Source organism: Hordeum vulgare, chromosome 3H, assembly GCF_904849725.1.
Source record: "Hordeum vulgare subsp. vulgare chromosome 3H, MorexV3_pseudomolecules_assembly, whole genome shotgun sequence".
Lineage (NCBI taxonomy): Eukaryota > Viridiplantae > Streptophyta > Magnoliopsida > Poales > Poaceae > Hordeum > Hordeum vulgare.
Window position 1 is genome coordinate 193,333,335 of NC_058520.1, and position 72,089 is coordinate 193,405,423.

Here is a 72,089-nt window from a genome sequence, read left to right on the forward strand (position 1 = left end):
TCTTTCCAATTGTATTATAAGCAAAGATATAACATCCCCATAAATTTTAATTGAAACAGTAGAACCTCCTGTCAATGGTAATGATCCCACACAAGTGAAAAAAATAATCTTAAATCACACTCTTTCCAATAATATTACCACTACCTATGCGGAGTTTCTTAGTTTGCAGAATAGGTTCTACCTTAGGAGGATCATCATCCGCAATATTATCAAGTTTATCATTAGCATCTTCATCAAAAATTCTTTTAGCATTCTCATCACAAGGTGAAGTTGGAAAATCAAGGGCTACCGCACTAGAGGCGGAGGCATCAGTAATTCCAAACTAACACATGATAGCAACTTTCAAGCAAACTAGAGAGCAAAGATGCAATCTAGTGACAAGCTAAACAAGCAAAGATAAATATTTTTGTATTTTTATTTTTTATGGGACAAACTAAATATACCAGAAAATAAAATGGAGAACAAGTGAATGAAAATTTGTGTAGAGTTACTTGGTAGTTGGTGATGATATTCCTGGGCAACGGCGCCAGAAACCCTTCCTCATACTTGTGATATGCGTTGGGTTTTCTGTGAAGAGGAACGGGTTATCGCAGCACAATGCGGGTAAGTATTTCCCTCAGTTATGAAATCAAGGTTTATCAAACCAATAGGAATATCAACCACAAACGTCTTCATTGGCTGCACACAAAAGAACAAACAACTTGCACACAACGCGGGCAAGAGCGTTGTCAATCCTCTTGTTCTTGTTATTTGCAAGCGAGTGAGGTGTGTAGATAATTGTAGATAGCAAGATAAAATAAAAACAAGTAAATGAAAACAAGGTATTGAAGGTTTTTTAATATATGTTGTGAATAGACCTCGGGGCCATAGTTTTCCCTAATGGCATCTCTCATGAAAAATAGCATACGGTGGGTAAACGAATTATTATTGGGCAATTCACAGAAAAGCGGATAGTTATCCGATATTCACAGAAATGATCATGTGTATATATGCATAACGTCCATAAACAAACAGGTCGACTCATGCCTGCACCTATTACAATTAATCCACTCATCAATGCTATCCAGCATGCATCTAGAGTATTAAGTAAAATAGAGTAATGCATGGAGAACAATGACGTGATGTAGACAAAGTAAACTCAAGCAATATGAATAAATCCCATTGTTTTATCCTTAGTAGTAGCAACACAAAGGTGCATCTTATCCCCTTCTGTCACTGGGATATATAAATTCGCCAGTTTGAACCTACTATAATGCACCTCTCTCACCGAACAAATATCAATCTAGTTGGCCAAACTATTTCAATAGATCAGAGAGAATTACAAAGCTATCATAATCATGCACATAAAAATCATATATGTATTCAGAAGAGACTCAAATATTTATCATGAATAATTTGAACATAAACTCACAATTCATCGGATCTCGACAAACGCACCTCACAAAAGGAATTAGATCATGTGGATCAAAGCAAAGATGCGATGATCATTCTATTGAAGATCAAGAGAGAGATTGCCATATAGGTACTGGCCATGGACCCATAGGTCTATGGTGAAATACTCATACATCATTGTGAGGGCAACAAGGTTTATGAAGAGGCCCTCTGTGATCGACCCCCCTCCGACAGGGTGTCGTAACGGAGCTCCAGATGGTCTCCCATCGGAACAAAGACTTGCAGCGACGTAAAAAGTATTTTGGGACTCCTTCTAATGTTTTAGGGTATAAGAGAACTTATAAGCCAGAGAACGGAGTCGGGGGGGGGGGGGGCTCGAGGGGCCCACAAGCCATCAGGGCGCTCCCCCAGGCCATGCCATGTTGGCCTGTGGGGCCTTCATGTGGCCTCCAGTCTTCTTTGGGCCCAGAAAAATCACCAAGAAGTTTCATGGCAATTGGACTTCGTTTGGCATGGAAAACCTTAAAAGTGAAAACATGCAAAAACAGAAACTCACACCTGCACTGGGTCAATAGTTTAGTGCTGAAAAAATAAAAAAATTGGTAAATAAATACCCCAAAAATATTCTAGAATGATAATATATCAGCATGTAACAAAACAAATTATAGATACGATGGAGACGTATCAAGTGGGAACAACACAAAGAAGCACATTGTCCCCTTCTATCACTTGGATATAGAAACTCGTCAGGTTGAACCCAGTACAACACACCCCTCTCACTCAAGAAATACCAAACTACTTGGCCAAAGCAATTCAATAGATCGGAGATAATTACGAAACTATGATGATAATGCAAATAAGTATCATAATAATTTCAGAGAAGACTCAAATACTTTTCATGAATAATCTAAACATAAACCCACAATTCAATGGATCCCAACAAACACACCATATAAAATAGTTACATTGGATAGAACAAATCAAAGATGCGATGACCATTGTACTGAAGATTAAGAGAGAGAGATATCCATCTAGGTACCATCTACGGACCCATAGGTTTGTGGTGAACTCCTCACACATCATCACGAGGGCAACAAGGTTAAGGAAGGGACCTTCCATGATCGACCCCCCTCTGGCAGGGTGACAGAACGAGCTGCAGATGGGATCACCATGGAACAGAGACTTGTAGCGACGGAAAAAGTGTTTTGTGATTGTCCTTAGGATTTTTGGTATATATGTGAATTTATAGGCGAGATAATGGAGGTAGAGGGACCACCAGGGAGGGACAAGACATCAGGACATGCCGCCCCCTGGTTGCACCCTGTTGGCTTGTGCCTCCCTTGTGTGGCCTCTGGTCTTCTCCCTAGGCCTCCAGGTCTTGTTCTGGTCCGGAAAAATCATAAAGAAGTTTTGGGGCAATTGGATTTCATTTGGTACATTAAACTTGAAAAGTAAAAAAACATGCAGAAAACAACAAGAGGCATTGGGCACTATGTCAGTAGGTTAGTGCTCAAAAATAATATAAATTGGTAAATTATTGCCCAAAAAGTATCCTAGAATGATAACAAAACAACATGGAACAATAAAAAAATATAGATACATAGGAGATGTATCAATCATCCCCAAGCTTAATTCGTGCTTGTGGTGAAGTAGGTAAATGATAAAAACAGAATTTTTGATGTGACTTGCTACCCAATATGTAATCTTTTTCATGTATATTCAATCATAAATGATGAATTAACGAACATCAACATAGTAATATTTATAATCTGAAGCAACAAAATCATCAATCTTTCAAAGTATATGATCCTACAAGAATATGTACCCTCATTCAGCTTATCATATTAGCAAGGCATGGCTCCGTCTTCACCACATTAATAGTAATTTCAAGCACCACGGTGTCCAAGTGAGGCAATTGGGTCGTGCTTTTTAAACGTGAATCAACTTTTTATTCTTCACGCAATTCATGAGTGTGAACCATGGACATAGCGTACAGGTGGAATATAATATGGTGGTAGGTATCAAAGGGGTAAAAAGTTGAGAAGATAGTCTCATATCTACTAGGCATACCAATGGGCTATGGAGATGTCCATCGGTATATGTCAATGCAAGGAGTAGGGATTTGTTGGAAATATGCCCTAGAGGCAATAATAAATTAGTTATTATTATATTTCTTTGTTCATGATAATCGTTTATTATCCATGCTATAATTGTATTGATTGGAAACACAATACTTGTGTGGATACATAGACAAAACACTGTCCCTAGTAAGCCTCTAGTTGACTGGCTCGTTGATCAAAGATGGTCAAGGTTTCCTGGCTATAGGCAAGTGTTGTCACTTGATAACGGGATCACATCATTAGGAGAATCATGTGATGGACTAGACCCAAACTAATAGACGTAGCATGTTGATCGTGTCATTTTGTTGCTACTGTTTTCTGCGTGTCAAGTATTTATTCCTATGACCATGAGATCATATAACTCACTGACACCGGAGGAATGCTTTGTGTGTATCAAACGTCGCAACGTAACTGGGTGACTATAAAGATGCTCTACAGGTATCTCCGAAGGTGTTAGTTGAGTTAGTATGGATCAAGACTGGGATTTGTCACTCCGTGTGAACGGAGAGGTATCTCGGGGCCCACTCGGTAATACAACATCACACACAAGCCTTGCAAGCAATGTAACTTAGTGTAAGTTGTGGAATCTTGTATTACGGAACGAGTAAAGAGACTTGCCAATAAACGAGATTGAAATAGGTATACGGATACTGACGATCGAATCTCGGGCAAGTAACATACCGAAGGACAAAGGGAATGACATACGGGATTATATGAATCCTTGGCACTGAGGTTCAAACGATAAGATCTTCGTAGAATATGTAGGACCCAATATGGGCATCCAGGTCCCGCTATTGGATATTGACCGAGGAGTCTCTCGGGTCATGTCTACATAGTTCTCGAACCCGCAGGGTCTGCACACTTAAGGTTTGACGTTGTTTTATGCGTATTAGAGTTATATGGTTGGTTACCGAATGTTGTTCGGAGTCCCGAATGAGATCACGGACATCACGAGGGTTTCTGGAATGGTCCGAAAACGAATATTGATATATAGGATGACCTCATTTGATTACCGGAAGGTTTTCGGAGTTACCCGGAATGTACCGGGAATGACGAATGGGTTCCGGGAGTTCACCGGGGGGGGGGGGGGCAACCCACCCCGGGGAAGCCCATAGGCCTTGAGGGTGGCACACCAGCCCTTAGTGGGCTGGTGGGACAGCCCAAAAGGCTCTATGCGCCAAGGAGAAGAAAATCAAGAGAGAAAGGAAAAAAAGGGAGGAGGTGGGAAGGAAGGGGGACTCCCTCCCACCAAACCTAGTCCAACTCGGTTTGGGGGGGGGAGAGTCCTCCCTCTTGGACTCGGCCGACCCCCTTGGGGCTCCTTGAGCCCCAAGGCAAGGTCCCCTCCCTCCCACCTATATATACGGAGGTTTTAGGGCTGATTTGAGACGATTTTTCCACGGCGGCCCGACCACATACCTCCACGGTTTTTCCTGTAGATCGCGTTTCTGCGGAGCTCGGGCGGAGCCCTGCTGAGACAAGGTCATAACCAACCTCCGGAGCGCCGTCACGCTGCCGGAGAACTCTTCTACCTCTCCGTCTCTCTTGCTGGATCAAGAAGGCCGAGATCATCGTCGAGCTGTACGTGTGCTGAACGCGGAGGTGCCGTCCGTTCGGTACTAGATCGTGGGACTGATCGCGAGATTGTTCGCGGGGCGGATCGAGGGACGTGAGGACGTTCCACTACATCAACCGCGTTCTCTAACGCTTCTGCTGTACGGTCTACGAGGGTACGTAGATCACTCATCCCCTCTCGTAGATGGACATCACCATGATAGGTCTTCGTGCGCGTAGGAAAATTTTTGTTTCCCATGCGACGTTCCCCAACAGTGGCATCATGAGCTAGGTTCATGCGTAGATGTCTTCTCGAGTAGAACACAAAAGTTTTTGTGGGCGGTGATGTGCGTTTTGCTGCCCTCCTTAGTCTTTTCTTGATTCCGCGGTATTGTTGGATCGAAGCAGCTCGGACCGAGATTACTCATACGCTTACGAGAGACTGGTTTCATCGCTACGAGTAACTCCGTTGCTCAAAGATGACTGGCGGGTGTCAGTTTCTCCAACTTTAGTTGAATCGGAATTGACCGAGGAGGTCCTTGGATGAGGTTAAATAGCAATTCATATATCTCCGTTGTGGTGTTTGCGTAAGTAAGATGCGATCCTACTAGATACCCTTGGTCACCACGTAAAACATGCAACAACAAAATTAGAGGACGTCTAACTTGTTTTTGCAGGGTATGCTTGTGATGTGATATGGCCAACGATGTGATGTGATATATTGGATGTATGAGACGATCATGTTGTAATAGAAATATCGACTTGCACGTCGATGGTACGGCAACCGGCAGGAGCCATAGGGTTGTCTTTATACTAACATTTGTGCTTGCAGATGCGTTTACTATTTTGCTAGGATGTAGCTTTAGTAGTAATAGCATGAGTAGCACGACAACCCCGATGGCAACACGTTGATGGATGATCATGGTGTGGCGCCGGTGAAAAGAAGATCGTGCCAGGTGCTTTGGTGATGGAGATCAAGAAGCACGTGATGATGGCCATATCATGTCACTTATGAATTGCATGTGATGTTAATCCTTTTATGCACCTTATTTTGTTTAGAACAACGGTAGCATTATGAGGTGATCTCTCACTGAAATTTCAAGGCGAAATTGTGTTCTCCCCGACTGTGCACCGTTGCGACAGTTCGTCGTTTCGAGACACCACGTGATGATCGGGTGTGATAGACTCAACGTTCACATACAACGGGTGCAAAACAGTTGCACACGCAGAACACTCGGTGTAAGCTTGACGAGCCTAGCATGTGCAGACATGGCCTCGGAACACATGAGACCGAAAGGTCGAGCATGAATCGTATAGTTGATATGATTAGCATAGAGATGCTTACCACTGAAACTATTCTCGACTCACGTGATGATCGGACTTGAGATAGTAGATTTGGATCATGTACCACTCAAATAACTAGAGAGATGTACTTTTTGAGTGGGAGTTCTTAAGTAATGTGATTAATTGAACTAATTATCATGAACATAGTCTAATGGTCTTTGCGAATTACGATGTAGCTTGCGCTATAGCTCTACTGTTTTTATATGTTCCTAGAGAAAATTTAGTTGAAAATTGATAATAGCAAACTTTGCAGACTAAGTCTGTAAAACCGAGGATTGTCCTCGTTGCTGCGCAGAAGGCTTATGTCCTTAATGCACCACTCGGTGTGCTGCACCTCGAGCGTCATCTGTGGATGCTGTGAACATCCGACATATACGTTTCTGATGACTACACGATAGTTCAGTGCAAAATACTTAATGGCTTAGAAGCAAGGCACCGAAAACGTTTTGAAACGTCGCAGAACATAAGTGATGTTCTAAAGAGATGAAATTGTGATTTCATGCTTGTGCCCTTGTTAAGAGGTACGAGACCTCCAACAAGATTCTTTGTCCACAAAGTAAAGGAGAAAAGCTCAATCGTTGAGCATGTGCTCAGATTGTCTGAGTACGACAATCACTTGAATCAAGTGGGAGTTAATCTTCCAGATGAGATAGTGATGGTTCTCCAAAGTCACTGCCACCAAGCTGTGAGAGCTTAGTGATGAACTATAACATATCAAGGATAGATACAATGATCCTTGAGCGATTCGCGATGTTTGACACTGCGAAAGTAGAAATCAAGAAGGAGCGTCAATAGTTGATGGTTTGTAAAACCACTAAGTCTCAAGAAAGGCAAGGGCTAGAAGGGATACTTCGTGAAACGGCAAAACAGTTGCTGCACTAATGAAGAGACTCAGGATTAAACCCAAACCCGAGACTAAGTGCTTCTATAATGAGGGGAACAGTCACTGAGGCGGAGCAACTCTAGATACTTGGTAGATAAGAAGGCTGGCAAAAGTCGAAAGAAGTGTATTTGATATACATGATGTTGATGTGTACTTTACTAGTACTCCTAGTAGCATGAGGGTATTGGATACCGGTTCGGTTGCTAAATGATTAGTAACACGAAATGAAAGCTACGACATAAATGGAGACTAGCTAAAGGCGAGGTGACGATACGTGTTGGAAGTGTTTCCAAGGTTGATATGATCAAACGTCGCACGCTCCCTCTACCATCGGGATTGGTATTAAACCTAAATAATTGTTATTTGGTGCTTGCGTTAAGCATGAACATGATTGGATCGTGTTTATTGCAATACGATTATTCATTTAAAGAGAATAATGGTTACTCAGTTTTCTTGAATAATCACCTTCAATGGTTTATTGAATCTCGATCGTAGTGTTACACATGTTCATGATATTGGTGCCAAAAGATACGAGTTGATGATGATAGTACCACTTACTTATGGCATTGCCGCTTGAGTCATGTTAGTATAAATTGCATGAAGAGGCTCCATGCTGATGGATCTTTGTACTCACCTGATTTCGAATCACTAGTGACATGCAAATCATACCACATGAGCAAGGCCTTGTTTTCATTGAGATGAAATAAGATAGTAACTTGTTGGAAGTGATACATTTTGATGTATGCAGTCCAATGGGTGCTGAGGCATGCAGTGGATATCATTATGTTCTTACTTCACTGACGATTTGAGTAGATACTAGAGTATTTACTTAATGAATCACAAGTCTGAAATATTGAAAAGTTCAATTCTGTTTCGGAGTGAAGTTCGTCGTAACAAGAGGATAAACTGTCTACGATATGATCATATAAATGAATATCTGAGTTACGAGTTTTGGTACGCAGTTAAGACAATGTGGAAATTGTTTCGCAGTTCATGCCACCTGGAACATCATAGTGTGATGATGTGTCTGAACGTCATAGCCACGCACTATTTGGTATGGTGCATACTATGATGTCTCTTATCGAATTACCACTATCGTTTATGGGTTATGCATTAGAGACAACCGCACTCACTTTAAATAGGGCACCGCGTATTTCCGTTGAGATGACACAGTATAGACTGAGGTTTAGAGAAATCTAAACTGTCGTTTCTTGAAAGTTTGGGGCTTCGACACTTATGTGAAAAAGTTTCAGTCTGATAATCTCAAACCCAAAGCGGATAAATGCATCTTCATAGGATATCCAAAACAGTTGGGTACATCTCCTATCTCAGATCCGAAAGCAAAGTGTTTGTTTCTAGAAACGGATCCTTTCTCGAGGAAAGGTTTCTCTTGAAAGAATTGAGTGGGAGAGTGGTAGAACTTGATGAGGTTATTGAACCATCACTTCAACCAGTGTGTAGCAGGGCGCAGGAAGTTGTTCCTGTGGCACCTACACCAATTGAAGTGGAAGCTGATGATGGTGATCATCAAGCATCGGATCAAGTTACTACAAGCCTCGTAGGTTGACAAGGTCGCGTACTACTACAGAGTGGTACGGTAACCATGTCTTGGAGGTCATGTTGTTGAGCAACAGTGAACCTACGAGTTATGGAGAAGGCGATGGTGGGCCCAGATTCCGACAAATGGCTGGAAGCCATGAAATCCGAGAGAGGATCCATGTATGAAAACAAAGTGTAGACTTTGGAAGAACTACTTGATGGTCAGAGGACTATTGAGTAAAGATGGGTCTTTAAAAGAAAGACAGACGATGATGGTGATAAATCACTATTAAGAAAAGCTCGACTTGTCGCAAAGATGTTTCCGACAAGATCAAACTGTTGACTATGATGAGTCTTTCTCACTCGTAGCGATGCTAAAGGTCTGTTAGAATTATGTTAGTTGTTGATGCATTATTTATGAAATATTGCACATAGGATGTCAAAACATAGTTTTCTCAACGGTTTCTTTGAGCAAACATTGTATGTGATACAACCAGAAGGTTTTGTCGATCCTAAAGATACTAGCAAGTATGCAAGCTCCAGTGATCCTTCAATGGACTGGTGCAAGCATCTCGGAGTTGGAATATACACTTTGATGAGATGATCAAAGATTTTGGGTTTGTACAAGGTTTGTGAGAAACTTGTATTTCCAAAGAAGTGAGTGGGAGCACTATAGAATTTCTGATAAGTATATGTGGTTGACATATTGTGGATCAGAAGTAATGTAGAATTTCTGTGAAGCATACAAGGTTGTTTGAAAGGAGTTTTCAAAGGAATACCTGGATTGAGCTACTTGAACGTTGAGCATCAAAGATATATGGAGATAGATCAAAAGCGCTTAATAGAAGTTTCAACAAGATGCATACCTTGACAAGTTTTTGAAAGAGTTCAAAAATAGATCAGCAAAGAAGGAGTTCTTGGTTGCGTTGTGAGGTGTGAATTTGAGTAAGACTCAAAACCCGACCACGGCAGAATAAAGAGAATAGACGAAGGTCGTCTTCTATGCCTTAGCGGTAGAATCTAAAGTATGCCATGCTGTGTACTGCACCTGATGTGTGCCTTGACTCAAAATCTGTTGAGAGGTACAGAGAGTGATCCATGATTGAATCACTAGCAGTGGTCAAAATTTATCCTTAGTAACTAATGGACTAAGGAATTTTTCTCGATTATGGAGGTGCTTAAAGAGTTCGTCATAAAGGGTTACGTCGATGCAAGCTTTGACACTAATTCGAATAACTATGAGTAGTGAAACGGATTCGTATAGTAGAGTAGATATTTGGAGTATTTCCGAATAGCACATAGTAGCAGCATCTATAAGATGACATAAAGATTTGTAAAGAACACACGAATCTGAAAGTTTCAGAACCGTTGACTAAAACCTCTCTCAAGAGCAAGATGTGATCAGACCCCATAACAATATGGGTGTTGGATTCGTTGGAATCACATGGTGATGTGAACTAGATTATTGACTCTAGTGCAAGTGGGAGACTGTTGGAAATATGCCCTAGAGGCAATAATAAATTAGTTATTATTATATTTCTTTGTTCATGATAATCGTTTATTATCCATGCTATAATTGTATTGATTGGAAACACAATACTTGTGTGGATACATAGACAAAACACTGTCCCTAGTAAGCCTCTAGTTGACTGGCTCGTTGATCAAAGATGGTCAAGGTTTCCTGGCTATAGGCAAGTGTTGTCACTTGATAACGGGATCACATCATTAGGAGAATCATGTGATGGACTAGACCCAAACTAATAGACGTAGCATGTTGATCGTGTCATTTTGTTGCTACTGTTTTCTGCGTGTCAAGTATTTATTCCTATGACCATGAGATCATATAACTCACTGACACCGGAGGAATGCTTTATGTGTATCAAACGTCGCAACGTAACTGGGTGACTATAAAGATGCTCTACAGGTATCTCCGAAGGTGTTAGTTGAGTTAGTATGGATCAAGACTGGGATTTGTCACTCCGTGTGAACGGAGAGGTATCTCGGGGCCCACTCGGTAATACAACATCACACACAAGCCTTGCAAGCAATGTAACTTAGTGTAAGTTGCGGGATCTTGTATTACGGAACGAGTAAAGAGACTTGCGAGTAAACGAGATTGAAATAGGTATACGGATACTGACGATCGAATCTCGGGCAAGTAACATACCGAAGGACAAAGGGAATGACATACGGGATTATATGAATCCTTGGCACTGAGGTTCAAATGATAAGATCTTCGTAGAATATGTAGGATCCAATATGGGCATCCAGGTCCCGCTATTGGATATTGACCGAGGAGTCTCTCGGGTCATGTCTACATAGTTCTCGAACCCGCAGGGTCTGCACACTTAAGGTTCGACGTTGTTTTATGCGTATTAGAGTTATATGGTTGGTTACCGAATGTTGTTCGGAGTCCCGGATGAGATCACGGACGTCACGAGGGTTTCCGGAATGGTCCGGAAACGAAGATTGATATATAGGATGACCTCATTTGATTACCGGAAGGTTTTCGGAGTTACCGGGAATGTACCGGGAATGACGAATGGGTTCCGGGAGTTCGCCGGGGGGGGGGGGGGCAACCCACCCCGGGGAAGCCCATAGGCCTTGAGGGTGGCACACCAGCCCTTAGTGGGCTGGTGGGACAGCCCAAAAGGCTCTATGCGCCAAGGAGAAGAAAATCAAGAGAGAAAGGAAAAAAAGGGAGGAGGTGGGAAGGAAGGGGGACTCCCTGTTGGGGAACGTCGCAAGGGAAACAAAAATTTTCCTACGCGCACGAAGACCTATCATGGTGATGTCCATCTACGAGAGGGGATGAGTGATCTACGTACCCTTGTAGATCGTACAGCAGAAGCGATTAGAGATCGCGGTTGATGTAGTGGAACGTCCTCACGTCCCTCGATCCGCCCCGCGAACAATCCCGCGATCAGTCCCACGATCTAGTACCGAACGGACGGCACCTCCGCGTTCAGCACACGTACAACTCGACGATGATCTCGGCCTTCTTGATCCAGCAAGAGAGACGGAGAGGTAGAAGAGTTCTCCGGCAGCGTGACGGCGCTCCGGAGGTTGGTGATGATCTTGTCTCAGCAGGGCTCCGCCCGAGCTCCGCAGAAACGCGATCTAGAGGAAAAACTATGGAGGTATGTGGTCGGGCAGCCGTGAGAAAGTCGTCTCAAATCAGCCCTAAAACCTCCGTATATATAGGTGGGAGGGAGGGGAGGAGGCAGCCTCAAAACCTAAAGGTTTGGCCGAAATTGGAGGTGGAGGAGTCCTACTCCAATCCTACTTGGAGTAGGATTCCACCTTCCCACTTGGAAACTCTTTCCACCTTGTGTTTTTTCCTTCTCAAACCTTATGGGCCTTAGTGGGAACTTATTCCAGCCCACTAGGGGCTGGTTTATCTCTTCCCATAGCCCATGAGACCCCTTGGGGCGTGACACCCCTCCCGATGGTCCCCGGCACCCCTCCCGGCACTCCCGGTACACTACCGATGAGCCCGAAACTTTTCCGGTAATGCACGAAAACCTTCCGGTAACCAAATGAGGTCATCCTATATATCAATCTTCGTTTCCGGACCATTCCGGAAACCCTCGTGACGTCCGTGATCTCATCCGGGACTCCGAACAACATTCGGTAACCAACCATATAACTCAAATACGCATAAAACAACGTCGAACCTTAAGTGTGCAGACCCTGCGGGTTCGAGAACTATGTAGACATGACCCGAGAGACTCCTCGGTCAATATCCAATAGCGGGACCTGGATGCCCATATTGGATCCTACATATTCTACGAAGATCTTATCGTTTGAACCTCAGTGCCAAGGATTCATATAATCCCGTATGTCATTCCCTTTGTCCTTCGGTATGTTACTTGCCCGAGATTCGATCGTCAGTATCCGTATACCTATTTCAATCTCGTTTACTGGCAAGTCTCTTTACTCGTTCCGTAATACAAGATCCCGCAACTTACACTAAGTTACATTGCTTGCAAGGCTTGTGTGTGATGTTGTATTATCGAGTGGGCCCCGAGATACCTCTTTGAAAACTTCTTTGAAAACTTCTTTCAAACAACCTTGTATGCTTTACAGAAATTCTACATTACTTCTGATCCACAATATGTCAACCACATATACCTATCAGAAATTCTATAGTGCTCCCACTCACTTCTTTGGAAATACAAGTTTCTCATAAACCTTGTACACACCCAAAATCTTTGATCATCTCATCAAAGTGTATATTCCAACTCCGAGATGCTTGCACCAGTCCACTGAAGGATCACTGGAGCTTGCATACTTGCTAGTATCTTTAGGATCGACAAAACCTTCTCGTTGTATCAAATACAATGTTTGCTCAAGGAAACCGTCGAGAAAACAATGTTTTGACATCCTACGTGCAATATTTCATAAATAATGCATCAACAACTAACATAATTCTAACAGACCTTTAGCATCGCTACGAGTGAGAAAGTCTCATCATAGTCAACTGTTTGATCTTGTCGAAAACATCTTTGCGACAAGTCGAGCTTTTCTTAATAGTGACTTATCACCATCATCGTCTGTCTTCTTTTAAAGATCCATCTTTACTCAATAGTCTTATGACCATCAAGTAGTTCTTTCAAAGTCTACACTTTGTTTTCATACATGGATCCTCTCTCGGATTTCATGGCTTCCAGCCATTTGTCGGAATCTGGGCCCACCATCGCTTTCTCCATAACTCGTAGGTTCACTGTTGCTCAACAACATGACCTCCAAGACAGGGTTACCGTACTACTCTGCAGCAGTACGCGACCTTGTCGACCTACGAGGTTTGTAGTAACTTGATTCGAAGCTCAATGATCACCATCATCAGCTTCCACTTCAATTGGTGTAGGCACCACAGGAACAACTTCCTATGCCCTGCTACACACTGGTTGAAGTGATGGTTCAATAACCTCATCAATTTCTACTACCCTCCCACTCAATTCTTTCGAGAGAAACCTTTCCTCGAGAAAGGATCCGTTTCTAGAAACAAACACTTTGCTTTCGGATCTGAGATAGGAGATGTACCCAACTGTTTTGGATATCCTATGAAGATGTATTTATCCGCTTTGGGTTCGAGCTTATGAGACTGAAACTTTTTCACATAAGTGTCGAAGCCCCAAACTTTCAAGAAACGACAGTTTAGATTTCTCTAAACCTCAGTCTATACTGTGTCATCTCAACGGAAATACGCGGTGCCCTATTTAAAGTGAATGCGGTTGTCTCTAATGCATAACCCATAAACGATAGTGGTAATTCGATAAGAGACATCACAGCATGCACCATACTAAATAGTGCGTGGCTATGACGTTCAGACACATCATCACACTATGATGTTCCAGGTGGCATGAACTGTGAAACAATTTCCACATTGTCTTAACTGTGTACCAAAAACTCGTAACTCAGATATTCATTTCTATGATCATATCGTAGAGAGTTCATCCTCTTGTTATGACGAACTTCACTCTGAAACGGAATTGAACTTTTCAGTATTTCAGACTTGTGATTCATTAAGTAAATACTCCTGTATCTACTCAAGTCGTCAATGAAGTAAGAACATAATGATATCCACTGCGTGCCTCAGCACTCATTGGACTGCATACATCAAAATGTATCACTTCCAACAAGTTACTATCTTGTTTCATCTCAATGAAAACAAGGCCTTGCTCATGTGGTATGATTTGCATGTCACTAGTGATTCGCAATCAGGTGAGTAAAGATCCATCAGCATGGACCCTCTTCATGCAATTTATACTAACATGACTCAAGCGGCAGTGCCACAAGTAAGTGGTACTATCATCATTAACTCGTATCTTTTGGCACCAATGTGTAACACTACAATCGAGATTCAATAAACCATTGAAGGTGATTATTCAAGCAAATAGAGTAACCATTATTCTCTTTGAATGAATAATCGTATTGCAATAAACACGATCCAATCATGTTCATGCCTAACGCAAGCACCAAATAACAATTATTTAGGTTCAACACCAATCCCGATGGTAGAGGGAGCGTGCGACGTTTGATCATATCAACCTTGGAAACACTTCCAACACGTATCGTCACCTCGCCTTTAGCTAGTCTCCGTTTATGTCGTAGCTTTCATTTCGCGTTACTAATCACTTAGCAACCGAACCGGTATCCAATACCCTTGTGCTACTAGGAGTACTAGTAAAGTACACATCAACATTATGTATATCAAATATACTTCTCTCGACTTTTGCCAGCCTTCTTATCTACCAAGTATCTAGAGTTGCTCCGCCTCAGTGACTGTTCCCCTTATTACAGAAGCACTTAGTCTCGGGTTTGGGTTTAATCTTGGGTCTCTTCATTAGCGCAGCAACTGTTTTGCCGTTTCACGAAGTATCCCTTCTAGCCCTCGCCTTTCTTGAAACTTAGTGGTTTTCCAAACCATCAACTATTGATGCTCCTTCTTGATTTCTACTTTCGCAGTGTCAAACGTCGCGAATCGCTCAAGGATCATTGTATCTATCCTTGATATGTTATAGTTCATCACGAAGCTCTCAAAGCTTGGTGGCAGTGACTTTTGGAGAACCATCACTATCTCATCTGGAAGATTAGCTCCCACTTGATTCAAGTGATTGTCGTACTCAGACAATCTGAGCACACGCTCAACGATTGAGCTTTTCTCCTTTACTTTGTGGTCAAAGAATTTTGTTGGAGGTCTCGTACCTCTTAACAAGGGCACAAGCATGAAATCACAATTTCATCTCTTTAGAACATCACTTATGTTCCGTGACGTTTAAAACGTTTTCGGTGCCTTGCTTCTAAGCCATTAAGTACTTTGCACTGAACTATCGTGTAGTCATCAGAAACGTGTATGTCGGATGTTCACAGCATCCACAGACGACGCTCGAGGTGCAGCACACCGAGTGGTGCATTAAGGACATAAGCCTTCTGCGCAGCAACGAGGACAATCCTCGGTTTTAGACTCAGTCTGCAAAGTTTGCTACTATCAATTTTCAACTAAATTTTCTCTAGGAACATAAAAAAAACAGTAGAGCTATAGCGCAAGCTACATCGTAATTCGCAAAGACCATTAGACTATGTTCATGACAATTAGTTCAATTAATCATATTACTTAAGAACTCCCACTCAAAAAGTACATCTCTCTAGTCATTTGAGTGGTACATGATCCAAATCCACTATCTCAAGTCCGATCATCACGTGAGTCGAGAATAGTTTCAGTGGTAAGCATCCCTATGCTAATCATATCAACTATACGATTCATGCTCGACCTTTCGGTCTCATGTGTTCCGAGGCCATGTCTGCACATGCTAGGCTCGTCAAGCTTAACCCGAGTGTTCTGCGTGTGCAACTGTTTTGCACCCGTTGTATGTGAACGTTGAGTCTATCACACCCGATCATCACGTGGTGTCTCGAAACGAAGAACTGTCGCAACGGTGCACAGTCGGGGAGAACACAATTTCGTCTTGAAATTTTAGTGAGAGATCACCTCATAATGCTACCGTCGTTCTAAGCAAAATAAGGTGCATAAAAGGATTAACATCACATGCAATTCATAAGTGACATGATATGGCCATCATCACGTGCTTCTTGATCTCCATCACCAAAGCATCGGCACGATCTTCTTGTCACCGGCGCCACACCATGATCATCCATCAACGTGTTGCCATCGGGGTTGTCGTGCTACTTATGCTATTACTACTAAAGCTACATCCTAGCAAAATAGTAAACGCATCTGCAAGCACATATGTTAGTATAAAGACAACCCTATGGCTCCTGCCGGTTGCCGTACCATCGACGTGCAAGTCGATATTTCTATTACAACATGATCATCTCATACATCCAATATATCACATCACATCATTGGCCATATCACATCACAATCATACCCTGCAAAAACAAGTTAGACGTCCTCTAATTTTGTTGTTGCATGTTTTACGTGGTGACCCAGGGTATCTAGTAGGATCGCATCTTACTTACGCAAACACCACAACGGAGATATATGAATTGCTATTTAACCTCATCCAAGGACCTCCTCGGTCAAATCCGATTCAACTAAAGTTGGAGAAACCGTCACTTGCCAGTCATCTTTGAGAAAAGGGGGTTACTCGTAACGATGAAACCAGTCTCTCGTAAGCGTACGAGTAATATCGGTCCAAGCCGCTTCAATCCAACAATACCGCGGAATCAAGAAAAGACTAAGGAGGGCAGCAAAACGCACATCACCGCCCACAAAACCTTTTGTGTTCTACTCGAGAAGACATCTACGCATGAACCTAGCTCATGATGCCACTGTTGGGGAACGTCGCAAGGGAAACAAAAATTTTCCTACGCGCACGAAGACCTATCATGGTGATGTCCATCTACGAGAGGGGATGAGTGATCTACGTACCCTTGTAGATCGTACAGCAGAAGCGATTAGAGATCGCGGTTGATGTAGTGGAACGTCCTCACGTCCCTCGATCCGCCCCGCGAACAATCCCGCGATCAGTCCCACGATCTAGTACCGAACGGACGGCACCTCCGCGTTCAGCACACGTACAACTCGACGATGATCTCGGCCTTCTTGATCCAGCAAGAGAGACGGAGAGGTAGAAGAGTTCTCCGGCAGCGTGACGGCGCTCCGGAGGTTGGTGATGATCTTGTCTCAGCAGGGCTCCGCCCGAGCTCCGCAGAAACGCGATCTAGAGGAAAAACTATGGAGGTATGTGGTCGGGCAGCCGTGAGAAAGTCGTCTCAAATCAGCCCTAAAACCTCCGTATATATAGGTGGGAGGGAGGGGAGGAGGCAGCCTCAAAACCTAAAGGTTTGGCCGAAATTGGAGGTGGAGGAGTCCTACTCCAATCCTACTTGGAGTAGGATTCCACCTTCCCACTTGGAAACTCTTTCCACCTTGTGTTTTTTCCTTCTCAAACCTTATGGGCCTTAGTGGGAACTTATTCCAGCCCACTAGGGGCTGGTTTATCTCTTCCCATAGCCCATGAGACCCCTTGGGGCGTGACACCCCTCCCGATGGTCCCCGGCACCCCTCCCGGCACTCCCGGTACACTACCGATGAGCCCGAAACTTTTCCGGTAATGCACGAAAACCTTCCGGTAACCAAATGAGGTCATCCTATATATCAATCTTCGTTTCCGGACCATTCCGGAAACCCTCGTGACGTCCGTGATCTCATCCGGGACTCCGAACAACATTCGGTAACCAACCATATAACTCAAATACGCATAAAACAACGTCGAACCTTAAGTGTGCAGACCCTGCGGGTTCGAGAACTATGTAGACATGACCCGAGAGACTCCTCGGTCAATATCCAATAGCAGGACCTGGATGCCCATATTGGATCCTACATATTCTACGAAGATCTTATCGTTTGAACCTCAGTGCCAAGGATTCATATAATCCCGTATGTCATTCCCTTTGTCCTTCGGTATGTTACTTGCCCGAGATTCGATCGTCAGTATCCGTATACCTATTTCAATCTCGTTTACTGGCAAGTCTCTTTACTCGTTCCGTAATACAAGATCCCGCAACTTACACTAAGTTACATTGCTTGCAAGGCTTGTGTGTGATGTTGTATTACCGAGTGGGCCCCGAGATACCTCTCCGTTCACACGGAGTGACAAATCCCAGTCTTGATCCATACTAACTCAACTAACACCTTCGGAGATACCTGTAGAGCATCTTTATAGTCACCCAGTTACGTTGCGACGTTTGATACACACAAAGCATTCCTCCGGTGTCAGTGAGTTATATGATCTCATGGTCATAGGAATAAATACTTGACACGCAGAAAACAGTAGCAACAAAATGACACGATCAACATGCTACGTCTATTAGTTTGGGTCTAGTCCATCACATGATTCTCCTAATGATGTGATCCCGTTATCAAGTGACAACACTTGCCTATGGCCAGGAAACCTTGACCATCTTTGATCAACGAGCTAGTCAACTAGAGGCTTACTAGGGACAGTGTTTTGTCTATGTATCCACACAAGTATTGTGTTTCCAATCAATACAATTATAGCATGGATAATAAACGATTATCATGAACTAAGAAATATAATAATAACTAATTTATTATTGCCTCTAGGGCATATTTCCAACACTCCCTCCCACCAAACCTAGTCCAACTCGGTTGCGGGGGGGGGGGGGGGGGGAGAGTCCTCCCTCTTGGACTCGGCCGACCCCCTTGGCGCTCCTTGAGCCCCAAGGCAAGGTCCCCTCCCTCCCACCTATATATACGGAGGTTTTAGGGCTGATTTGAGACGATTTTTCCACGGCAGCCCGACCACATACCTCCATGGTTTTTCCTCTAGGTCGCGTTTCTGCGGAGCTCGGGTGGAGCCCTGCTGAGACAAGGTCATCACCAACCTCCGGAGCTCCGTCACGCTGCCGGAGAACTCTTCTATCTCTCCGTCTCTCTTGCTGGATCAAGAAGGCCGAGATCATCGTCGAGCTGTACGTGTGCTGAACGCGGAGGTGCCGTCCGTTCGGTACTAGATCGTGGGACTGATCGCGGGATTGTTCGCGGGGCGGATCGAGGGACGTGAGGATGTTCCACTACATCAACCGCGTTCTCTAACGCTTCTGCTGTACGGTCTACGAGGGTACGTAGATCACTCATCCCCTCTCGTAGATGGACATCACCATGATTGGTCTTCGTGCGCGTAGGAAATTTTTTGTTTCCCATGCGACGTTCCCCAACAGGATTGCCATGCAAATGATGCGCTAGAGCTAAAAGTGTATGAAAGCTCAACTAAAGCTAAGCAGGATGTGCATCCAACTTGCTTGCTCATGAAGACCTCGGGCATTTGGGGAAGCCCGTCATCGGAAGATACAAGCCAAGTTTATAATAATGAAAAAGTGATTCCTACTAGCCTATGAAAATGAGATAACATCAGACTCTATATATGAGGATCAAGGTGCCACTTTGAGGCACAAGTGCGGTAAAGGATAGAAGCAAAGTCCCTTCTTTGTTTTTCTCTCATTCATTTTTTCATTTTTTTATGGTGGGCTCATTTGGCCTCCCCCATTTTATTTTTCATCCGGAGTCTCATCCCGACTTGTGGGGGAATCACTGTCTCCATCATATTTTACTCAATCGGACAATTCTCTAATAATGATGATCATCACAGTTTTATGTACTTACAACTCACTGAGAACTCGATATGAAGAACTATGAGGCAATATGACTCAATATAAATGCCTCTGACAGTGTACCGGGATGTGCAATGAACTAGCGTGACATGTATCAACAATATGATGAATGCTGGATTTGCCACAAATGCTACGTCAGCTCTCTATGATCATGCACAACAATATGATGATGAACGAACTAGTCATATGATGTAACGGTGGAATTTGCATGGCAATATATATCAGAATGGCTATGGAAATGCCATGATAGGTAGTCTTATGTGTGACAGAGAATATCATGCCACGGGATTTGGATGCACTAGCGAAGTTTGCACCGATCCTCGAGGTGAGAATGGGCAATGCACGGTATCGAAGATGCTAGCAAAATATGAGGAGGTGAGATTGCGTATGTCCATGGTTTCACATTAGTCATAAATAACTCATATACTTATTGCAAAGTTTAATTAGTGTTATCAAAAATCAAAGCACTAATCTCATGCCTCTGACCCGAAACAACACTAGGATTTTAACGAGGAATAGAAATGCTCACACATCCCTGCCATGCCTTTTTAATATTCATACAAATAATAAATTAACACCTCTTAATACCGATACTTTTACAAATAACCAATGATGTACTCATACCTTTTCACATTACCGCATCAATATCATTAACCCGTAATTTCTCTTTATATGCTACATGACGGTTTTGATTATCACTTATCGAGTACCTATTATTTTTGGACTAGCCTTATGACCCATGCAAATTACATTTACTATTCGTTAACTCTCAAGAAAATATAAGTGAAGAACGTGAGTGCAAATATTTCCATAAAATCTATACGCCGTCGTGCTCAAAAAGATATAAGTGAAGTACTTGAGCAACTGCTAAGCTCAAAAGATATAAGTGAAGCACATAGATTATTCTAACAAATCATGATGAATGTGTGTCTCTATCAAGTTGGTATGTACAGAAAATGATGATTCTAGCAAACTAAAAAGAAAAATCGAACTAAAGCAAACAATGCGACAAGCAAAACTCATATCATGTGACGAATAAAAATGTAGTTCCAAGTGACATACCGATGGATTGAGACGAAAGAGGGGATGCCTTCCGGGGCATCCCCAAGCTTATATTCTTGAGTCTTACTATAGTATCACCTTGGGGTTCCTTGATCATCTCTAAGATTAGGCTCTTGCCTGTCCTTATTCCTTTTCACATCGCGATAGCACCGAAAACTTGAAAACTTCAATCACACAAAACTCAACAAAACTTCGTGAGATCCATTAGTATGAGCAACATATCAAATACTTAGGTACTATTGTAAATTTATTCATATTTCATTATTGCATAACAATTACTGTATTCTAACTTCTCCATGGCTTAAATTCCCAATACAATCCATAGCATCATCAAAACAAGCAAACTATGCAAGCAAAAATAGAATATGTCTAAAACAGAACAATGTGTAATTATATGTAAAGAACCTATAATTATTTAACACCAAACATTCTGAAAAATTAGGAATACCTCAGGAATTTGTACAACAATATTGTTTAAAAATTTCGTCTTAAAACACATTCTAGTAAAATTAGAGAAATTCTGCAATGAATGTCAAAGTTTCTGTTTTTGCACCGTATCAATTCTACTTGTCATACAAGTCATCCCAAAGGCTTTGCTTGGCACAAACACTAATTTGAACATAAGAACACTATCACTACAGAGGCAATAATCATGTCATCACACCAGAACATAAAGTAAAAAGAAAAAAATAAGATAACTATTGGGTTGCCACCCAACAAGCGTTGTTGTTTTATGCTCCTAACTAGGAATAATGCATATAATCAAGTTTTTTCATATTTTCGAAGACGACCCGTCATGCTATAATCATATTCCCTCCTTTCAGAAGCAAGTTTTATAATTGGTAAAAAAATTGAAAGGACTGAATTGAACAACGCAAGGATCCGTCCGGTCTACCTCGTGAGGAACATGAGGCACTTCTTTAGGTTTTTCATAAGTGATAGTCAACTCCTCATTATATAGGTTTCGATAGAGGTATTTTATAAATTCTATATCAAACTTATAACCCAATCTAAGTTTTGGTATAGCAAATTGATCATAGTGTTCAGTAATCTTATCAACTAAGACATTAAGTGGAGCCTTCTTTCTAAGATTGTCATCATAAGCAATATAATCCGTGGATCTTAGTTTCCTTATTTCTTCCATCTCATGAAGAATCCCCTCTATGGGTGGGCACTCACCGTTAATCCTATAATAGCAAATATATCTCTAGCCTCTTGCATGATATTACTAAATTCTTGAACAAGAAATACAGTTGCTAGACATTTGGTAGAAGCTTCATGGATATTAGAGAATTCTAGAAACAACCGTTGTATGAAAGGATGCATGTGCACAAATTGCCTTTCCAATTGTACTATAAGCAAAGATATAGCATCCGTGTAACTTGTAGTTCTTGCAACAATAGAACCTCCTATCAAGGGTAGTGATCAAGTTTTTCATCAGCAACTTCATAAATTTCTTTTAGCATTATCATCTGTCCGGACCCCGACTTACGAGCGAGATCGCCGAATGAACGTGTAGAGTGATCCTAGATATCAATGCTGACAAAGTCTTACATCCATAAATATGTCTGATACAAATAATGACCATTATGGTCAAGTCTTACATAGATAGGGCATTAGAGGACAATCACACCAACTCAACTAATAGAGGAAAACTTGGTAGAATACGTGAACCCATGCCATCAGCCTTAACCAACATGCATTGTGACTGGGAAGCGTCCTAGTTCGCGTGTCCATCTCCGACGACGAATTCTTCTTCGTACTCTGGTTCCTCCATGTCTGTTCAAATAACCAGTGGCAAGCCAATGAGTACTTTGAATGTACTCGCAAGGAACCCATGATGTGGCACAAGGCAATAATGCAACATGATGTATTTTTAGTATGCAACCTTTGCGGAAAGCAGGTTTTTCCTTAAATGCAATAACATGGTCAAGTGTTTATAAGATCATGCATCACAAGGTAGTTGGTAAACGTAATAACATGTTACAAATATCAACATATATGTTCCAAGGGTTGAACACTTCATGTTCACCCTCCATGCCTAGTCGCCGGACTTGACCCATTGAATCTCTTCTCGTGCAACACCTTTGTACTCACGCACACTTGGTTTATGCGAAAATAACTCGATGTAGTTTAAGCGGGATTACCCAACTGTCCTTGACCGTGGACATGGCTATTTGAATAGTTTTGCACTCTACAGAGGTTGCGTGCTGTACCCACGAGATCCGGGAAACTTCCGTGTCATCCACGAATGACGGTATATAACATACCCGAGGTAAGTACCCGATCATTGCCTTTCCCCTGGCGGCACTAGACAAAGATTCCACTCGATTGGTACCCAACCCCCATGATGTACGTCTTACGAGCACCAATTCTAGATCATATCACCCATGCGGGGGCCAACGATGTGCCTGAAACCTGTAAAAACATCATAGTCGCCCTTCGTGACACGACCCCATCCCGAGAGTAAACATATCACTCCCGTCACTAGCAATGCGAGATCTTTGCTACCACCGACTAGAGTAATCAACAAAGCCCCGTTTCCATATTGGGGTATCATGGTCGCACATGTAAGGTTGGGATGGTCAGCAAATCTTAAAACTAACCCCGTTTTCAAAACCACACACACAAAACCTTTCCCGGTACACCACTTATTTCTCAAGTGGTCATCCATCTCAACACCATCACCCTCGGGTATTAGTGGCACCCGACGGGGTTTTTGAAAAATCTTTGTAATCACCCTTGTGTTACCATCACCATGCATATGCTTATCCTATGCGTAGCACTACTATCTACTTGTCAAGTTTTCATTAACGTGACCCTCATAGATGGTAAGGCCATGATCAAATGCAAGTGCTCCAGGGGAGCCATCGGTAACACCATACTGACGGTTTACCGGTTAATCATGATCATATGCATCGGAATAAAGTAATCAACATGGCATGCATAAAATGTTTTCTCAGACATGGTAAAAGGGTTGCTTGCCTTAGAGAGCTAGGTATCCACGGTCTTCGAGTCCAATTCTTTTGTCAAACGGTTGATCTATCATAGCGATAATAATAGCAATAATAAGAACCACAACAAAAAACAGAGCACAAACTCACATCTAAAATGTTACCCTATTCTATAAAATACTAACATTATTTCTAAAAATATTCGTTTCTCGTTTTGGAGTGGAAACTATTTTTAAAAGTATTTTTAACATTATTTCTAAAATACTTAAACTAGGTTTTAAATTAAAATTGTATATAAAAGTTCTTATAAAAATTGTACAAGCAATACTATTAAATTATACACAATTTTACAAGAATTATGTTGGAAAAAATAATTTTACTTCAGTGAATATTAAATCTTGTGAAATTCATTTTGAAAATCCACAAAATGAATAAAAAAAGGGTCCACCTCACTGGCCAGGCTTGGCCATCAGTTGGGCCGGCCCAATTGGCCAGCTAACCAGCCCAGGCGCGCGTGCACCGTGAGGTTCAAACATGACATGTGGGGCCCTATGACGAGTGACTGCGAGGGGGGAGGAGAGAGAGAGGGAAACACTGACAGGTGGGGCGCACCTGTCAGGTCGTCGTCTACCTCAAGAAAAAAAGGAGGGGGAGCTCACCGGCGGCAACTGTGGTGATGTCGAGGATGGGCGAGTGCAGGAATGGACTCCCCGCACTCCCGCCTTTCAGATGAGGGTTGAATGAAGGGTGGTGGTGGCCTGAGTCACCGGTGACGAAGAAGACGCGGTGGAGGCTTTTGGGAAGGTGTTGGTGACGATGCTTAGAGGGTGGAGAAGGTCAGGGGAGAGGTGGAGGAGGACCAGGAAGCTCTTGCGGTTACAAGGGAGGTGGAATGAGCGTTGGAGCGTGCTTGTGTCCCGAGATCGACGGAGCCCTGCTGCGGCGGCGCCTCGGTCGATCTCGAGTATCAGTTCTCATTTAACTCAAGGGGGCACTAGGGTGGTCGATTGGAGGCTAGAGGGAGGTGCTTGAGGTGCGGGGGAGAGCTGGGGGCCTATTTATAGGCGGGCGATGATCCACCGAAGGGTGGTGCGCTGGTGATGCTGCTACAGTGACCAGAGGGGGAGAGAGGGCTTGAGAGCGAGCCCGTGGTATTGCGGATGTGGTTTTGGACCGAGGGGCACCTTTAGGAGGAGCGGGGCAGGCTCTTGGTGAGCCGCGGTGTCGGGGTTCTTCTGGCCGATTTGGGCGCGCGCGGGCATGCGCCGCCAGGGGCAGAGGAGAGGGGGAAGAGAGGGGCCCGACGCTGCCCTGACCTCGGTTGACGATGCAGTCAAAGAGGCGCAATGAAAGGGCGCATGATCTGGCCGTGGCTGGATTCCATGGGCTTGGGTGCGCACTGTAGCGCGGCCATAGCGCAGCTTTGGCATGCCACGGCATGCTGGCGCGCTGTGGCCATGTCTGGGGGGTTCTGGGGGTGGAGTATATGCTCTTTGGGTGCTTGGGACTGAGGGGAATCGAGGTGGTCAAAAGGTGGAGTGCTAAACAGGTGCTATGAGCATTGATTCAGATGGTTAATTGGAGATTTTGGCTCCCTCTTAGTGAACTGGTGGTGGATCTCTCGGCTGCACATGTGGGAAGGCACATGCAACGTGTGACACAAGTTTGGAGTGAAGGGAGTAGGTGTTGGGGGTGCTAGTTGCTGGTTTTCTAAACTGGCAGAAGGTGTTTGATGTTGGTTTGGGGAAGTTAAGCTCGTCCAATAGCTTTGATAGTTAAGAGGATTGGATGGTGGACATAATTAGGAGGCTTTACCAAATCTGCTCTCAATTGAGCAAGTTTGGCAATGTAAACTTTAAAACACCCAAAAATTGGCAGATCTGCAATCTTGTGAGCAAATGTGATCAAATTAATTCCCACAAATCCAACTCTTGGCATGCCATCCTAATTTGGGTTTTGAACACTCCTGCAAAGTTTGAGACCAATTGGACAAACTTGGCAATGTAGAATTGTTCCAACTTGGTTCTACACGGAAAGGTTTTCTGGATTATTTGGTGAACCAACCCACCTTTGATGGGGGTAAAACTTAGCATGATCACCAAATATAGCATGTGGGACATGCTAGAATTTTCTTAGAAACTTTTGAGAATATTTCCTTTTTAAATATTTCAAAAGATCAAAACAGACAGAAATGGTCTTCAAGGGTTTAGTCCAATTATTTGAACATCACCAGGGGTTGAAACTCTTACTTATGGAAAATATATGTCCTTAGAGTCTTCCTAAATTTTATCACATTATTCTAAGGCAGAAAAATAATTTTTCACCAAGAAATACCATTTCTGGCCTTAGGAAAGGGCATATAAGTAAAAAAAATGAAGAATGACTTTAAAAATAAATATTTTATGGTTTTGGAGAGTCATATTAATAATAGAATCAGAAAACAACCTTTGTGTAAAAGCACTTCCCTCAAATGAGGGACTTGTGGTGCAAATTCCAAGGGAGGGGTTTGAAGCTACAAAAATTAAATAAAGGATTTTTGAAGAAATAATATTTTATAAAAATTGTTTTTGGTGATCCACTCTCAAGCACACATACAAGCAATGACAACCAAGACACTCATGGTTCTTACTAAAAAAGTTTTAATTTATACCAAATTTTGAGAAGAAAACAATAGTGGCAAAGTGGTGAAAAAACAGGGTGTGACAGACCTATACCCCTTACAAGAATCTCGTCCCCGAGATTCCTAAGCTAGGTGCTGAAAAGGTACGGAAACTCGGATCTAAGATAGTCTTCACGCTCCCATGTTGCTTCTACCTCGGTGTGGTTGCTCCACTGGATCTTGAAGTACTTGATGGTGGGGCTTCGGATACGACGTTCGACTTCATCCAGGATGCGGATCGAACTCTCGCGATAAGTGAGGTATGGCTAAAGATCGATTGCTTTATGACCGATGTCCTTGTATGGATCCAAACGGTTTGGCGCTTGGAGGCACTTTCAAAGTTGCGACACATGGAAGTGGTTGTGCACACCCGAAAGTTCTGGAGGTAACTCCAATTGGTAGGCAACTTCCCCTCGTCTTGCGGTGACCTTGAAGGGGCCGATGTACCTTGGTGCTTGCTTTCCCTTGACGTGAAAGTGATTCGTCCCCTTGAGAGGCGTGACACGGAGATACACATGGTCTCCAGGGTTCAGTTCCATTTCCCAGTGATGTGTATCCGCGTAGCTCTTTTGTCGTGACTTGGTGGCTTCCAGACGTTCGCGGACAAGCTGAACTTTCTCTTCAATGTCGTGGAGGATGTCAGGCCCAAAAATCTGTCCTTCACCAGTCTCAGACCAGTTGAGGAGCGTGTGGCATTTGCAGCCATACAATACCTCAAATGGTGCCATCTAGAGACTGGACTGATAGCTGTTGTTGTAGGAGAACTTAGCGAAGGGCAGACAGTCTTCCCATTTGGTCCCGTACGCCAAGACACAAGCGCGGAGCATATCCTCGAGTATCTGATTCACTCGTTCCGTCAGCCCGCCGGTCTGCATGTGGAAGGCAGTGCTGAAGGAGAGCTTGGTTCCCAAGGCCTCTTGAAACTGCTTCCAGAACCTTGAGGTGAACGGCGTGCCTGTTTCAGACACGATCTCCTTCGGAACTCCTTGGAGGCTCACAATACGCATGATATAGAGGCTGGCCAACTTGTTACCATCATACTTGGTACTGACAGGAATGAAGTGGGCCACCTTGGTCAGATGGTCAACAATGACTCAGATGGAGTCATGTCCCTTGCCTGACCTGGGCAGACCTATGATGAAGTCCATACCGACCTTATCCCACTTCCATTCAGGCAATCGAAGAGGTTGTAGCAGCCCCGTAGGTCGCTGATGCTCAGCCTTGACCTTCTAGCATATGTCGCACTTAGTGACGTATAAGGCTATTTCCCTCTTCATGTCGTGCCACCAAAACCTTTCTCTGAGGTCTTGATACATCTTGGTTCCACCAGGGTGAATTGAATATGGAGTGTCGTGAGCTTCTTGCAAGATCCGATTCTTGAGTTCAGCCTTGTTGGGTACGCATATGTGATTCCAAAACCACACAACTCCGTGCTCATCCACTGAGAATCCTGGGGCCTTGCCTCCCCTGATCTTCCTCTTGATGCCTTCGATGCTCTCGTGTCCCTTCTGGGATCCTTTAATATCGTCCAACAGTGTGGGCTTAGCGTCGAGGTTTGCGAGGAATCCTTTTTAGACTAGCTCCAACCCAAAGCTTTCCAGCTCCTCATATAGGGTAGGTAGCTTTTCCTTGAGTATAGCATTCAAGGTGCAAGCTTTCCGGCTCAAGGCGTTTGCTACCATGTTGGCTTTGTTGGGGTGGTATTGAATGCCGAGGTCATAGTCTATACTTAACTCCAACCATCTCCGCTGCCTCATATTCAATTCCTTTTGGGTAAAAATATACTTCAGACTCTTGTGGTCGGTGTATATCTCGCATCGCTTCCCCAGAAGGTAATGCCGCCATGTGTTCAAGGCATGAAAAACTGCCGCCAACTCGAGGTCATGAGTGGCGTAGTTCTCCTCATGAGGGTGTAGTTACCGTGACAGATAAGCCACGACTCCGCCGTACTGCATTAGGACACCACCAAGCCCGGTCCTTGACGCATCGCAGTATATCACAAATTCTTTGTTGATATCATGAGTGGCCAGTACTGGGGCGGTGGTCAACCTCTTCTTCAGTTCTTGGAAGCTTTCTTCGCACTTCTACGTCCATTCGAACTTCTTTCCCTTCTTCAAGAGTTGAGTCATTGGTCGGGTGATGCTAGAGAATCCGTCCACGAACTTGTGGTAATATCCCGCGAGTCCGAGGAAGTTCCTGACTTCCTTCACATCGGTTGGCGACTCCCTATTCAGTACCATAGTAATCTTGGTGGATCGACTGCGCATCTGGTGTCATGGTATGACCCAAGAATCCAACTTCGTGCAGCCAAAATTTGCATTTGCTGAACTTGGCATAAAGTTGGTGCTCACGAAGTTTTTCCAACACCATCCTAAAGTGCTGCTCATGTTCTTCTTTGGATTTGGAGAAGATGAGTATGCCGTCGATGAAGACAACGACAAACTTGTCTAGATAGTCCATGAATACTTTGTTCATGAGGTACATGAAGTAGGCTGGGGCATTGGTCAATCAAAACGACATGACTGTGCACTCGTACAAGCCGTACCTGGTCAAGAATGCCGCCTTTGGTATGTCTTCGGGGCGAATCTTTAGTTGGTAGTATCTAGACCTGAGATTGATCTTGCAGAATATCTTGGCACCATTCAGCTGGTCGAATAAGTCTTCAATCTTGGGGAGTGGATACTTGTTCTTTACCGTGACTTCATTGAGGGAACGGTAATCAACGCAGAGCCTAATAGTCCCATCCTTATTGGACACGAACAGAACAGGTGATCCCCAAGGAGAGGCACTAGGACGAATGAATCCTTTCCTCAGCTGCTCGGTGAGCTGTTTCTTCAACTCGACGAATTCCTCGGATCCCATTCTATAGGGCTTATTATATATAGTCTTTGATCCGGGCATGAGCTCAATGATGAACTTGATGTCTTGGTCAAGAGGCATCCGAGGTAGTTCATCAGGAAAGACGTCCGGGTACTCACATACCACCGGTACTTGGTCCAACTCTTTTCCCGAAAGACAGTTAGCGTGAGGGGCTTGAGTGAAGGTAGGCTCAGAGATGTACTTGACTTTGACTCCTTGGTCACTGGTCAAGGTAATAGCCCGCTTGGCATACTCCAATATGCTATGGCACTTGGCTAACTAGTCTATACCAAAAAATAACGTCCAAGCCTTGCGACTTAAGAACGATGAGATCTGCTACCAAGTCTACCCCATTAATGCTGATCCCAAATCCCCTACATCCTATATTCGTTCTTAACACAACACCTGGGGTTTGTACCGCCATTTGACCATTCAGGAATGTGGGTTTCAAACCACTCTTCATCGCAAAGTTTTGGTTGACAAAAGAATGCAAGGCACCACAATCAAAAAATACTGTTGCTAGAGTGGAGTTGAGAGGAACGTACCCAGTATGCAGTCCGGGTCTTCCCGGGCTTCCTCTATGGAGACGTGTTCACGCGTCCCCTGCTATTGTATTGCTGGTTGTGGGGAGCTTGATTCTTGTTTCGTGCTCCAAGACCTTGTCCTTGATTTGGCGCATTGGGGCGTGGTGCATCGGGCTTCTTATTGGGGCATTACCTGGAGTAGTGTCCAAGCTAACCACACCCAAAGCAGGTGACTTGCCCGGGGTTGTTGAGCTTGCCCCCATTGTTGTTGCTTGGAGGGTTGTATGCCGGTTTGGGGTTGGCATACGGCTATGGCTGGTAGCTTGGTCGAGGTGCATGAGTCTTGTACTGCTGGTGCTGCTAGTTAGGCCTTACAGGGGCTGATTGCCACGAACGAGCCTGCTGGTGGCTGGAACCACCGTTGCCCATCAGCTTGCGCTTGCAAGTGTCATCCATTGCATGGCGCTTGTCTTCAAGCATGAGAGCCTTATTCACCAGATCACAGAAGGTCCGGCAGTCACACACAACAAATTGGTATTGCAGCGACTGCTGAAGCCCTTCCATGAAGCGCTCCACCTCTACGGCCTCAGTGCTGTCATCATCACGCGCATACCTCATCAAGAGGTTAAACTTGTGCAGGTACTGCTTGACTGAGACACTGGCTTTCTTCAGTGCACGGAATTCCCGCTTCTTGATAGACGTCATTCCTCGGGGAATGTGGGCAGCACAAAATCCATGCTTGAATACGGTCAAGGTGATAACCAGGTCGCCTTGCATGATCCTGAATCCGTAGCACCAAGCTCTGGTGGTGCCCCCGAGACAGCGAGAGGCATAGAGAACCTTTTCACAGTCATTGGTGCAGTTGAAAAGCATGAGGAGGTCCTCAATGGTGCAGATCCAGTCATCGGCTTCCAAGGGCTCAGTTGTCTAAGTGAATATCGGAGGAGAAGTCCTCATGAACTCCAACAGAGTGGAACGTCCATTGCCATTCTTGCCCTTGTTCACCCAGATCTGAGCTATATGCTGGAGAGCGGCATTGCTGGCTTGGCGTTCCTCTCGGAGATCCTGGAGGAATTGAGCCACGACCAGGTTCTCCGGAGGAGGCGGTAGCGAGGGAATGTTGCCTTGTGGCTGCTCCTGGTGAACTCCAGCTTGGGTAGACCCACCGGCTCCTGGCTGTTGGCTAGAGTCGCTAGTGCTGGGGTGGCCAAAGGTACTAGTGCGAGTAGCATTCACCATCCTGTTTGGAGTAGTCAAGTCAATATATCAGAAATGGTCGAGAGAATAGCATAAGGGAGAAACGTGCCTATATAAGGGGGTTGGTATGGTGCAAGTGTGTCAAACAAAATGGTCGAGGGACCCTACGCAAATTCATTAAATAAGATAAGTGATATAGCCGTTTACATGTTGCCTAAGGCAAAAATGCGGCCTGCATCGAGACACAAATAGAAAAGCATACAACAAGCGCACATGGTTTCATATGAACCATTACACGGACTCGACTTCGCATGGGACACCCTAGCTTGTCCTATCTTAAGGTCCTTGGACTCAAGCAGCAGATTGCTCGGTCTCATACTCACGCTCCTCAGGGTCTTCCTCCTTGTCATCATCTGTGCGGGCATCATCTCCCGTCAAGGGTGTGGGGGAATGAAGAGGCTCATCATAGCGGCGCTTCGTCGGAGGAGCGGTGAAAAGATCCCTATACTCCTTGGCGCTCATGCAACGACTTCGAATATGGGTTATCTTAAGTGGTGGTTTTCCTTCTCTGTATGGGACAGCAGGTTGTCCTCCGGGTGCTCCATCCTTCTTGATCTTGCTCGTCTTCATCTTCGCTTGACGGAGTAGTTCTTGGACATGATGGAGTTCCTAACGAAGCATTAATGACTCCTTGATCAGGTTGTGAGCTAGGATGTCGGCAGAGAGGCTGAAGTAGGTCTGGAACCTGAGCAGTGTTCCCTCCTCCAGGGATGGGGTTATCGTCCAACTCCCGCCAACCTCGTCCTTAGAAAAAGACAAGTAGCGGGTAGCCGGCTCGTTGTCCATCTCGGGGAGGATGTCGCGAAGGTGAATGAGTGCCTTTCACGCTGTCGTCTCAACCACCAACACCAGAATCTCCATCTATGGTCCTTCAAAGAACCAGCTAGCCGGAGAGCCATTTGCCTTCACAACTACATCCACGTGGTATTCCTCTGTGGTGGTATTGACCCAGTGCTCGTGGTAGAGTTAAACTGGCATTCGACGTACTCGACACTTCTCCAAGCTGTCCTCCAGAAGTAGGGGAAAGCCGGATTCGAGAAGGGTCTCAGGTACGAACGCCATCTACAAGGTTTTGGTAGAGGTGTTAGAACAGTTTGAATGGTAAAGGAAAAGCGGTAAGGGTGTATAAAACCCTCAGTGTAAGGACTAGGTGTGATATTCGTCCCGGCTAACGCCCATACTACCTAAGGCTTCCTACAGTCAGGATGGCTCTGATACCAGCTCTGTGGGGATGCCGACTTACGAGTCGAGACCGCTGAATGAATGTGTACAGTGGTCCCAGAGATCAATGCTCACTGAACACACAGATACTGAATAACAAGAGTCTTACATCCATAAATACGTCTCGTACAGATAATGACCATTATGGTCAAGTCTTACATAGATAGGGCCTTAGAGGGCAATCACACCAACTCAACTAATAGTGGAAAACTTGTAGAATACGTGAACCCATGCCATCAACCTTAACCAACTCGCATTCTGACTAGGAAGCGTCCTAGTTCGCGTGTCCGTCTCCGACGATGAATTCTTCTCCGCACTATGGTTCATCCTTGTCTGGCCAAATAAAATAACCAGTGGCAAGCCAATGAGTACTTTGAATGTACTCGCAAGCAGCCCATGATATGGAACAAGGCAATAATGCAACATGATGTATTTTTAGTATGCATCCTTTGTGGAACGCAGGTTTTTGCTTAAATGCAATAACATGGTCAAGTGTTTATAAGATCATGCATCACAAGGTAGTTGGTAATTGTAAGAACATGTTACACATATCAACATATATATTCCGAGGGCTGAACATTTCATGTTCACCCTCCATGCCAAGTCACGGGACTTGACCCATTGAATCTCTTCTCGTGTAACACCTTTATACTCACACATGATGACGAGATGATGTATATACTTCTCGCACCTCGTTGGTTATCCCAAGTGGAAGGTTGAGTGTAGTCAACAACAAGTTTTCCCTCACACAGAGACTGTAAGGTTTATCGAACCAGGAGGACTCCTAGGATCAACTAGTAGGTGTCTCTCACCCTGGCGCTAGCAGAACACGTGGACCTGCACACACAACAAATAACTTTGCTCCCAATGAGTACAGAGAGGTTGTCAATCTCTCTGGCCTTGTAGTTTGCAAAGGATCAAAACACAAGCGGGAAAAGTAATAGTGATTGCAACGGAAAAAGTTAATGAAAGCACTAAATAGTGGAGATGTAAGCAATGATGATGATATGGATCGGAGTGACATGATGTTCACTAGTGATGTCTCTCTACCAAAAGACGATAAACAACTGTGCTTGGGTAAACAAATTACAGTTGGGCAATTGACAGAATTATGAACGCACCACAATGCTAATTATGCTACTTGATAGTTAGAGGTTCAATAGTAATTGGTAGTACGCCAAGACAAGTAGCGCGTTTATTAATCCACATCTACTTACTAATCATCCACCTTGATATATCTATCCAGAACATCTCGCCGGTATTAAGTTGCGAGCCCACCCAAAGTGTAAACTCAAAGCAACGGACAACTGCATTATTGAAGTATCCATAAGTTAAACAATCCTTGCAACCGTGGTCACAAGCACCGTTGTTTTCTCCCTGGTGTCAACAACACATCCCCTAGTCTCATGTTACTGTCACTCAAGCTAGACATCGAGGGGCATGAACCCACAATCATGCATAACGCTCCCTCTTGGAGTTGCAATCTACTACTCGACCAAAGCAATAAATAGCAACGGAGAACATGCATGAATCACTAAGGAACATAATATAAAAGGATAATCAAATATATAAATCATAACAATCTGAGCATAATCTCATAATCCATCGGATCCCAACGAACCGAGCATAGCAATAGCAAGAGAATTACATAAATGCCTTGATCATGTAGGGCAGCTCACAAGGACTAACCATTGAAGCACAAGACTGGAGAGAAGACATCACATAGCTACTGGTCATGGACTCATGGTCCAAGGAGGACTACTCACGGCAGGTCCGAGAAGCGTCCATGGCGGTGGAGAAGCTCCCGGAGGTCAATCCTCCCTCCGGCAGGGTGTTGGGAAGAGGTCTCCTGACGCTCCCGATCTTGGAAGCGCTGCGACGGCGAAACGATGGAGAAATTTGCGATTCTGGATGTGATGGAAGGGTTTTCTCACGGAGGAGTAAATATAGGCCAAAGGAGGGCACCGGAGGATGTGGGACCCACCGATGCGTCCTCTTGGCGCGTCGAGGGGGTAGGCCTCGCCCGCAGGTCGCCTGGGCGGCCCGTGGCTCCCCTATGGCCCATCTTCGGTGATCTCGAAGCTTCCCGTACGCTGATTTTTATATATTTTTCTCGGGATATTTTGGGCTTCAGAAAATTGGGTAAAAGCCCCTGCAAAATAGACATCAGCAAACAAAAACTAGCACTGGGTGCACTGAGTTAGTAGATTAGTCCAAATATGTGTAAAACGATATAAAAGTGTAGCAAAACATATAACAATGCCACCCAAAAGATCATGGAACAAGCAGAAATTATAGATATGTTTGGGACGTATAAACATCCCCAAGCTTAATTTCTGCTCATCCTCGAGTAGATAAATGATAACACAATAATTTCTGTGGTGACATGCTAACACACATATAAGAACTTCAAAGTAAAGCAAGTGAGATATGCAATTCAAGTCAAGACAATAACAAGCAAGAGTCTATATCTAGTATTGAGTTTAGCAAAGTAAGAACATAAAGGTGCAAGAGCTCTCGCTGTCCGTGACTCGAATGTCCCCAAATGGTGTTTGCGTGCAAGAAGTGGGAGATGGGTTGAGATCATAAAATATATTTTTTAATTGAGAACTCAATCTACTAAAATTTCACACTTGGTCTCCTTCGGAATCTTATTTTGACTCATCCCCGGACCACTAGTCAGGCAAAAGTCAAAATGATCCTCTCCCTTTCGACTTTGAGCACTCATGCAATGGATGAGCGTAAACAAGATATGTTGGCACTTAGGATGGCAAATAGAATAATGATGGGGAAGTAAGACAAAAAGGTGTGAAAGGCTCACATCAATGAGGACAACCATAGGCAAGAGAAAGCCAAATGATAGATATGATGTGAGGAGTAGGGATTGCCATGTAACGGATTCACATGTGAGCTAAGGTAAGCTCTCTAATGGAACTAGTGGGGGTGCATCCAACTTGTTTGCTCATGAAGATCTTGAGCTCATTTGAGGAGGCTCATCATTGGAATATGCAAACCAAGTTCTATAGTGTAAGGGTCCCCACATAGTTATGCATGAATGATAATATCTATGTAGTACAAATATTGCAATGGAGTAAGAGTGTCGACCTTTCAAAAGGAATAATAGTGTTGCCCTTCTCTTTTTTTATCTTTTATCTTTTATTTTTGTGTGGCCTCTTTGACTCTTTCATTTTATCTCTCATTTGTCCTCTTTGGGATCTTTTGTTTTGTCCACTTTGGGATCTTTTCCTCAATTAAGGGCAACACTCTATGTTCTACATGAATAGAAAGAAGATCATCACACTTTATAAGAAGTACTCAACATAAAGACCAGTGAAAACTATCATGATGTATACAAATGTATGCCTCTGCCAGCGTAGTAGGATATGCAATGATACTAGCGCGTCATCTAGCAATAATTGGGGCAAGGCCCAACTATCATGCGGCTCTACGATCAAGCAAAAGCATGTATGACATGAAGATCAAGTCATGAGATGGTGGATGTTGCATGGCAATGTATCTCGGAAAAGCTATGGAAATGCCTTAATAGGTAGGTATGATGGCTGTTTTGAGGAAATATATAATGAGGCTTATGTATGACAGAGCATATCATGTCATGGGTTTGGATGCACCGACGGAGTTCGCACCAACTCTCAATGTGAGAAAGGGCAATGCACGGTACCGAAGAGGCTAGCAAAATATGGATGGTGGAAGTGCCAATAATTGAATACTCACATTAGTCTGAAGAACTCATACACTTATTATCGGTAACTCTGTATCTACTTAGGAGGTTCACAAAAAGACAAGTACCCCAAGGAGGAGTGTTTGGGTGGTTTGGTTATCCTTGCGCATCCTCGACTCATGGTAACGTGAGGGTACTCTATATATTCCAACCCCTTCAGAGATTAGCGATCAATTTAGTAGCTAGAGTTCTCAACTAATTTTAAGTTTTGAAAAACGCACGGATTTCCCAAAATACAACACCTATCACTAATAGGCTTAAGATCTTGGCACCAATAGTCCAAACATTACTCAAATCAATACCTCAAAACTATTGCAAGTTACTACTATACTTAAATAGCAACCTCAATTACCTACTCATGCAAGACACACAACTTAGTGCAATGAGCCAACTCTGTAAACAAGATAAGCATGATAACTCAAGAGAGTTCCAAAATCAACCCAAATAAAAGCTCTTAAAAAGATAAGCATGAAAACTAAGAGCTAAGCATGACAGTAGCTATGGAAAGATAAAGAACACACAAAAAAGATAAGCACGAAAACCTATGTTGTGTTCTAGAGTGGAATGGAGCGTGTTTCTCTCCTAAACAAGGTAGGCTAGGTTCCGACTTGTTATGAATAGCAAGCAAAACTAAAACAAACTAAAAAGTAAAGAGCGGGACGCTCCAAGCATAGCACATAACATATGAAGTGATAAAAATATAGCATGGAGATGGACGAACTGATGATTGTTGATAGAGAAGGGGATGCACGGGGGCATCCCCAAGCTTAGACGCTTGAGTCTCCTTGAATATTTCTTGTGGTGCATGGGGGCATCCCCAAGCTTGAGCGCTTGACACTCCTATATCCTCTTTCATCATCTCCCATCGCAAACTTGAAAACTTCCTTCATACGAAACTCATCATAAGCTGATTAGAGTGGTTAGTACCCTTAATAAAATAATTCGTTACCTACTGTAAAGAAATATTTTCATGAAAAGCTACTGTTTCTCATGATTGCCAAAAGGTTTTTGCAAATAAAAAGTAAGCTTAGGATTTGCAAAATGATGAAAATGCAAAACGTGGCAGAATCTGTGAAAAACAGAACAACATGTAGTAAATAATTTATTCGAGGCACTTATGCAACTCAAATTAAAAACCTTAGAACAGATTCTAGAAAGTCAATTATATCGATCTTGCTGTAAAAAAATCCAGATCAAAAAGATGATCTGGTGATTTTTGGCGAATTGTTCCGTCAAGCAGACAAAATTTGTTTCTGGACAACATGTCACAATTTTTGAACTTTCTTGCAATCGGAGGCTATAACTTGGCACAAGGCTTAAAAATAAAGATACAATGATGTTTCTACAGTAGTAACAAGCATCAAGACCACTAAAACAGAAAGTAAAAACAAATTGGGTTGCCTCCCAACAAGCGATTTCTTTTATGCCTTTGACATATGCATAATGCAAAAAGATCAAATTGTATCAATTGAACCATCATCAAGATCATCAAATAGCTCTTAAATAGTACAACTAGTCTTAAGAGGACTCTCAAAGAGAGGCTTAGTGGCAACAATTCTAGGAACAAAAGCAAAGGTAGTAAGACCAATTGGAATTTCATTTCTAATTCTATTTAAGAGAGGTATCTCTTCCAAGGTCTTCACAGTTTCAACACCCCTAACAATAGGTATATTTGCTTTGGGTTGAGGAACCTTTGCTTCGTGAATGAACTTAGGTCCCTTCCTTGCGGGGGTTTCTACCTTTTTAGTCTTGATGGAGGATAGATTAGTTCCTACAATTTCAATAGTATCCTCGATCTTATCAATCCTAGAAGGATCCGCATCATGGGATTTAAGGGTCTCCAAAGTTTTGTAATTTTTGTTCATGGATCTATCAAGTCTATTTAAGTTCCCTTGAATGCTAAGATCCACTTCATTTATTTTACCCATTGTTGGCATCTTTAGCTCTATATTCTCAAGTTTACTCATAATGTGAGCTAAAGTGATATCATCCTTTATGTCCACAATAGGCGGGATTCCGACAAGATTTTCCTTAATGTTAAGAGCCCGCCCGACGGGAGCTTCCAAGAAATTCCCTCCTATTGCTGTGTCTAGAACAAACCTATTCCAAGAAGAAAATGAAAGTAGTAAATAGTGGAGGTGTAAGCAATGATGATGATATGGACCGGAGTCATATGATGTTCACTAGTTATGTCTCTCTCACAAAAGACGATAAACAACTGTGCTTGGGTAAACAAATTACAGTTGGGCAATTGACAAAATTATGAACGCACCGCAATGCTAATTATGCTACTTGACAGTTAGAGGTTCAATAGTAATGGGCAGTACGCCAAGACAAGTAGACCGTTTATTCATCAGCATGTACTTACTAATCATCCACCTTGATATATATATCCAGAATATCTTGCCGATATTAAGTTGCGAGCCCCACCCAAAGTGTAAACTCAAAGCAACAGACAACTGCATTGGCGAACTATGCGTAAGGTAAAAAATCCTTGCAATCGTGGTCACAAGCACCGTTGTTTTGTCCCTGGTGGCAACAACACATCCCCTAGTCTCATGTTTCTGTCACTCAAGCTAGACATCGAGGGGCATGAACCCACAATCATGCATAACTCTCCCTCTTGGAGTTGCAATCTACTACTCGGCCAAAGCAATAAATAGCAATGGAGAACATGCATGAATCACTAAGGAACATAATATAAAAGGATAATAAAATATATAACTCATAGCAATCTGAACATAATCTCATAATCCATCAGATTCCAACAAACCGAGCATAGCAATAGCAAGAGAATTACATAGATGCCTTGAGCATGTAGGGCAGCTCACAAGGACTAACCATTGAAGCACAAGATTGGAGAGAAGACATCGCATAGCTACTGGACATGGACTCATGGTCCAAGGAGGACTACTCACGGTAGGTCCAGGAAGCGTCCATGGCGGTGGATAAGCTCCCGGAGGTCAATCCTCCCTCCGGCAGGGTACCGGGACGAGGTCTCCTGACGCTCCCGATCTCGGAAGCGCTGCGACGGCGGAACGATGGAGAAATTCACGATTCTGGATGTGATTGAAGGGTTTTCTCGCGGAGGAGCAAATATAGGCCAAAGGAGGGCACCATAGGATGTGGGACCCACCCAGGCGGCCTCTTGGCGCGGCCAGGGGGTAGGCCGCGCCCACAGGTCGCCTGGGCGGCCCCTGGCCCATCTTCGGTGATCTGGAAGCTTCTGATACGCTGATTTTTTATATATTTTTCTCGGGATTTTTTGGGTTTCGGAAAATTGGGTAAAAGCCCGTGCAAAATAGACATCAGCAGACAGAAATTGGCACTGGGTGCACTGAGTTAGTATGTTAGTCCAAATATGTGTAAAAAGATATGAAAGTGTAGCAAAACATATAACAATGTCACCCACAAGATCATGGAACAAGCAGAAATTATAGATACGTTTGTGACGTATCAACACACACTTGGTTTATGCGGAAACGATGGGACGTAGTTTAAGCGAGATTACCCAACTGTCCTTGACCATGGACACGGCTATTCAAATAGTTTCCCACTCTGTAGATGTTGCGTGCTGTACCCATGAGATCCAGGAAACTTCCTTGTCATCCACGAATCGCGGTATATAACATACCAGAGGTAAGTGCCCGATCATTGCCTTTACCCTGGCAACACTAGACAAACAGTCCACTCGATTGGTACCCAACCCACATGATGTATATCTTACGATCACCAACTCTAGATCGTATCACCCATGCGGGGACCAATGGTGTGCCCGGAACTTGTAAAAACAACATAGTCACCCTTCCTGGTACGACCCTGTCCCGAGAGTGAACATATCACTCCCATCATTTGTAATGCGTGCTCTTTGCTAGCACCGACCAGAGTAATCAACAAATCCCCGTTCCCATATTGGGGTATCCTAGTCACACATGTAAGGTTGGGATGGTCAGCAAGTGCTCCAGGGGAGCCATCGGTAACACCATACCGAGGGTTTACCGATTAATCATGATCATATGCATTAGAATAAAGTAAGCAACAGGGCATGCATAAAATATTTTCTCACACATGGTCAAATGGCTGCTTGCCTTGGTCAGCTAGGTATCCGGGGTCTTCGAGGTCTTCGGGCCCAAGTCCTTCGTCAAACGCGTGATCTGCCGTAGTGATAATAATAGCAATAATAAGAACCACAACCAAAAACACATCACAAACTCACATCTAAAATGTTACCCTATTGTGTAAAATGCTAACATTGTTTCTAAAAATATTTGTTTCTCGTTTTGGAGTGGAAAACTATTTTGAAAAGTCTTTTTTAACACAGACTAAAATACTTAAACTAGATTTTAAATTAAACTATGTCTACAAGTTTTTACAAAAATTGCACAAGCAACATTATTAAATTCTACATAATTTTAGAAGAATTATGGTGGAAAAGTATTTTTATTTGACTGAATATTAAATCCTGTGGAAATTCATTTTGAAAATCCAGAAAATGAATCAAGAAAAGGTACCAGCTCACTGGCCAGGCTTGGCCAACAGCTGGGCCGGCCCAACTGGCCAACAAACCAGCTGAGGCGCGCACGCGTCGTCAGGTTCAAACCTGACACGTGGGGCCCTGCGGTGAGTCACTGTGAGGGGGAGGAGAGAGAGAGAGGGAGACGCTGACAGGTGGAGCGCATGTGTTAGGTTGTCGTCTACCTTAGGACAGAAAGGAGGGGGAGCTCACCGGCGGCAGCTCCGATGATGTTGAGTTCGGGCGAGTGCGGGAATGGACTCATGGCACTCCCTCCTTTCGGATGAGGGTCGAATGAACGATGGTGGTGTCCCGAGTAACTGGCGACGTAGAAGCCGTGTTGGAGGCTTTCTGGAAGGTGCTGGAGACAACACTCATAGGGTGGAGAAGGTCAGGGAAGAGATGGAGGAGGACCAGGAAGCTCTTGCGGTCACAGAGGAGGTGGAATGAGCGTCGGAGCGTGCTTGTGTCCCGAGATCGACGGAGCCCCGAAGCGGCGGCGCATTGGTCGAACTCGAGCACCAGTGCTCGTTTAGCTCAAGGGGGCACTGGGTGGTCGATTGGTGGCTAGAGGGAGGTGCTTGAGGTGCAGGGGAGAGATGGGGGGCCTATTTATAGGCGGGCGACGATCCACCGAAGGGTGGTGCATCGGCGATGCTGGTGCAGTGGCTAGAGGGGGAGAGAGGGCTCGGGAGCGAGCCCGTGGTATTGCAGACATGGTTTTGGACCGAGGGGCACCTTCAGCAGGAGCGGGGCGGGCTCTTGGCGCACCGTGATGGCGGGGTTCATCTGGCCGATTCAGGCGCGCACGAGCATGCGTCACCAGGGGTAGAGGAGAGGGGGCAGAGAGGGTCCCGATGCTGCCTTGGCCTCAGTCGACGATGTGGTTAAAGAGGGGCAACGGGAGGGGCATGATCGGGCCGTGGGTGGCCTCCCTAGGCTCGAGTGCACACTGTAGCGCGTCCAGAGCACAGCTTTGGCATGTCACGGCATGCTGGCGCGTTTTGGCCATGTCATGGGGGTTCTAGGGGTGGAGTAGATGTTCTTTAGTTGCTTGGGCCCGAGGGGAATCGAGCTGGTCAAAAGGTCGAGTGGTAAACAAGTGCTATCAGCATTGATTCAGATGGTTAATTGGAGATTTTGGCTCCCTCTCATTGAACTGGTGGTGGATCTCTCGGCCGCAGCTATGAGAAGGCACAGGCAATCCGTGACACAAGTTTGGAGTGAAAGGAGTAAGTGTTGGGGTTGCTAGTTGCTAGTTTTCTAAACTGGCACAAGGTGTTTGATGCTGGTTTGGGGAAGTTTACCTCCTCCAATAGTTTTGATAGTTAACATGATTGGATGGTGGGCACAATTAGGAGGCTTTACCAAATTTGAGCTCAGTTGAGCAAGTTTGGCAATCTAAACTTGAAAACACCAAAAAATAGGCAGATCTGCAATCTTGTGAGCAAATGTGATCAAATCAATTCCCACAAATCCAATTCTTGGCATGTCCTCCTAATTTGGGGTTTTGGACACTCTTGCAAAGTTTGAGACCAATTGGACAAACTTGGCAATGTAGAGTTGTTCCAACTTGGTTTTGGACAGAAAGGTTTTCCGGATTATTTGGTGAACCAACCCACCTTGGATGGGGTGAAACTTGGCATGATCACCAAATATAGCATGTAGGACATTCTAGAACTTTCTTAGTGTTTATTGAGAACATTTCCTTTCAAAATACTTCAAAAGATCAAAACAGGCACAAATGATCTTCAAGGGTCTAGTCCAATAATTTGAACATGACTAGGGGTTGAAACTCTTATGTATGGAAAATATATGTCTTCATAGTCTTCCTAAATTTTATCAGATTTTTCTAAGGTAGAAAATAATTTTTCACCAAGAAATAAAATTTCTCGCCTTAGAAAAGGGCATATAAGTAAAATAGAAAAATGACTTTAAAAATAAATATTTTATGGTTTCGGAGAGTCATATTAATAATAGAATCAGAATACAACCTTTGGTGGTGAACTACTCACAAACAATCTAACCAATTCGATTCAATGGATTGGAGAGAATTATGAAGGTATGATGATCATGAAAATAAGAATCATAATAACTTCACAGGAGACTCAACTACATTTTCCAAATTATCTAAACATAAACCCACAATTCATCGGATCCCAACAAACACACCATACAAAGGAATTACATTGGATAGATCAAAGGAAAGATGCGATGACCGTTGTATTGAAGATCAAGAGAGAGATATAGCCATCTAGGTACTAACTAAGGACCCGTACGTTTGTGGTGAACTACTCACAAATCATCACGAGGGAAGCAAGGTTGATGAAGAGCCCCTCCGTGATCGACCCCCCTCCGATAGAGTGCCGAAATGGAGTTCACATGGGATCTCCGTGGAACAAAGACTTGTGGCGGCGAAAAAAGTGTTTCACGATCGTCCTTAGGATTTAGGAATATCAGAAATAATTTGCTAGCTAATTATTTTGATCCCTACTGAAGACCATTTATTTGCTACACATGGTCCCAATTTTCATCTCTAATTATTTTGATATATGAAAAATTACTCTATGGTGAAAATATCATGGTTTTGGACTAGCCACACAAGTAAATAAGAAATTACGCCAAAAAGGCAAGGAAAAGACCGAGAGAAGTGAGAAACACCCTTCTATAGAACGAAAAGACACTTGTGTCAAAAGGGAACAAAAATTACTAATAAAAGTGAGAAAAGGTCATTCATATACAAAACAAATGCACTTGTGTCACTGCCATTGAAACCCGACACCTCATATATCGAAAAAGGCACCTATACCAAAGAAAGTGTAGCTAGCACCATTGCCTCTCTCCCGATTTGGAATATATGTGAATTTATAGTCTAGAGAACAGAGGTAGAGGGCTCACCAGGGAGGGACAAGCCATCAGGGTGCACTGACCCCCCTAGCTGCGCCGTGTTGGCTTGTGCCTCCCTCGTGTGGCCATTGGTCTTCTCTCGAGGCTTCCAGGTCTTCTTTTGGTACAGAAAAAATCATAAGAAGTTTCGGTGCAATTGGACTTCATTTGGTAGAGTAAACCTGGAAAGTAAAAAACACGCAGAAAACAACAATTTGCACTGGGCACTGGGTAAATAGGTTAGTGCTCAAAAATAATATAAATTGGTAAATTATTTCCCAAAAAGTATCCTAGAATGATAAAATAACAACATGGAATAATAAAAATTATAGATACATTGGAGACGTATCAAGTATCCCCAAGCTTAATTCTTGCTCGTCCTTGACTAGGTAAACGAAAAAAATAGAATTTTTGATGTCACATGCTACCCAATATCACTACAACAATCAACTTCTTTGCCGTCTACCATAGAGAATGGCTAAGCTAAAGGTCACGCATGGAAAAGACCATTGTCGTATGGTGGCTGACAGCCTCAGTTGCACCACTGTAAGTCACGGTAATCAGCTTCTTTGTCATCTGCAAAACCACAGCGGACGACAAAGGTGTTTGCCACCAGTCGTCCTAACCAAGCGGACGACAACGGTGATAGACAACACAGTGCCGCTATTAAGCCCGTTAGGTGTCTAACGATAGCCTTTGTCGTCGGCCTGTTGACGTCACTCCTGCCTCCACCTTTGTCGTCTGCCAAGTGGGTCTTTGCCATCTGTCGGCCGCCTGCTCATGGCAAAGTGATCAAATGGGTCAGACCTAGCAGTCCACATTTGATGTTTGCCAAGTGGGTCTTTGCCGTCTGTCAACCGCTAGCTGACGACAACGTGACCAAATGGGTCAGACCTAGTGCTGCCAGGTTGTACAGATAGCTTCCACATGACTCCTTTTCCATCAGCTGGCAGACGACGAAGGCCTTTGCCGTGAGCTGGCAGACAACAAAGTGTTTGTATTACCACTTTTTAAACTGTTTTATGTTATTCCCTGCATTTTCAAAACACATATATGATATATATAGTTTTAAGCACTAATATAGACCATGTATTCCAACAAGTACTATGTAATATCCAACATCATCGTGAATTATTAAACAAGAGAACACATAGGCTACTAAAAGATCCAATACATACATAGATTCACATTGTTCATCAATACAAATCAAAACAAAAACTAAACACTAATAGTCCATCAATGCGAGAATCAAATCCGCTAAATGGGAATAATAAAGTTAGAATAAGAAGAAGAAGAAGAAGAATACTAGAAGAAGAAGAAGAAGAAGGTGATGATGAAGAAGAAGAAAGAGAAGAAAAATAATAAGAAAACTTACCGTCATCATATCATGGAGCTGAAGCACCGCGGTTGCTCAGGCCGGTTTCACCTGGAGAAGGGGTGTACGATGCGGCTCGTGAGTTATGCTAGACAAAGATAATTTGCAATGTCTCATTAGCATGATGACACTCAAATGTTGAGACTAGTAACTAATGACCGTTCAAATGGAACTCATCATTCCCACCGTAGTAATGACTTGCATCGGCGGAGGGGTTTGACCGGTCTTCTCGCACACACACTGCACATTTGGTTTTGACGAGTTAGTCATATTAGTTAGTAATGAAACAAACATTTACGTGCATGATTTGGCTGATATGCAGAAGAAACTAACCACGAGGATCTCGTACATGGCCCACTGAGCCGCCTCATTCCGTGCCCTCTCCTCCTACAACAACTGAGCCTTCTTCTCCTCCGCGGCGAGTTCCTTCTCCACCGCCACCCGACCCCTCTCCTCTAGAGGCGCATGGTTTGTCGCTCTCTCTTTCTTAAGAGCATCCTGCAACACCACTCCTCGTTAGCATTGTAATAAATGATGGTCGTACACACAATGTAATGGAGGAAAGATATCTGAGTCCATATAACTAACCTCGATGGAGAGATTGACTGGCCTTGGACGAGTCCTTATATCAGGATAGGAGCTCATTTGGCCTGCCTTGATCTCCGGGAGTGTGATAGGAAAACGTATCAGTCCATCTCCAATGGCTATCGAGCCATGGGGTCTCCCGCCACCAACTACCATCACCAGCTTTGGATGAATAGGTTGCCGACTCGGGTTAAAGTCCTCCCCTTTCCTCGCCTCCCCTCCTTGTTGTAACTCATGCGCTTGTGGTGGGAGGAGATGTTGGTGAACTTTTCTCGATGATCAAGGCCAGACTCAGAGAATGCCTTGGCCTTCTTGTACAAGGCAGTATGGCCCATGGCATAGAGGTCGTACACCTCTGGCACCTCTGGCACCTCTGTGTTATTGTGTCTTGCCTAAAAGAGAGGAACAAAGTATTAGTGAAGAGAACAAGCTAGCATGAAGAATGAATTGCATGAATCATGAAGCAAACCACATACCCAGTTCTTCCCGAACTGATATAAGTTAGCGCTGCCTTGATGGTGTGGTGATGACTGTCATCTGTGTTGGGTTTTCCGGGAAGAGCAACAGGTTATCGCAACACAATGAGGGTAAGTATATCCCTCAGTTATGAAACCAAGGTTTATCGAACCAATAGGAATACCAATCCTCAACCATATTCAGCGACTGCATACAAAGAAACAAACAACTTGCACCCAACGCGGGCAAGAGGGTTGTCAATCCCCTTGATCTCGTTATTTGCAAGCAAATGAGGTGTGTAGATAATTGTTGATAATTGTAAATTGCAAAATAAAATAAAACATAAATAATGACAACAAGGTAGTAGTAGAGTTTGTAAATATATAAGTGAATAGACCCGGGGGCCGTAGTGTTCCCTAATGGCATCTCTCATGGAAAAGGCATATGGTGGGTAAATAAATTACTGTTGGGCAATTGATAGAACAACGAATAATTATGCGATTTTCATGGAAATGATCATGTGTATATAGGCATCACGTCCATAAGGAAATAGGCCGACTCCTGCCTGCACCTATTACTATTACTCCACTTCAAGAGCGCTTCTATGCTTGCCTCTTTACGTATTAAGAAAAAAATATAGTAATGCTTGGAGAACAATGACATGATGTAGTGAAAGTAAACTCAACTAATATGAATAAACCCCATCGTTTTATCCTTTAGTATCAGCAACACAAAGACGCATCTTGTCCCCTTCTGTCATTGGGATATAGAAATGTGCTAGGTTGAACCTACTACAACGCACCACTCCCAGTGAAGAAATATTAATTTAGTTGACCAAACTATATCAATAGATCGGAGAGCATTATGAAGCTATGATGATCATGCAATTAAGAATCATAATAATCAGAGGTGACTCAAATACTTTTCATGAATAATCTGAACATAAACCCACAATTCATCGGATCCCAACAAACACACCATACATAGTGATTACATCGGATACATCAAAGCGAAGATGCGATGAACATGGTATTGAAGATAATAAGAGAGAGATTGCCATCTAGGTACTGCTTACAGACCTGTAGGTCTGTGGTGAACTACTGACACATCGTGGTGAGGGAAGCAAGGTTGATGCAGAGGCCCTCCGTGATTGATCTCCCCTCGTGCTGATAGCCGGAATGGAGGTTTAGATGGCCTCCCATCAGAACAGAGACTTGCGGCAGCGGAAAAAGTGTTTCCCGAGCGCTCTTAGGGTTTTCAGAATATTTGTGAATTTATAGGCCACAAAGGGACATCGGGAGGCATCCACGGGGCCAGAAGCCATCAAGGCGCAGACGCGCCCTGGGCCGTGCCCTGTTGGATTGTGCCTCTTTTGTGCGGCCTCTCGTCCACTTCTGATGCTTGCAGGTCTTGATATAATCCTGAAAAAAGCATATTAAAGTTTTGTGGCATTTGGACTTCATTTGGTAGGGTAAACGTGGAAAGCAAAAAACATGCAGAAAACATGAACTGGCACTGGGCACTGGGTCAATAGGTTAGTGCTCAAAAATATTATAAATCGGTATATAAATGCCCAAAAAGTATCCTAGAATGATAATATATTAGCATGGAACAATAAAAAATTATAGATACATTGGAGACGTATCAGCATCCCCAAGCTTAATTCCTACTCGTCCTCAAGTAGGTAAATGATAAAAACAGAATTTTTGATGTGACATGCTATCCATAATGTAATATCTTGTATGTATGATCATTGAGAAATGATGAATTAACAAACAACAACATAATAATATTTATTGAGTATAAGCAACACAATCATTGATTTTCAAAGTATACGATCCTAAAAGAATGTTTACCCCCTATTCATGTTTATTGTATTAGCAAGGCATGACTCCGTCTTCACCACATAAATACAAATGTTAAGCACCACGGTGTTTAAGTCACGCAATTGGATCGTACTTTTTCAATATGCATCAACTTTTTATTCTTCACGCAATACATGAGCGTGAACCATTGGACATAGCATATAGGTGGAATAGAATATGGTGGTAGATATCAAAGGGATAAAAAGTGGAGAAGATAATCTCACATCAACTAGGCATACCAACGAGCTATGGAGATGCCCATTGATAGATGTCAATGCGTGGAGTAGGAATTGCCATGCAAATGATGCACTAGAGCTACAATTGTATGAAATCTCAACTGAACCTAAGTGGGGTGTGCATCCAACTTGATTGCTCATGAAGACCTAGGGCGTTTGAGGAAGCCCGTCATTGGAATATACAAGCCAAGTTTATCATGATAAGATAATTCCACTAGCATAAGGAGGTGAGAGCATAGGAGACTCTCTATATGAAGATCATGGTTCCACTTTGAGGCATAAGTGTGGTAAAGGATAGTAGCATTGTCCCTTCTCTCTTTTTCTCGCATTTTTTTATATGGTGGGATTTTCTCTCACTTTTTTTCCTTTTTCCCTCCCCCATATTTATATATATAGTGGGCTCATTTGGCCTCCCCCATTTTATTTATTTTTCATCCGGAGTCTCATGCCGACTTGTGGGGGAATCATAGTCTCCATCATCCTTTCCTTAGTGGGACAATGCTCTAACAAGGATGATCATCACACTTTTATTTACTTACAACTCAATATGGAGAACTGATAGGAAGATATGACTCTCTGAGAATGCCTGTGGTAGTGTACCAGGATGTGGAATGATCTATCATGACATGTATAAAAAACATGTTGGAAGGTGGCTTTGCCACAAAAGCTATGTCAGCTCTATATGATCATGCAAAGCAATATGACGATGAACTGACTAGTCATGTGAAGTGATGATGGAATTTGCATGGCAATATATTTCAGAATGGCTATGTAAATGCCATAATAGGTAGGTATGGTGGCTGTTTTGAGGAAGATATAATGAGGCTTATGTGCAACAGAGCATATCATGCCGCGGGGTGTGGATGCATCGGTGAAAGTTGCACCAATCCTCGAGGTGAGAATGGGTATGCATGATACCGAAGAGGCTAGCAAATATGAGAGGGTAAAGATGCGCATGTCCAAGGTTTCACATTATTCATAAAGAACTCACATACTTATTATGAAGTTTTATTAGCTTTATCACACATCAAAGCACTACTCGCATGCCCCGAGGGAGGGGGTTGGTAGGAGTTAACCGTCGCCCGCCCCCGAGTCGACACAACACTAGGATTTTAACAAGGAATAAGAATGCTCACACATCATCAACATCCCTATTTAATATTTAGATGAACAACAAGTTAACACCCCTTTAATCCCGACACTTAAATGAATAAACAATTATGGACTTACGCCTTTTTTATATTACCATATCAATGTCATTAACTCACAATTTCTCTATATGTGCTACCAGATGGTTTTGATTATCATTCATTGAATGCCTATTATTTTTGGACTAGTATAATGACCCGTGCAAATTACAGTCACTATTTATTCAGATCGCCAACAAATATAAGTGAAGAACGATAGCAAATTATTTCTATAAAATCTACACGCCACCATGCTCGAAAGATATAAGTGAAGTACTAGAGCAACTGCCAAGGTAAAAAGATATAAGTGAAGCACATCGAGTATTCTAGCAAATCATAATGAAGGTGAGTCTATCTCTATTAGGCGTGTTCAGCAAATGATGATTGTGACAAACTGAAAGTAAAAGAAAACAAAATCAAACGACACTCCAAGCAAAACACATATCATGTGATGAATAAAAATGTAGCTCGAAGTGACATACCGATGGTTTGAGACGAAAGAGGGGATGCCTTCCGGGGCATCCTTAAGCTTAGACGCTTGGGTCTTACTTATAATAATACTTGGGGTTCCTTGGTAATCTCCAATCTTAGGCTCTTTCTACTCCTTATTCCATGGTCCACAGCGATCACACTCAAAACTTGAAATCTTCAATCACAAAAAACTCAACAAAACTTCGTGAGATCCGTTAGCATCACAAAGATATTGCATACTTTAGGTACTGTTATAAATTGATTCATAATTTATAATTGCATAATAGGTATTGTATTCTAACTTATCCATGACTTATACGCCCACATATAATCCGTAACATCATCAAAACAAGCAAACTATGCATGCAAAATATAATCTGTTTAAAACATAACAGTCTGTAGCAATCTGTAAAGATACCATACTTCTGTAACTCTAAAAATCCGAAAAATTAAACATGGAGAATTTGTACAGAAATACTGTGTAAAAATTTCAACAATTTATCACATTACAACAGAGAAATAAAAATCTTGCACTTGAGATGAAAGTTTTTGTTTTTGCACAGCATCAATCATACTCATCAAATAAATTATCCCAAATGCTTTACTTGGCACAAACACTAATTAAAACATAAAAACATAATCATTAAAGATGCAATAATAATGTCAACACAAAAGAACATAAACTAACAAGCAAAAATTAAGATAACTATTGGGGTGCCTCCCAACAAGCGCTATTGTTTCATGTCCTTAGTTATTCATAATGCATAATTTCAAGTGTTATAATAATCATGAACACAGTCCGTCATGCTATAATATTATTCCCTCATTTCAGAAGCAAGTTTCCTAATTGTAAGTCAAAATTAATTAAAGGGACTAAATTCCACAACATTAGTATCCGTGAGATCTACCTCGGGAGGAGTGGAAGGCTCCTCCTTAGGTTTCTCATATGTAATGATCAACTCCTCATTGTATAGGTTTCGATAAAGGTATTTCCTTAATTATCTCTCAAGCTCATATCCCAAACCAAGTTTTGTTACAACAAACTGATCATTTTTTTCAGAAATATTATCAACAAGAACATTAGGTGGGACCTTCTTTCTAAAGTTTTCCTGATAAGCAACATAGTCCGTGGACTTCAATTTTCTTATCATTCCAATTCATAAAGAACTCCCTCTATGGGAGGGCACTCACCATTAATCCTATAATGATAAAATGTATCTCTAGCCTCTTGCATGATTTCATTAAATTCCTGAACAAGAAATATGGTGGCCAGATGTTTAGTAGAGGCTTCTTGAATATTTGAGAATTCTAGAAACAACCATTGTATAAAGGGATGCATATGAATAAATTGTCTTTCGAATTGTACTATGAGCAAAGATATAGCATCCGGATAACTTGTAGTTCTAGCAACAATAGAGCGTCCTATCAATGGTAATGATCTTGCACAATTGAAAAAATCTTGAATCACACTCTTCCCAATAATATTACCACTGCCTATGCAGAGTTTCTTTGTTTCCATGATGAGTTCCTTTTTGGAAGGATCATCATCTGCAAAGTTAGCAAGTTTTCCTTTATAAACTTCATCAAAATTTCTTTTAGCATGTTCCTCACAAGATAAAGTTGGATTTTCAAAGGCTTCTGCACTAGAGGCGGGGCACCACTAATTTCAAACTAAGACATGATGGCAACTGCAAGCAAGACAAGTAAACTAGCAAGCGACGAAGTAAACTAGCAACAAGAAAGGGTAAATATTTTTGTATTTTTAATTTTTATGTGACAAACTAAATTTAGTATAAAATAAAAATAAGAACAAGTGAAAGAAAATTTGTGAGAAGCTACTTGATAGTTGGTGATGGTATTCCCCGACAACGGCGCCAGAAATCCTTCGTGATGACTCTCATCTGCGTTGGGTTTTCCGTGAAGAGGAACGGGTTATCGAAGCACAATGAGGGTAAGTATTTCCATCAGTTAGGAAACCAAGATTTATCGAACCAACAGGAATACCAATCCTCAACTGTCTTCAACGACTACACACAAAGAAACAAACAACTTGCACCCAACGCGGGCAAGAGGGTTGTCAATCCCCTTGATCTCGTTATTTGCAAGCAAATGAGGTGTGTAGATAATTGTTGATACTTTTAAATTGCAAAATAAAATAAAACAAAAATAATGGCAGCAAGGTAGTAGTAGCGTTTGTAAATATATAAGTGAATAGACCCGGGGGCTGTAGTGTTTCCTAATGGCATCTCGCATGGCAAAGCCATATGGTGGGTAAACAATTTACTATTGGGCAATTGATAGAAGAACGAATGATTATGCGATTTTCATGGAAATGATCATGTGTATATAGGCATCACGCCCATAAGCAAATAGGCCGACTCCTGCCTGCACCTATTATTATTACTCCACTTCAAGATCGCTTCTATGTTTGCCTCTCTACGTATTAAGTAAAAACAGAGTAATGCTTGGAGAACAGTGACATGATGTACAGAAAGTAAACTCAATTAATATGAATAAACCCCATCGTTTTATCCTTATTATCAGCAGCACAGAGACGCATCTTGTCCCCTTATGTCACTGGAATATAAAAAATCGCCAGGCTGAACCTACTACAACGCACCACTCCCACTAAAGATATATTAATCTAGTTGGCGACACTATCTCAATAGTTCGAAGAGCATTACGAAGCTATGATGATCATGCAATTAAGAATCATAATAATCAGAGGTGACTCAAACACTTTTCATGAGTAATCTGAACATAAACCCACAATTCATCGGATCCCCACAAACACACCATACATAGTGATTACATCGGATAGATCAAAGCGAAGATGCGATGAACATGATATTGAAGATCATAAGAGAGAGATTGACATCTAGGTACTGCCTACGGACCCGTAGGTCTGTGGTGAACTATTCACACATCATGGTGAGGGTAGCAAGGTTGATGTAGAGGCCCTTCGTGATTGATCTCCCCTACGGTAGATCGCCGTAACGGAGGTTTAGATGGCCTCCCGTCGGAATAGTGACTTGTGGCAGCGGAAAAGTGTTTCGGGAGTGCTCTTAGGGTTTTCGGAATATTTTTCAATTTATAGGCCAGAGAGGGACGATGGGAGGCATCTAGGGGGGCCACAATCCATCAGGGCGTTGTCAAGCCCTGGGCCATGCCTTGTTGGGTTGTGCCTCCCTCGTGCGGCCTCTCGTCCACTTCCGATGCGTCCAGGTCTTCATATAGTCTAGAAAAAATCATATTCAAGTTTCATGGCATTTGGACTTCATTTGGTAGGGTAAACGTGCAAAGAAAAAAACACGCACAAAACAGGAATTGGCACTGGGCACTGGTTCAATAGGTTAGTGCTCAAAAATATTATAAATTGGTACATAAATGCCCAAAAGGTACCCTGGAATGATAATATATCAGCATGGAACAATAAAAAATTATAGATACGTTGGAGACGTATCATGTGGCACACCAAACATTTGGGTACACTGGTCCTTCGCATTATCGTGGACGGCTCGCTAGTGGTCTGTGCACCACTCATCCACCAAAGCCTCCCAACAATCCATCTTATCCGCACACCATCTTGAGGGCACCTATGTTACTAAAGAGAAATTTGAGCGCTACGCCTATGAATCAAATCAAGGAAACTAAGTACTAGGCCTTAAGAATAGATAATTACCTTCATGTACTTCTCATTCTTCAGAAACTTTGCGCGACACAATGGCTTGTCCTTCTTAATACCACACGTGGCATAGTAGTCTCGAACAGCGTGCGTTCGAGCCTCGTGTCGTAAGTTCTATAATAGGCGCTTGCACTCGGTATTGATAACCTTTGCCGCGGCCTCCTCATATCCATCCTCACACCTGTAGAAGGTCTGTAATGAAACGAGATAACACTAATTAATATAATAACTAGCTATTGCTAAATTTTAATTGTGTAAATTATAAATTACGCAAAAGCTTTTGATGACCATCTTGGCCCTCGTGTGGCACAAGACACCGTCGATCATCTACTTCGGAGGGGCCTGGGCAACCTTGTAGTGCTCCAAGCTCAATCCTAGTCATGGAAGTGGACCCTCATCGGGAACGTGACAAACCCCGAGAAATTTTGTCGGCAAAGCACACCAAGGATGGTATTGTGCTTGCGGACTCCACTGGTGTTATCGCAACCCCCGTAGTATGACAAGGACAAAACATTAGATATTTGAAGAAACTTGAAGGTAAAAGGTACAACAAGAGTAAATGCACTTACTTCTGCCCATTGGGCCTAATCACCAGCCTATACTCGCGGATCGTCGGCAGGGGCAGGAGCCATGTAACACCATGTTGGTACACGGTGACCCCCTCAACCACCTCGCCCTCACTATCAGTAAACTGATCCCCACCACCATCAGCATGGCCACCCAGCCCCTTAGGCAGATCCGACCACGTACCCCATCCGGACGTCTCCTGGGATGTTGCCACGTCCGGAGTCTCGTGGGCCAAAGCCTATGGGGCCGGAGTCTCTTGGACCAAAGTCTCGTGGGCTGAAGCCACTAGGACCAAAGTCTCATGGGCCAAAGCCTCTGGGACTCGATCTCGTGGGCCGAAGGCCCGTCGACGCGAGGCTCGTGGTTCGAAGTCCCCATAGCATCCACCTCAGACGGGTCCACCCTAGCATTCCTTGCTCAAGTGAATGTTCTAGGGGTGGCGGCAAGGAAGGCATAGTAGTCCGCCTACCTCTCTCGCGGTCACGTCTTGTACCCCTGTTCTTCCCTCCCCAACCTCCTCTCCCGGTGGGCAACGATGCCGATGAAGAAGCGCCCGCCGGTGTCCCCATACTATCTATCAAAGCTCTTCGGAGAGATTGGGATGGAATATAAGTACCCCTCCCACAGGCCGCTGTGGAAGAAGTACATATGGAGCGCTCTGGACCCACGCCCACCATCTTTCAGCACCTGCCATGAAAAAGAGTAAAATAAATTAGTACAACATAAAACAATAGAATACCTGCTGTTGGTGCACTAAAGACTGGGGTCTCTAGTGCCCTAGACTTGTGCACGGGCGCAAAAAGCCCCCGACGGTAGGGCGCGACGGAATCCACACAAGACTCACCCCCAAGATATCCAAGGCCCCGGCAAGCATGTCTTGTCGGGAAGACACCCGAGGCGACATCCGCCCAACGAACGTGATGGACACACCTAGCCCAAGGCCCTAGCGAGCCCCCTCGCCGGGAAGACGGCCGAAGCCCCCGGCAAGCCTCCTTGCCGGGACGAAGCACCAAGGCCCCGGCAAGCCCCCTTTTGCCGGGATGACGTAGCAGCACGCCAGAGGGCGACCGCCCTTGCCAGAGTACCACAGCTCCCCCGTGTTCCAGCGCATTTCGCATGCGCCAGCGTGGCGCCCAGGTGTCGAAACACCTGGATACATGTCTTCACCCACACTTAGCTGACATGGACAAGACGTGCATTTAATGCACCTGACAGGGTAGATGGATAAGCACCACTGTAGGTTCACTGTAAGATCTCGTGAACCCACACTTGAGCATTGTAGGTGACCCCTTTGCCTATAAAAGGAGGCCCTTAGCTCATTCACAAGGGGTTAGACTTTTTGGAGATTGGCCAAGAAGACGATTATCATCACTGTAAACGAACAACGAAAGAATGCTTAATACGACCGGACGAGCACGACGTAGGGTTTTACTCCTAAGCGGCCCGAACCTGGGTAAAATGGCTTGCCGGGTGTTGATCGTTTGGTCTGCTCTTGACGCTGTTTTCCCCGCCCTATGAACAGAAGGGTAGCTCGTTGATCCCCATAGGTGTCAACCTAGCATTGCCGACATCTTTGGCGCGCCAGGTAGGGGGCATGGGGGGAGACCATGGAACGGAGCAGGCTCAACGCCGGCTCTATCCAAGTTTGGGCGCTATGCCGTGTTCCTCCGGAAACGGAGCACCGCGACGGGCGCCATGTTTTGTGATACGTCTCCGTCGTATCTACTTTTCCAAACTCTTTTGCCCTTGTTTTGGACTCTAATTTGCATGATTTGAATGGAACTAACCCGGACTAACGCTGTCTTCAGTAGAATTGCCATGGTGTTGTTTTTGCGCAGAAATAAAAAGTTCTCGGAATGACGTGGAAATTTACGAGGATTTTTTGTGGAATATATAAAAAATACTGGCGCAAGAATCAACCGAAGAAGCGGAGCATGGAGTCCACAAGCCCACCAGGCGCGGCCCCCCTAGCCACGACTGGCAGTCTTGTGGGGCCCACGTTGCTCGACCGCCTCAAAATCTAGCTCTATTTAGTCCCTTTCGTCCGGAAAAAAAATCAAGGAGAAGAGTTCATCGCGTTTTACGATACGGAGGCGCTGCCACCTCCTATTCTTCCTCTGGAGGGCATATCGGGAGTCCGTTCTGGGCTCCGGAGAGGGGAGATCGTCGCCATTGTCATCACCAACCTTCCTTCATCGACAATTCCATGATGCTCTTCACCATTCATGAGTAATCTCATCGTAGGCTTGCTGGACGGTGATGGGTTGGATGAGATCTATCATGTAATCGAGTTAGTTTTGACGGGGATTGATCCCTAGTATCCACTATGTTCTGAGATTGAAGTTGCTACTACTTTGCCATGCTTAATGCTTGTCACTAGGGCCCGAGTGCCATGATTTCAGATCTGAACCTATTATGTTGTCGCCAATATATGTGTGTTCTTGATCCTATCTTGCAAGTTGTAGTCACCTACTATGTGTTATGACCCGGCAACCCCGGAGTGACAATAGCCGGAACCACTCCCGGAGATGACCGTAGTATGAGGAGTTCATGTATTCACCAAGTGTTAATGTGTTGGTCCGGTTCTTTATTAAAAGGAGAACCTTAATATCCCGTAGTTTCCATTAGGACCCCGCTGCCACATGAGGGATGGACAATAGATGTCATGCAAGTTCTTTTCCCTAAGCACGTATGACTACATACGGATTACATGCCTACATTACATGGACGAACTTGAGCTAGTTACATATCGCTCCGTGTTATAACTATCACATGATGAATACCATCCGACATAATCACACATCACCGATCCAATGCCTACGAGTCTTTTACTACTGGTCGTTGATACGTTACTTTGCTGCTTCTGCTGTCACTGCTGCTACTGTTACCGTTGCTACTGTTGCTATCACACTACTTTGCTACTGATACTTTTCTGCAGATACTAAATCTTTCAGGTGTGGTTGAATTGACAACTCAACTGCTAATACTTGAGAATATTCTTTGGCTTCCCCTTGTGTCGAATCAATAAATTTGGGTTGAATACTCTACCCTCGAAAACTGTTGCGATCCCCTATACTTGTGGGTTATCAAGACCTTTTTCTGGCGCCGTTGCCGGGGAGGCATAGCTATATTCTCTAAGTCACTTGGGATTTACGTCTGCTAATCACTATGAGGAATCAGAAAGATCCAAGAACTAAGGTCTTGCCCTCAACTACGAAGACAGGTAAGGAACTGCCATGTAGCTCTACACTTGATTCACCTTCAGTTATGAGTAAGTTTGCGACACCACCTCCTGCTAGAAATTTTGATGTGTCGCCTGTGCTTGATGTTGCTACTTCTGCTATCCATGATACTTGTGATGATGCTATGCTTGATATTGCTTTGCCACTAGGTGCATTCCTTGATGCACAAATTGCTAGAGTTGCCGCTAGATGTGACGATACTTCTGAAACTGCTGAGATTATTGAAGTAGAACCTGCTATTTTGCCTGTTACAACTAGCTCTCCTAGATATGAATTGCCTGATATGTCTGTGGGTTATGTTATGGAGGGAGAGATTGCTGAGGACTTTCTTGCTTGTAAGGATAGCTATGATGTTGAGAATTTACTGCGCAAGTGGAAAGAAAAATCTTTGAACGCTAGGATGAAATAGGACCCGAAGTGTGATACTTCGCCTATCTTTGTGACCGATAAGGATTATGAATTCTTTGTCAACCCTGAGTTAATCACTCTGGTCGAATCTGATCCTTTTCACGGTTATGAGTCAAAAACGGTTGTAGCCCATCTTACCAAATTGCATGATATAGCCACCCTATTCACGAGTGAGGAAAAGATCCGCCACTACTATATCCTTAAGCTGTTTCCTTTCTCGCTAAAGGATGATGCTAAGACTTGGTTCACTTCTCTTGCCCCTGGTTGTGTGCGTAGCCCCCAGGATATGATCTACTACTATGAAAAATATTTCCCTGTCCATAAGAAGCAAGCTGCCTTGCAGGAAATATACAACTTTGCGCAAGTCGAAGAAGAGAGTCTCCCACAAGCTTGGGGGAGGCTCGTCCAGCTACTGAATGCTTTGCCTGATCACCCTCTTGAGAAGAATGGAATACTTGATATCTTCTATAATGGGCTAACCGATGCTTCTAGAGACCACCTAGATAGTTGTGCTGGTTGTGTTTTGAGGGAATGAACTGTAGAACAAGCTGAGATCCTATTGAATAATATCTTGTGCAGTGAGAATGCTTGGACTATTCCCGAACCACCTCCGAAGCCAACTCCTAAGAAAAGAGGTATCCTATTCCTCAGTCCTGAAGATATGCAAGAAGCTAAGAAATCTATGAAAGAGAAAGGCATTAAATCTGAAGATGTCAAAAATCTACCACCTATCAAAGAGATCCATGGTCTTGATAACCCGATACAGGTAGTAGAAGTAAATTCTGTTCGTAGATTCAATGAGAGTGATATTCCTTTTGATAAACCTGCTAGCTTATGCCTGGATGAATTTGATAACTTTGTTGCCAAACAACAAAGTTTCAATGATTATGTTAGCAGACAATTGGAACAGAATGCTCGTATGCTTAGTCATTTAAGTGCTTGTGTGGACAGATATGTCAGTGATCTTAAGCTCCTGAGTAAACATGCTTCTATGGTTACTACTCAGGTAGAACAAGTACTTAAGGCTCATAATGACTTGCTCAATGAGTTGAATGACAGTTCTGTCAGAGTCGTCACGAGAGGCGGTAGAATGACCCAGGAACCTTTGTATCCCGAGGGTCATCCTAAGAGAATTGAACAAGATTCTCAAGGAGTTAGCACTGATGCACCTAGTCATCCTAGAAAGAAGAAGAAAGATGATAGGAACTTGCACGCTAGCAACCCTGTTGCTGCTACACCTGAGAATCCAAACGATGTCTCTGTTTCTGATGCTGAAACACAATCTGGTGATGAAAATGAGCCTAATAATAATATCGATAGTGATGTTCATGATGATGCTCAACCTAGCAATGATAGGGATGTGGAGATTGAACCTGTTGATCTTGATAACCCACAACCTAAGAATAAGAGATACGATAAGAATGACTTCGTTTCTAGGAAGCATGGTAAAGAAAGGGAACCATGGGTTCAGAAACCCATGACCTTTCCTCCCAAACCATCCAAGAAAAAGGATGATGAGGATTTTGAGCGATTTGTTGAAATGATTAGACCTGTCTTTCTGCAAATGCGTTTGACAGATATGCTCAAAATGTCTCCGTATGCTAAGTACATGAAGGATATTTTGACTAATAAGAGGAGGATACCTGAGGTTGACATTTCCACCATGCTTGCTAACTATACCTTCAAGGGTGGAACTCCTAAGAAACTAGGTGATCCCGGAGTACCCACTATACCTTGCTCCATTAAAGGAAACTATGTTAGAACTGCTTTATGCGACCTTGTAGCCGGTGTTAGTGTTATGCCTCTCTCTCTTTATCGTAGACTTGAACTGGATAAGTTGACACCCTCTGAAATCTCTCTGCAAATGGTCGACAAATCAGCTGCTTTTCCTATCGGCATATGTGAAGATGTGCCTGTGGTGGTTGCTAACGTTACTATCTTAACAGCCTTTGTTATCGTAGATATTCCCAAGGATGATGCCATCGCGGTCATCCTTCGAAGACCCTTTCTAAACACTGCAGGGGCTGTTATTGATTGCAACAAAGGCAATGTCACTTTCCATGTCAACGGTAATGAGCATACGGTGCACTTTCCCAAGAAACAATATCGAGTACATTGCATCAATGCTATCAAAAAAACTTCATCGATTCTTATTGGGAGCTTCGAATGCCCTATACCTACTGTCAAGATGAAGTATGATTTTCTTGTTGGGGATATGCACATCCCCATTGAGGTAACCTAGTGACTATTCGAAAATTCTCTGTTCCTTTTTATGCGATTCGAAAAAGTTTGTCAAGGAGACCTGATCAACCTCATTGACGGATTTCTTTTGATGACCATGAGATGGATGAATCGAGGAGTCACAAACCTCTGTTCCAAGCTTTCACCCTCGGTTGCTTAGAAGAAAAATGATAGATTTAGCTTTAGTTTTTCCTGTTTTCTACTTTTAGCGTCCCGTAGAAAAATACCCCAAAAATAAAAGTTCTCCGAATGCCGTGAAAATCAAGTATGATTTTTTCTGGAATTTTTGAAAAATCCTGAGATGGAGAGCTAGTCAGGGGGCTGCACCAGTGGACCACAAGCACTGGAGGCGCGGGCATCCCTTGGACGCGCCTACCAGGCTTGTGGGGCCCACGTGTCCCCCCTCCACTTATTCTAGCTCCCATCTGCTTCTCCTACCTCCAGAAAAAATCGTTTCACACCTCAAACCCGTGTTCTTGCTCTTCTTTCTGCGATTTTCGATCTCCTTGTGCAAAGCCCCATTCACCAAACTGTTTTGGGGGAAATTGCTCCTTGGTATGTGACTCCTCCATTGGTCCAATTAGTTTTTGCTCTAGTGCCCTATACGTCGCATATTTTTGCTGCCTTGGTGACCCTGTTCGTGAGCTTTGCATGCTAATTTTAGCTGGTCCCAAGTAGTTTCAATGCGTGATATGGCTTCTAGGCACTTGTCGGAGTAGTTGCTATGAGTTTAGTTGGGCATTGTTCATTTTTCCTTTGAGTCACTGAAAATGTCAGAAAAGGAAGATGTTCAGGAGAAACTATCATGGTGGTTCCTCAAGCAAGAGGGGTCCCTGTCTCGCAATTCGGGAACCCGATCCTTATCAACCGAGGAACTCCCTGGTACAACCATGTGAATGGCCTTCTGATGAATTCATGATTGAGGCAGGTTTCAAAGACGAGTTTGATACACTTGTTCACAACGTCGGACTCGAAGAATTCATTTCCGATAAATGTGAATAATATGTTACTCTCATTGCCTCTTTTGTTCGTAGATTCAAATTTTCAGTTGGCCGTGATACATCTGTACTGTTTGATCTCTATGACAAATCGTATACCATGTGTTTAGAGGATTTCAACAGAATTTGCAAGATACCTTTTTGGGGTAGTCTCAATGATCCTCCTAAATCTTCGGTTAGAGATTTTTTCTCTAGTATAACTGTTCCAAAAACTAGAGATATTACGCAGGCTACCATGGGGAGCATTCATTTTCCTGCCTTGCATTACTTTACCCTCTTCATAGGGAGATGCATTAACGGCAAGATCGAGCATTGTCACCTCTGCGCACCCGACCTTAGTATTCTTAAGAGCGCAGTAACGGGTGATAGAAGTTTCAACATGGGAGCTATAATAGCAAGGAGGCTGAATAATAATGCTAATGAAGGGGATTTCTTTGGTGGGATCTATGCTACTCGCATAGCAATTTTTCTTGGAGTACCTATCCACGAAGGAGATCCCCCGCTCCATACAACTTTCCTTGATCGCGCCGCTATGACACACTATCAGTTCCTTGAGAGGGATAATGAATCCCTCCTGTACCGGTTAATATTTAACTGACAGCGTGTTTTCCATATTACCCTTCTTGCTCCTGCCTTCTTTGACTTTCAGGTAAAACAAAGATATTACATAACCAGAGGAGAGGTAGAGGAGTATGAGAGGGAGGCAAATGCTTCTCGCCTCCCTGAGGCAGCTATTCAGGCAGTGGCTGCCGCGCTCCCGTACAACCCCCATTATGATTTTGGGTATCGCCCGTACCATCCATGGGAGTAGACCAACTTAGGCCAAAAGCCTAAGCTTGGGGAAGTACGTGTTTCTCACCGACTTTATATTCTTGCTTACGCTTTCACTTTGTTAGTCAGTGTTCACACTTTTCCACCGTATCATCCATGCTAGTTTATTTCTTTTTCCTGTTTTCTTCTCGTGTGTTTGTCTAGTTTGAGAAAACCCAAAAGGATTTTCCTTTTCTTCTTTTGCTTGTTGGGATTTTTCCCGTGTAAATAGTTTTCTTATTCTTTCGGTCAACGTAGAAGACCATGGTTACATTGTTTAGTGGATCTCGCATGCATATCTGTTCATCTGTCAAAGAGCCATATTACATTGTCTTCTCCTTTGTGTTTGCCTGCAGATTCCAGCTTAGTCCAATGCACGAGCACTCTTATTATTGTTCACATCATCCGGTCGTGCAAGTGAAAGGAAATAGTGACGATATATGATGAAGTGACTGAGACTGGAAAAGCTGGTATGAACTCGATCTATTTTGTTTTTGTAAATATGACTAGCTCATCGTTCCTGATTCAACTTTGTTGAGAGAGAAACATGTTTGCAATGACAACTCAGAGATCATAGTTTCTGATGCCATGCTTAATTAGCTAGGAGCTTATAATGGTTTGTCTTGGATGCCAACATGAATCTTGAGATGATTATGACGTAGTATGATAGGATGGTATCCTCCTTTGAATGATTCAAGTGGCTTGACTTGGCACATGTTCACGCATGTAGTTGAAACAAAATCAACATAGCCTCTATGATATTCATGTTCATGGTGATTTATGTCCTACTCATGCCTGCACTCAATGTTGGTTAATCCCAATGCATTTTGATGACTGTTGTCACGCTCTAGTTGGTCGCGTCCCAGTCTTTTGCTAGCCTTCACTTGTACTAAGCAGGAATACTGCTTGTGCATCCACTTCCATAAACCCAAAGTTGTTCCATATGAGTCCACCAGACCTACCTATATGCGGTATCTACCTGCCGTTCGAAGTAAATTTGCATGTGCCACTCTCTAAACCTTCAAGAAATAATCTGTTTTGCATGCCCGAACCACTCATGTGGTGACAAGGGGTGATCAGTATCTTCCATGCTAGGCGTGTTATCCTCGATATGTGTTTATTCACTATCATTCATGAGAAAGGGGTCGGTAATTGGAATGCCCAGTTCCATGCTCAAATCGAAAAGATAATTGCAAACAAAACTCCCCTTGGATTGTTGTTGGTATGGACGACACCCGAGTATTCGGCTAGTCGTGGAGTGTGATTGATCGGTGGTGGGGGAGCCAAAACTTTACTTTTCTGTTTGGGAACCGCCTATAGCATGTGTAGCGTGGAAGATGGTGAAAACTCTTGGTCATTGCATTGACAATGAAAGCATGCCACCCAAAATTATTATCTCTGTTTTCAAAGCTTCAGCTCTGGCACCTCTGCAAATCAATGCTTCCCTCTGCGAAGGGCCTATCTATTTATGTTCCCGTTGAGTCATCCTCTTCTTATAAAAGCACCAATTAGAGAGCACCTCTGTCATTTTTATGCTTTCCTTTTAATTGCTATTGAGTATGACTCTGACTGGATCTTCTTTGCCATGAATTACAATGTTTAGTCAACCCTTGTTCTTTGAAGGTGCTCTAGATTTATGTTTTGCGGTCTCAGAAAGAGCTAGCGAGATACCATGACACCTAGATGTCATTTCCTTATGTGGTTTCCTTGTGATCTTGCTGAAATTCTGGATATGAGTTAGACATAGTTGCAACAACAAGATCAAATAGAGTTTGTAAAAGTTTTTCTTTTGTCTCTTTCAGTTTGTCAACTGAGTTGCTTGAGGACAAGCAAGGTTTTAATCTTGGGGGAGTTGATACGTCTCCGTCGTATCTTCTTTTCCAAACTCTTTTGCCCTTGTTTTGGATTCTAATTTGCATGATTTGAATGGAACTAACCCGGACTAAAGTTGTTTTGAGCAGAACTGCCATGGTGTTGTTTTTGCACAGAAATAAAAGTTCTCGGAATGACGTGGAAATTTACGAGGATGTTTTGTGGAATATATAAAAAATACTGGCGCGAGAATCAACCGAAGAAGTGGAGCGTGGAGTCCACAAGCCCAGGAGATGCGGGCCCCCCTGGCCATCCCTGGCAGGCTTATGGGGCCCACTTTGCTCCACCGCCTCCAATTCCAGCTCTATTTAGTCCCTTTCGTCCGGAAAAAAATCACGGAGAAGAGTTCATCGCGTTTTACGATACGGAGGCGCCACCACCTCTTGTTCTTCCTCTGGAGGGCAGATCTAGAGTCCGTTCTGGGATCTGGAGAGGAGAGATCGTCGCCGTCGTCATCACCAACCTTCCTTCATCGACAATTCCATGATGCTCTTCACCGTTCGTGAGTAATCTTATCGTTGGCATGCTGGACGGTGATGGGTTGGATGAGATCTATCATGTAATCGAGTTAGTTTTGACGGGGATTGATCCCTAGTATCCACTATGTTCTGAGATTGATGTTTCTACTACTTTGCCATGCTTAATGCTTGTCACCAAGGCCCAAGTGCCATGATTTCAGATCTGAACCTATTATGTTGTCGCCAATATATGTGTGTTCTTGATCCTATTTTGCAAGTTGTATTCACCTACTATGTGTTATGACCCGGCAACCCCGGAGTGACAATAGCCGGAACCACTCCCGGAGATGACCGTAGTATGACGAGTTCATGTATTCACGAAGTGTTAATGCGTTGGTCCGGTTCTTTATTAAAAGGAGAACCTTAATATCCCGTAGTTTCCATTAGGACCCTGCTGCCAAGGGATGGATGGACAATAGATGTCATGCAAGTTATTTTCCCTAAGCACGTATGACTACTTACGGATTACATGCCTACATTACATTGACAAACGGGAGCTAGTTACATATCTCTCCGTGTTATAACTGTCACATGATGAATACCATCTGGCATAATCATCCATAACCGATCCAATGCCTACGAGTCTTTTACTACTGGTCCTTGCTATGTTACTTTGCTGCTTCTGCTATCACTACTGCTACTGTTACCATTGCTACTGTTGCTATCACACTACTTTGCTACTGATACTTTTCTGCAGATGCTAAATCTTTCAGGTGTGGTTGAATTGACAACTCAACTGCTAATACTTGAGAATATTCTTTGGCTTCCCCTTGTGTCGAAACAATAAATTTGGGTGGAATACTCTACCCTCGAAAACTGTTGTGATCCCAAGGCCTACGCGAGCGCGTTGCTACACGCGCGAGCGGGGCAGGGAGGCGGAGACTCCAAGAGCGGCATGGTCAGCCCGATTTGTCGCTCGAGGGGGCCAACGCGCAGCTGTCGAGGGCGTGCCTGGGCGCTTCATAGAGGCCACGACGCATAATACGGCGAACGCACCTCCGCGGAGCGCTGCATAGTTGTTGAGGGTGCGCCACACGGTCGTGAAGCCCCGGTGCGCACTCTAGTGCAATGGTTGCACCCCTAAGAGCATCGCATCATCGCCCAAAGACGTGCTCGGGGGCTCCGCAAGCACGGCCTAGCAAGAGAAAAGCGAAAGGGTTACACCCTGACTGGCTCTTCCTCCAAGCGACGGTCACGGACCGTCGGCAACAAGCCCTTGCCGGAGAAGAGGCCACCAGGAGCGGTGATTCCTTGCTTGCTGGAGGCTTCAACGCCCCAGCAAAAGATTCACACGTCAGATCACGGCACAGACATATAAGTTTTTGAGTTTGAGATTTAGATTTGGAATAGATAGATCCTTTGCTTTTCCCTTTGGAAGTTTCGAGTCTTTGTGTGAGGATTTCGGGCGTACTGGGACCTCCCAAAGCTCGGTGCTCCTTGTCTTTTTTTCGAACTCGTTCAAACGACGTGAACAACCACAGAGGTACTTCAAACAGTTTCGAACCTGATCAACAGAGCAAGCGGCTACGTAGCACCCGATTTCGTCTCAAGCTGCGCTTGGCGATTTCCATGGTTGCATCGAACGCGACAAGGAGTCTTGCCGGTAGTCTCTGGCAAGCTCCCAGTTATGCAAGGACAAGTCGCACAAAGAACATAATCGAAAAAGGGGAAAACAGTCTTTTTCATTCATATGGATAGATACATCTAGCTCTACTTACAAAGCATAGTCGTCCTAACCTAAAGACCCTGTCTTTCGACAAGGATTGACCCACGCGGAGGAATTGGAGTTCATGAAGACAAGGCGCGGCAAGGCCCGCGGTACATCCATGCTAGCTCTCCCAGCGCTGTACCAACGGAAGCGAGTTCGGCCTCGTCAAGCCACCAAGAGGGGGCGACGGATCTGGTTGAGACCCCCCCCCCCCCGGCGGGGTGTTGCCGGGCCACATGAGTGCAAGGAGCACTCAGTCCCAGTCGGGGGAATCGCCATCGATTCAATTCCCCCGGGCTTGGGACTAGGCCCAGCACCACCGCCCCCGCCGCCCCCTCATCACCGTCGCTCGAGGCGGAGCTCCCAATGCCGCTCGAGCGACCTTCGCAGCAGTCGAGAAGCGCACGTGGGGCCCTCTAAAGCAACATGGAGGGCCGCCACAGAAGCAAGCCCCGGGAAGACGGAGGCGTTGGAGTAGCGCTCCGCCTCCCCCGACCTTGACCTCCACGACGACCTCGGCCCCTCGCCATTCCTCCACCACGGGCGTCCGGGCCGTCTCCCGCCGCGGCACCCCTAGAAGCCGTGGCTTGATCCAAGCGGGATCCCCTCGCTGCCCTCACGGCAGACGGTGGCCGGCGTCGTCCCCTGACCATGGTTAGGGATGGGCGCCACCGACGGATAGAGGAAGGTTTAGAAGACCAAGGTCGAGGAGTTGGTGGAGCCAGAGGGAGTTGGATGAGCAAAACCCCTCGCAAACCCTCCCAATTTATAGGACGGGGCGAGGGGGCTGGCCTCCTTTACTCCAGAAGCCACCACCCTTCATGACCAATCGCTCGAGATCACGGGCGAACAGAGAACTGCCCTGAGGCGCCATTGCATGCACGAGCGGGGACAACCGCTACTACGCCTTTCAAGGCCTCGACTGCCACCTGCCCATCGATGGTTGCGCATGCCACACGCGTGGAAGATGCATTTTAGGAGGCGGAGGGGCCACTCTGCGCACGACCTTCCACTTCGCGCACCCGATGCGCGGTGTGGGGAAAGACAACCTCCAACAGATCCAGCCGCAAGAGCCCGTACACCTCTTTCGGCCTGGCCCAATAACGCCCCGCGCGTGTGTGTGGCTCAGGCCCGGGGGCTCCTGTCGATGCACTAAAGACTGGGGTCTCTAGTGCCCCAGAATTGTGCACGGGCGCAAAAAGCCCCCGACGGTAGGACGCGGCGTAATCCAGACAAGACTCACCCCCAAGATATCCAAGGCCCCGGCAAGCCTATCTTGCCGGGAAGACACCCAAGGCCACGTCTGCCCAACGGACGTTATGGACACACCTAGCCCAAGGCCCCGACGAGCCCCCTCGCCGGGAAGACTGCCGAATCCCCCTCGCCAGGAAGACGGCCGAAGCCCCCGGCAAGCCTCCTTGCCGGGACGAAGCACCAAGGCCCCGGCAAGCACCCTTTTGCCAGGATGACGTGGGAGCGCGCCAGAGGGCGACCGCCCTTGCCACAGTACCACCGCTCCCCCGTGTTCCAGCGCATTCTGCATGCGCCAGCAGGGCACCCAGGTGTCGAAACACCTGCACACATGTCTTCACCAGTACTTAGCTGACATGGACAAGACATGCATTTAATGCACCTGACAGCGGTAGATGGATAAGCACCGCTGTAGGTTCACTGTAACATCTCGTGAGCCCACCCTTGAGCACTGTAGGTGACTCCTTTGCCTATAAAAGGAGGCCCTTAGCTCATTCACAAGGGGTTGGACTTTTTGGAGATTGGCCAAGAAGACGATTATCATCACTTTAAACGAACAACAAAAGAACGCTTAATACGATCAGACGAGCAAGACATAGGGTTTTACGCATAAGCGGCCCGAACCTGGGTAAAAAGGCTTGCCAGGTGTTGATCATTTAGTCTGCTCTTGACGCTGTTTTTCCCCGCCCTACGAACACAAGGGTATCTCGTTGATCCGCATATGTGTCGACCTAGAATCACCGACACCTGACATGAATAATAACGTGTACATAATTTAAGTTGGGATGCATACAAACAAATTATAGCCTGGACCGTAAATATTTGCTTCGGGATCAATAAATGCATCATCATCATCACTATCACGCATGTCGTCATGAACGACATGCTCGTCTGGTTCAGTGACATCGACATATGTAAGGACTTTTTGTAATCGTTCAAGCATTGACATGTCATCCGCAGTAGTATCGTCTTCTAGTTTCGGCTCTTCTTGTTCCGGCTCACGAGTGAAGTCGGATTCACTATCGCTGTCTACTTCCATGTTCTGGGGTGAAGTAGAGTGGTCCTTGAAACATTTTTTTGGATAGACATGTATTTTGGAATAATTCTCCTTCATACGTGTGTGGGTTAATGTGAGGTTCATAATCCTCTTCATTGGGGGGAGGTGGTCTAGCACGTGGTGGCACTTCATAAACGACATCCCAACCATTCATATTCCTATCAGTTTGGCAGGACCACGGTAGATAGAAACATTGGGCCGCCTGTTGAGCCGTAATATATACATCAGGAACATCTAAATGGGTGCTTTGTTTGATTTCGACTAGCCATATATGTTCATTCCTCCTTCTAGTCTCCTTCGGATGGAACCAGTAACATTTGAAGACAATGATGTTCGGTGGGTTTTCACCATAGAATTGAAGTTCATAAATTGCATCAACTCTTTCATAATACTCGGTACCTCCTTCATTGATAGCAGAGACACCACAATTTGTAGATTTTTGGTTGGCCATAGATAGCCCTTTGCCAAAGGTACGACAATGATACCCGTTGATGTTGTATTTCTCAAATGAATGGACCTTATATCCAAAACCATTAGTGGCTTGTCTCAATTCGGCATCCATAGACTCTGAATGAGCCTACAAGTTTAAATCGAAAGGATTGTTGTATCATCCGCAAATTAGACTAAGAAAGGAAATGGCCCATTAATGGTAATTGTCGTTTGTTTGAACCAAGAGATGAAATTGTCGTTTGTTTACCTGAATCTCATACTCTTCGACGGAATCCTTTTGCATCACCACTCCATCCGAGAATTTGGCAACATATCGACTGTATAAAATATCCGGGAATAAGAGAAGTTCAAAGGAATTTGAAGTTGCGAAACAATGTACCGAGAACTTAGTCAATGTACGGCCGCACTTCTGTTAGGTTGTTGAAGATATACAACAAAATGGTCTACCATTCTTCGACATCCAACGCTATTGGTTTCGAAGGACCGGCTCATGCGAGCTTCCCTTTGAATAGGTTGAGGTTGTATCCACCTTTTTAGGGTCGCCAGGATTGTACCGAGGCTTAGAATTATGCAATTGACGGTTTTTGGCTTCATAGTGTGCTGTCATGAAGTTTGCCACCTCCCTAGTAATGAATGACTCGGTCATCGATGCTTCAATTCTATGTTTATTTTTACATTTTTCTCGAAGTGTCTTTTGCATCCTGTCAGTTGCAAAGCACCAACAATTTTGCACGACCCCCCAATCTTGCCTCGACCAGGAGATGTAAAAGCAAATGATGCATTGGATTAAAGAAGCCCGGTGGAAAGATCTTCTCTAACTTGCACAACAACTCCGATGCCAACTCCTTCATGTCATCTACCATGCTAGGCGATAGTTCTTTCGCATAAAGAACACGGAAGAAATAGCTCAGCTCGGCCAGTACTAGCCATTCAGCCTCAGGAATAAAGCCAGGCAACATCACCGACATTACCCTATCAAGCCATATGTGCCAATCATGACTCTTGAGACCAAATATTTTCAATTTTTGAAGACTCGCTCTCCTCTTTAGATTTGCTGCATACCCATTGGGCAACATCAACTGCATTTTCACCCACGAGATAATTGCCCTCATAGCCCCCCTTCCAAGATTGAACGAGGCCTTTGGCTTCGACCAGTTCTGCTTTCCTTTCGATTGTCGCATGTTTTTTAATGGTCTGTCACATAGAGTTTGCTGATCGACTCTAGCCTTAGGATTATCCGTTGACTTCCCCTCTATGCCAAACAATGTACCAGATATGGCCTCTGTGATATCCTTTTCAGTGTGCATGATGTCGATGTTGAGTGGAAGAAGGAGGTCTTTGAAGTAAGGCAGATCCCACAAGCATGTCTTGTGAGTCCAGACGTGTTCCGAATTCTACCCCTTGAAATACCATGGACGCTTTGGATCCGGCTCGAGAGTGTTCTTGTGATCCAGGATCTGTTGGCCTATCAACGCAGCTGGTGCAGAGTTTTTGACAACTGTACCTTTCATGAAGTTCTTCTTGTCTTTTTTGAACTCCTGCCAAGGATCCAGGAAATGTCTATGCAAGTTGAACAAAGAATACTTCTCACCCGCCGCGCAACCAATGAAACTGAAGATCTGCCTTGCATGTGGGGCACGGGAACCTTCCATGCACATACCAGCCAGGGAATAGCGAACACGCCGGCAAGTCATGTGTCAGGGGGATAACCCCGGGGTAGGCTCATCGAGCCTACTCCTTTGCCTTCTAACATAAAGGAACAACATGAATCTTTCTACGATGCCCAAGTCCCCCTGGCCGGCTAGGAAGAACATGCCGGCTGGGGGCAAGTGTCACACCCTGTTTTTCATCCCAAGTTTTCCGTGTTGCAAAAATCAGAGCTTGTTAAAACTTTTTCAAATAATGTTGTGAGTGCAATGTCAACCCTTGTTTGAGTGTATGCTTGCTTGTGTGATGACTCAACCCATGAAAAACTTATTATTTTGCTCTCATAAAAAACCCTTTTTCCTTTACATCAAGATCACCTTCATCATGTTGGGATACACTACTAGCTCATGAAGCCAAGTGGCACTTCCAACTAAAGTTGGTGATCTGGTCCTAATATCATTTTCATTCATTAAAAACATTATTTGGTGATTTAAAATATTATTTTCCTATTTTATATCTGTGTCTATTTCTAAGGCCAGTAATGATAATTCCACAAGGAAAATTTCTTTCCTGCCTTAGAAAATTTTGAGTAAATTCATGGAAGCTCAGAAGGACATATATTTTCCATACATAAGATTTTCAACCATATTTTATATTAATATTATTTGAGCAAAACCCTGAAAACCATTTCTGTCTGTTTTAGCTTTTTTAGATGTTTCCAAAGGAAAGTATCTCAGTAAATTCCCATAAAATTACAGGAGCCCTCCCAAACCATATTAGGTGCTCACCTAAAATCTCACCTTGATCCAAGGTGGGTAAGTGCACTTAGAGCGCCCAAAACCCTCTCTGTCCAGAGTATAGTTGGAACAACTCTACATTGCAAAGTTTCTCCAATGGAGCTGAAACTTTGCAGAGGTGTTTAACACCCCAAATGAGGACTCCACACCAAAAATGGGATTTGTGAGACTCTGTTTGACCACACTTCCTTTATAAGGGACAGTACTGGTCACTTTGAGACATTTTCAAGTTTGCAAAGCCAAACTTGTTCAATGGAGCTCATATTTGGTGGAACCCCATGTTTTTACCCCAAGACCAAGCCTGTTAAGATTCATTTACATTGGTGGAGTGGAAGCACCCCAAGTCACTGTCGAACACCTACTGACAGGAAGGTAAAAACCTTCCTAGCCACTGTTTTACCCAATGTCAAGGCACCAAACTTGGTAGGTTAGAGCACTAGAAGACCCTGAGCACCCAGTCAACCAGCCCCTCCCCAATTCCAAGCACAAGTGACAAGAACTCCAATTTGAGCTGCACGACAATACTGGCAACACTAGTGTTCCTTGCTCCCTTGACCAGCGTGAGCTCCCACTAAACCACATCAACTAGGCACACTCCCAGCAACACTCATGACATGGAGGACACGTCCCAAGTGCCCCAGAGCGAGCCATCATGCCGTGGCATGCCAAAACTGTGCTCTGGGCGCGCTGCAGAGATCCACCCGCAAGGGGACGACGCTCCGGCCGGTCCGAGCCTCCCCAGTAGTGTCCAAGCACTCCCGCGACAGCCCCTTAGTGCAAAGCTACCCCAGGGACCCTCTCCCCCTCGCGCAAGAGCTCAGGCGACGCGTGCCCGTGCGCGCCCGACGCGGCCGAGCATGCACGGTCGCTGCAGCTCGTCCCCACTCACTTTCCCCCTACGACCGTTGCATCAGGAGGCCCTAAACCACGTCCCCAACCCGTGGTTTCGCGGCCAGCGCCTCACTGTGCTTGCACGCGTGCCACGGTGAATCAC